The 58630-nt window shown below is 37.3% G+C and overlaps 1 protein-coding gene across 1 annotated transcript; it reads left to right on the forward strand.

The window, feature by feature from the left end:
* Positions 1-934: 934 nt before the first annotated feature.
* On the forward strand, positions 935-43968 carry LOC104072357 (fibrillin-2; the record flags this gene model as incomplete). The annotated part of the gene is made up of 31 exons (XM_009580916.1): positions 935-1057; positions 1421-1543; positions 6176-6337; positions 7400-7468; positions 8113-8238; positions 9364-9489; positions 10050-10202; positions 15006-15074; positions 15611-15736; positions 16539-16664; positions 17087-17212; positions 18835-18951; positions 20883-21011; positions 21310-21429; positions 24750-24875; positions 25113-25265; positions 25843-25908; positions 26193-26318; positions 26425-26544; positions 27761-27883; positions 28310-28441; positions 29805-29930; positions 32332-32538; positions 33239-33364; positions 33972-34094; positions 34246-34362; positions 35028-35156; positions 36814-36933; positions 38745-38976; positions 39674-39833; positions 42279-43968. Coding segments are annotated over 31 exons (4256 nt in total), but the record flags the coding sequence as incomplete, so codon positions are not given.
* Positions 43969-58630: the final 14662 nt, after the last annotated feature.

The following is a 58630-nucleotide window of genomic DNA, read 5'->3' on the forward strand; positions in this document are numbered from 1 at the left end:
CCTCATGAAGTTCACACGGGTCCACTTCTTGAACTTATCCAGGTCCCTCTGGATGGCATCCTGTCCCTCAGGCATGTCAGCTGCATCACTCAGGTTGGTGTCATCTGCAAACTTGCTGAGGGTGCACTCGATCCTACTGTCTATGGCATTGATGAAGATATTAAACAGTACTGGTCCTAGTACGGACCCCTGCGGGACACCATTCATCACCGATCTCCATCTGGACATTGAGCCATTGACCACTACCCTCTGGGTGTGACCATCCAACCAATTCCTCATCCACCAGACAGTCCACCCATCAAATCCATACCTCTCCAGTTTAGAGAGAAGGATGTTGTGGGGGACTGTGTCAAAGGCCTTACAGAGGTCCAGGTAGACGACATCAGTAGCCCTTCCCATGTCCACTGATTTAGTCCATCTTAAAAGGTCACTATGTTAGTCAGGCAGGACTTGTCCTTGGTGAAGCCGTGCTGGCTGTCTCAAATCACCTTCCTGTCCTCCATGTGCCTTAGCATAGCTTCCAGGAGGATCTGTTCCATGATCTTCCCAAGCACAGAGGTGAGATTGACTGGCCTGTAGAAATGACTGACACCTTTGTATGGTGTTACACTTCGTTCTGTTTAATGCACATTTTGAAAAGAACTTACTGGCTTTTTGACTTAATTCTCATTTTGAGTCCTGAGAAGTCAGTTTTGCTATTTTTACCTCCCACTAGGTAAAACAGGAATAAGTAACAAGCAGCTTAATGGAGAATGCCTCACAAATCCCTAGCTGTAGTGTTCTACACAAAACCAAAAGTGATTACTCAGTGTTGCTTTTTAAAATATTTTTTTAAGTTACATGTGTCTTCATTTGCTTTTAATAGTACAATGCATTATTGTAATATTAATATGGTAATGATATGTAATTTTCTGTTCTTAATATATTCCTTCAGATATCGATGAATGCTCCTTCCAGAACATATGTGTATTTGGTACCTGTAATAATCTACCAGGAATGTTTCATTGTATCTGTGATGATGGCTATGAACTAGATCGAACCGGGGGAAACTGTACAGGTATGTCTCTTCTGTTCAGAAAAATGTCAAGACTTTTTTTAATTGCACCAAGTTAATTTAAAGATGAGTTCACAAAACATACATTGTATTCTCTTACAACAATCAGAGTGCTTTTTTCCCCACTAAACAAGTGATGTGTAGAATTGCATGCTTTGGAGTTGGTTTAAGAATGGAACAAAAAGAATGGCTTCTTAAATATGCAGCTGTGCAAAGGTTATTCTTAAATGTTTGATTTCTTCTTTTGTTCAATTTCTGCTAAAATTCATTTGCATTTGAAATTTTCTTGCCTGTTTTGTCTTAAAAAGTAAAATTATTCTTTTCTGTCCAGTGAGCAGATTTATAAATGTAACTTTCCTATTTCAGATATTGATGAATGTGCCGATCCCATTAATTGTGTTAATGGTCTTTGTGTAAATACTCCTGGAAGATATGAGTGTAATTGCCCTCCAGACTTCCAGCTGAATCCTACTGGGGTGGGCTGTGTGGGTAAGTAAAAGCTACCTGAAGTATTACTTTAGAAATCAGAGCCAAGGTGACTGTTCTGATGCAAAGGAGAGTAGCAAGACAGAAAAAATATACTTCCACATACTCATGCTGCATATCCTGTTATGTAGTTTTCTATAGATGGAGTTAATTATTTTAACTGATGAATGGTGTTTATAGTTTCTTTAAAATATACCTTTTTAAAATTTGTCGAAACATATATTAGCTGCATTTCTATTCTCCTGACAGTTAACAATTCTTATTTAAAAAACTTAATTTTTTAATCCTAGATATGTCTTGGGACTGATTTATGTATTTAGCTTAAGTCTAAACTGGAATTAAAACTGGTTGTGGTACCCATTTGGCTGGAAACAAAGTAAAAGACATGTTTCACTGTAGTTTATGTAATTCTCTCTGGCTTACACTGGCTTAAAGTGAATTTTTATTACATTTCCCCCTTGCTACATGATATAGGACTGTCAGGTGATTAGAGTAGGGAAGTTTTTTGGGAAGAGGTGGGTTGAGAGAGGGGCTAAGATTCAGCCAAAAGGATTTGTGTGTGATCCTGGGAAAGCCTTCTAACTTTTTATTTGGAAAACAGCCTTTTTATTTTATTACCTTGGGAAAACTCAAATTCTCCTGAATTGGTGGTTAGAACTCTGTCCATTTTCTAAATGTTTACAGTGATACTGCAGTGTGGTGGCAAATAAATACATTCTAAGCAAATAATTTCTAAAGAAATGCGTATTTCCTTCAGAACAAATTTTGTTCCTCATCTTTTCCATGTTTCTCCATTTTCTGCCTATGAATATTCTCTGTTGCTTCTCTGGATGCTAGAAACAAGTCCTGTTTGAGACCTTCAGGTGTCCACAGTCTTGACCAATTTATTCTAAAACTTTAAGCTGAGATTTTTAAAGATGAAGTGAATTTATGTAATCTATTGGAAACCTGTGTTTCTGTCTCCCATAGACTTTTCTGACAATTCCTGCCTTAATAGTTTTCTTCTGCAGTTGCAGTCTAACTTAAGCTTTTAGCTTTGCCTCATCTGAAGATTCAGTTGAAGCAATGAAATCCTGCCTTTTTGGCTCCCCTTCTGCAGCATGTAACTACTAAGATCCTCATTCTTTCCTACAACCAGATGCTGTGTATGATCAGCCCTGCAAGCTCTGAATTATGACCAAAGAATTTACATGATCTCTAAAGAGGCTTATGAGAATGAACTATCCTACTGCTAGCTGACTTGTGTTTTGCTAAAAAATGGCACTCTACTTTGGGACCAGTTGTCCCAATGACATTTTTGGCAGGGTTCCCATGCTTCCTCAGTGAAGCCTCCACAGTGGAGGGGAACCTACTCAAGGGTAAATCTAGCAACTCTACAGTCCCAAATGAAAGAGCAAGCCCTCCCTCTCTGAAGAAAAAATGTTGAATAAGAAAGTGGTAGAAAAACTATTTGACCCTTCCTTATTTCTCTCCTGAGGAAATACTACTAGGGCTGTCCCTCTCTCTGGTACAAAGACTCTTTTCCTTTCCCTTGTGTAAGAAGCATTTTTAGTTTCTCAACAACTGATTGTACAGAAAAGAGACTCCCAAGACTTAGCCCCCTGAGCAAACATGGGTGTTTTGGTTGGGTTTTGGATTTTTTTCAAGTTCAGTTTCAGACAGTGGTGGAACTGGAATCCACTTATATGTCTGTGGGAAGAGCTGCAAGCCTTGGGTGTACGCTTCCCATCTGTCTACAGCCTGATTCTATAACAAAGTGCAAAAAACACTCAGTGAACATTCAGCTTTTGTTTTTGACAGGGGTAAGCAAAGCCTCTGCTTCCCATGAAATATCATCAGAGTAAGTTAATAGGAATAAAGCCCTAATTCATGAATGAAATTACACTTTAGTGCCCCTTTTTTTTAGAAGCCCTTGTGCCACTAAAAACATATTAGTTATACTATTTTATACGACTATAGGCATTGTTAGGTTTTGGACTTCTTTTCTTTCACCAGCAGTTCTTATTTGTAATATTTCCAGAGGGTTAAATGATTTTGCAGGGGAAGTGGAAACAGAGAGAGTTGCCATTCCAATGCAGCTATACTAGTTCTGGTTCTAGATTTGGCATGCTTTCGGTATGTCTACTTTACTGACTTAGTCCAAAGAGGGAAGAACTGAAATTCAGTTTGCTTGTGATCCTTTATAGTCTCAGGACTGCAATTCCAAATTGCAGCTTCACTTGCAATGATGTTTGTGTCACTGGCACATGGTAAAATATTACCCAGTTTTCACTCTAAGCTTGTAGTTATTTGGAAAAAAACACCCACAGAGGCTAGTAGACCTCACCAAGAAAAAGGAAAGTTTCTTGCTTCTGGAACGCACAAGTTGTGCTGCAAAATATTGCAGAAACTTCTTGTGAAAGGACAGCAGCTTCTGGTTCTCTTCAATAGCATTATCTCTTGCACGCTTGAGCAAAACAGACAGAGGAATTTAAATTCCAGTTCCTTTCAGAAGAAACAGAAATGTTATCCTTGGCAAAGAGGAACATGGTGCCGTGTCAAGACAGTTCATGTGAGGAGTGAACCGAAACCTAAAACTCTTGATGTACTCGGTGTCGATATTCTGCTAGAGAATTCCAGACTCTGCCTTCGTTCCAAGGTCTATGGTCTCCTGTTGTTCTTAATGGGCCTGAGGTCTTGGGCTGAAGCCGTCTTCCAAAATGGTCATCGTTTTTCACTTTTCCCAAGAAGAATTAAGCCAAATCTCTTCTTGGCTTCTCTTAAAAAGGCAGATGTCTCATGCTGTCAGGGATGGAGAGAAGTGTGCAGTTTCTCTGAGAACAGGAGGAGATAGGTATTCTCAGAATAATCACATTTGGGTTGTTTCAGCTCAAATCCACAATGAGAACAACAGCATGTGCCCTTTTAAAAAGGCTGTTCATTATACTCTCTTCTAACATTGTCTTTAAAAACAACAAAAAAAGGACTTCCACTCTAACATATGCTGATCAGTGATCTCAGGTAAATCTTGCCTTTAGGGAGATAAAGATATCCTTCTTGAAGTTTCTTCTCTTTCCATCAGAGGCTCAGAGATACAGAATACATATGCCTCTGCCACTGAATTCTTAACTGAGTATTTTAGTTTTACAACAGTGTGCATTTATGGTGAGATACTGAAGTTTGTTGTAGAATATGTGGGGCCCAGGAACATCCTCCTTTTTCACAATCTCTGCTACAGTATGGTCTTAAAACTGTGCAGAAAGATTCACCCAAACTTGTCTATTAATGCTTAAATTTGAACAAATTTAAATCTTTTGGAAAGCTTGAAGGTTTTTTCTTGATTTATGTTACGACACTTCAAAAAAAAAAAGTTCAGCCTGAAACTTAATGCGAAGTTGTGTTTTTGTATTATACATACTTAACTAACTTGAGGATCTTGAGAAAAAGTCATTCCGAACAATTCAGAAAGTTCTCTTCAAGTTCTTTTCATAGATATGTCCCAAACCTGAGGATAATTTAAAAACCCATGTCATATCAAGACATTTATTAAACTCTGGAAATTTTGAAAGTGTGGACTACCCACATTTATCATACTGTGTTCATTTTACTCTATGTAAATTGCTAAGGCTGTAGCATCTGGCACTTGGTGCAAGCAATAAATAAAAAATGTCATATTTCTTGGTAAAATACGCATTTGGGAAATCATTCAAAAATTCATTTATAAGTTTTTTAGTCATACCATTAACAGAAATAATAAAAATGCAAAAAGATACTGCGGCCTTTATACAATGGATTTATCAAAAAATTTTTGAGTGGGTTCTGTGCTTCTTTAGAGGCAACCTTTGATAGAAATGATCTTTAGAATTATAACACTACTCGTGAGGAAATTAATGTTCATCTTATTTGGTTGTAATAAGAAATATTATAATAATTGACTATCCTCTCATTCCTTATATTTATGACTCACGGCTAGTTACTTTCCATTTGTAAAGAACAAGGAGACAGTATGTGTAGCAGTAAGAAAACTCATAGCTTTACTTCTCTTAGATTCCTTGCTCATTCTACTAATGCCAGCAGTTGTCTAAATCACTAAGTTACAGTCTGAGTGAACTAATAAACTAATTCTCCTCAAACCTACTGCACATTTAGATTATTTGTTTCAATATTAATGGGTTTTGGAGAATTTCTTTGCCAGTGGAAGAATTCTTCCAGTGACATGGCTTTATTCTGTGATTCGATAGAAAAATATGTGAATTCTTCTAGTTCCACAAGAGAGAGTCATAGCCTAGTCACAATCAGAATATGGAGAACAAATACTAACAGCAAACTGCAGCAAGGCTTCTGATATTTTCTGGAGTGAAAGAGTGGGAGTAGTGTATGTGCTACATTAGAGTACGATGTGACTTTGGAAGACGTGCAAACATTTTGAACTTGTCTCTGGGTACTTAGGAAGCTGAAGCTACCCATTTTCCCTGCTCTCTCTCTCAACATCAGTAACTGCTGGTGTACATGAGTGTTTTGAGCTTGCCATATGACTTCAGAAGCACAATGTTGTCTGAATTCCTGCTTCTTGATATGAAATGTTAAAATGAATGCCTGCTCTTCCTTTGTCCGGATCATTGTGTAAAGCTGTAGTCATACGTGCTTTATGTGTAGATAACCGTGTTGGCAATTGCTACCTGAAGTATGGACCACGAGGGGATGGGAGCCTATCCTGCAACACTGAAATTGGGGTTGGAGTCAGTCGTTCCTCGTGCTGCTGCTCTCTGGGAAAGGCTTGGGGAAACCCCTGTGAGACGTGTCCCCCTGTAAACAGCAGTAAGGAAACGTTCTCTTATTTTCCCTCTGCCCTCTTGTTATAGAAGATGTTAACAAGGGATGGAAAAAGTATTTGAAATCTTTTACTGTATTACTATACATTTATCATTTAAGAAACTGATCTTCTTCATGAGGCAGTGTTCTGGCATAGTTATAAAAGAAAATCTCCCTACTACTGTGAGAGGGGTGATGCAGAGGTGTGGACCTGAGTATCAGACGACCTGACATTTAGTCTTCTGTGGCTGACTTGGTGCTTATTCTCACAGTAATAAATCAGTGGTAACTTTGGAAGGCGCTTCCCACTGGCCCAGTCCCATGTACTTTGGGTAATTTTGGGCACTTTATTTTATTTTGCTTTTACTTTTCTCCCATTAAAAAAAAAGTTAAGGTAGTTGCAGATATGCTTATGTGTCTTAAGAAAGGAATGGATTGCATGCATCTACTAGGAATTTTTACTCAGCAACTCCATGTTGTTAGGGAAGTAAAGAAATAAATAATGCTTAGAACTCAAATCATGCCTTTAATTTGGAGAGCTGCATAGTTCTCAAAGGAGAGTGTTGGTAACTTTTGGGTAACTATTTCTAAGTCACTCTTGAGTACTTTCAAAAATGTTACCCGATGATACTTACCAATTTTGTAGAGATTTGAAGTTCTTTGAATGAATAATGCAACAGAAATGTTAAACAATTCAGTCTCATAACAGTATAAATTCCAATTTTAACATGTATCTTTATCAGTGGTATACTGACATTTCATATTAAAGAACCAGTCAAAACACGAAGTATGTGCCTTTCTAAAGGCACAGTATGGAGAAAACAGCATTGCGCCTGCCTTAAAAGTATCTGAGGTTATGGTAAAGTTTTAAGCAGAACTCTTAATCTTACCTCGATTTTCTACTAATCTAATGCACTTGCTTTATTTACTGTGCATTGGTCAAGAAGAGGAGAAAACCAATGAGCGTGGGGAAGAAGACACATTAAAAACAGAAGTGAAATTTTATTTTTCTGTTGTTAGCATTTTATTCTTCATATGACTGACATGCTCTCTCTTGTTTTACTTTAGCGGAATATAATACTCTCTGTCCAGGGGGAGAAGGATTCAGACCAAATCCCATCACTATTATTTTAGAAGGTGAGTTTATTGTAAATGACTGTGATGACTGGTAAAAAAAAAAAAGTGTCATCTTCGGAGAGATATATACAGGAACTATATGTTGCAGAAATCATTACATTTAGTGCAAAGCAAAACCCTCTGCTAATATGAATTGGACAACAACATGATGCAAAGGCATACCGTAAAAGAATATTGAAGAAGTCCAACAATATTTCAGTAGGAAAATAAGCTGATGTGTACCTTTTACGTACCTTTTGTGTGCCTCTGTACTTGAATTGGCCTTTGAAATTGGCCCCTGAAGGATAAGTCATTTATGAAAATTATAGTTTATCAGTGGAAGGTATAAGTTTCAGGAAATACTCACTGGACAAAGAAACTGAGTGTGCAGGAATGAGGAATTGGATGCCAAATTCCTGTGAACAGTAATGGAAGTTGAACTCCATGGGCTCATCAAGCAGAAACGTGCTCCTGAAGAGCTATTTAAATGGAAGAGAATGAGCAACTCATCCATGCTTTCATGAAGTGCAATTTAGAAGCAAAAAAAAAAATCCATGTGACAGTTAAAAGCTACTAGTTGGTAAAATTTCAGGGGAGTAGTTATAGTCTCTTGTTTCTTTTCATTCTGGAATGGAAATATGGTGGGCTTTCTTCTCTGTTTTCAGACATTGATGAATGTCAGGAACTGCCAGGTCTCTGCCAAGGTGGAAATTGCATCAATACTTTTGGCAGCTTCCAGTGTGAATGTCCAAAAGGCTACTACCTCAGTGAAGAGACAAGAATTTGTGAAGGTTGAGTCCCTTGAAACCTCCTTCTCTATCACAGTGCAGTTATTATGAAAAACACTGTCATTTTGAGCCTTAAATTCATAAGTGGTTATGGTACCCATACCCTTGCCTACAATCTTCTCTAAAATCATTATCTTTGGCATCAGTGATATGATTAATATAAGACTTGAAATGCAACACTTGAATATACTAATGTTTATTTCTACATGATAGATCTCAGCTATGTGTATTCAGTAAACTAAGGTGGTTATTCATGATTTCTGGCTTCTCACTGCAACACCTTGTATCTCCTGCTAGTTTCACTAGGCTCTCTGTATTTTAAGTGAGAAAAGGTGTTTTCTCTTCACAGTATTTTAGAGTAGCAGTTTAATTTACACAACGTGAAGTAAAGTTAATATTGGTCTTCCTTTTGTCTTTGAGATTTGTCATTTTAGAACCCAAAATTGTAAATAGACCCAAAAATGTAAAGAATCTTTCATGGTTTCTCTTAGTTTGGAGTGTTGTAAGTCAGCTTCCCCTTCTTCATTCACTTTGTGAGAAAAAAAATTTGTCTCCTTTCAAAACAGAGCCTGTGAATCCTGAGGCTTTACTAAGCTCAGGTGAAAAAAACTGACCAAACTGGGTTTGCAATTAAAATTGTGTGGGCAAAAAAGACTTATACCCCAAATACCTTAAACAAGAAGATGCAAGGTTAGAGCAGCAAGACTATGCAATTATTCATATCACTCCATATTGACTGGAAAGATACAGCTTGACTAGTTTGAAGGCACCAATCATTCCCCCTGGATGAAAGAAAAATTCAGGAAGAACATGCATATTTTCCCTCTCAGCTGCCCCTGAATGCAAGCCCTCCAGTTTCAGTGGTAAATTCAACAACTTCGAATTTATTTAGGGTGTTCTCTTGCACTTCACTGGCTGGACTTAGTATGAGGTTAACAATATTACTTTGCAGCAGCTGTTACAATAGCTGCTTAGCCCAAATGTGAGCTGTACTTTCCAAGTTAGCCTTTAAATGAAACATTTTTGTTATCTTAGCATGGTTTATTATGGTCATATTTCTCAGAAACATTTGCTAGGACTTGTTCCTCTTTTCTGTTGTTAATTGTAGTGATTTCATTTGGTCTCTAGATATTGACGAGTGTGTTGCACATCCTGGTGTCTGTGGTCCTGGCACCTGCTACAATACCTTGGGGAACTACACCTGCATTTGCCCACCTGAATATATGCAAGTGAACGGAGGACATAACTGCATGGGTATGCAAAATCTCATCTTTACTAGAACCATCTGAAGATCAGACTGTTTCGGGGCCAGACTCTCTGCTTAAAATTTCCTTTCAGATGAGGCCAGTTCTAAAGCTTGTATTGCTTTTTCCTGCCTTTAACTCCCCGACAGTTATGTCATGTAGCCAGGAAAGAGATCCCAATGGCTGATGTGCAGTGTTCACGTGCTCTTATTCCTTAACAGATCTCAGAAATCTTTTTTCTATTTTCACTAGTCATTTCGAAATGGTAGGGTTTGCTATACAAATGGATCTGATGAGCATCTACACTGTGTTTCTGATTTCTTGGGAATTTTCCTTTTTCCCCTTTGTGTCGTTGAATGAAAAATGAAAATACGTCAAATTTCAGGGAAGTCTAAAACAAAGACTGTAGATTACTTCTATCCTTAAATTATTTTTAAATGCATCCATGCATATGGTTGGGTTGCATTCAGAAGCCAGAGTTAATGAACCACTGTCTAGGTTTGTAGGGGGTTGATATTTACTTAAATTAGTTTGGTTTTACTTTGTAAATGATTCTTTTCTCACATCTAGATATGAGAAAAAGCTTTTGCTACAGAAGCTATAATGGAACCTCCTGTGAGAATGAACTGCCCTTCAATGTAACCAAAAGGATGTGTTGCTGCACATACAATGTTGGGAAAGCATGGAACAAACCTTGTGAACCATGTCCAACTCCAGGAACAGGTAAACCCTACTATAATCATCCCATTTTGTTACTTTCTTTGCTCATTTACTCCTTTGACCTATTGGCTAAAGTTAACATTTCAGCCCCAAAAAACCTTTGCTGTACTCCCAAAGCAGAGTGACAATACCCCACCGTCCTGGATTCATCCTCGGTGTGCTAAACAAGAAATAGGTATTTCTTCCATATTTTTAAGTGGAAGAAGTGTCACTCCATATTGAGTGGAAAGATACAGCTTGACTAGTTTGAAGGCACCAATCATTCCCCCTGGATGAAAAAAAAATTCAGGAACAACATGCATATTTTTCCTCTCAGCTGCCCCTGAACGCAAGGACAAGGGAACAAACTATTGTCAGGTGTCGCTGAGATGAATAAAAAGGCCTGGAGTGTGTAGACTGACCTTCCCATCAGCAGCAGGAGTATGTCAGTGCTGTACCTAAAAGGATGTTTTAAGACAGGTATCTGTAGGTAGATACAATTATTTAGACCTCTTTTTTGGTGATGGGGCTCTATAAAATGAGTTTGCTGTGATTGTTTTATTCTTTCTTTCTAACAAATGCCAAAGCTTTCAGAGGTCTTGTATGGACATAGAATTACTTTCAGTTACTTAGATTTATGTCAAAAATTTATATTTGTGTAGGTAAGACCCACCAGGGTGGCACAGTAGGCACAAGCAAGTTTTCTGAATGCATGATGACAGAACTCCCATCTCTAAAGCTGGGAAGTTTCTGGAAGAGCAGTCATCAGGCAATAATACTGGGGTTGAAGATACTGGCTGATAAGAGATGCCTGTTGCCTGGTCTGTCTTCCAGGATAATTAGTTTAGGATAGTATAATTGAGTTACTGCATAGTTGGGGATACGTTTATCCTGGTAGTACTAATCTGTCAGAATAAAAAGATTGGGTTTCATTTTCACTTGTGTCTCACATCTGAGAGTGATCCTTTCAGTTGCTTTTACATTTTCTCTATTGAGGGTGATGAACTTGCAGAAGCTCACTAAGTAGGGCATTGTAAAGGGAAGTAAAAATTCCCTTCTATAAAGGGAGGTGAAAATAATAAGGTACGGTTCTTTTTCAGTTAGGCGTTATGGAGTTCCTTGCCTGGAACAAAACACCCTTGAAAGCTCAGCTCAGAAAAATCATTGGTGGGAGAGTCACCAACTTGGAAACCTGACAGTAGCACCTGGCCTTCATTAAAAGATTCTTATATTTGTAAGAAGAGCAAAGGTGCCTAGATAAAACTCAGATGCCTGTACAAACACATTCTAGTGTTTAATTGACTTTGCCCCAAGTTTACTGCCACTAAACCCATACCTCTGGTGCTGCATCATTTGTGATGTTAGGGTAAAGAATGTATTACTTTCACTCCAAGTAGTTTATCCTGGTGACATAAGGGAAACAGCAGATAATTTAAGAAAGACTTTCCCCCACAAGCAGTGAAGAGGAGGAAAATGGGACTGAAAAGAAAAAACAGTGTCTTCGTTTTCTTTCTTAAGTAGGAGGAGGCAGAATGAAGAAATGTTCTTAGCAGTCAGGAATGGGAGATGGAAATAAGCTTGAGAGAGGAAATACATGTTTGCTATCACAGAGAGCTCATAAAATTCTTTCCCATAGTCATTTATCTCAGTGCCATAAAATTGTCATCATGATGACAACATGATGAGAAAAATACAGCAAAGTACTAGCAGGGATTCATGCAATTAATATTCTTGGATGGAAGAAAGAATTCGCCTTTTAAATTGGTAAGACTGAAGTTTTCAAAAACTTCTGCAGCTTTTAAAGATTTGTTAAGACAACTCCACTTAGTCTGCAAGCAGTTACAGGGTTAAAATATTTCCCGAAATATTTCAATATTGCCTTGTTAGCTCTTCTAAATGCCTTTACTGTATTTGGAGACATGCTTGAACCTTTTTTGCCATGAAAAGAGATTGTGTGAGGGATCAAACACAAATTCCAAGTGTAAATGGTTGAATAGCTGCACTTATGTGGTATAATCAGTTGTTCTGAAATCTGGGTGGGAGCTACACATCACAGACAGGGGTTACGATACACTGACCTTAACCAGTTTGCTAGACTGAGCCCAGTAGCTCATTAAGAGCATTATTCTCTCTGATGAGAATTATATTTTTCCTCTAAATGAACTTCACATGCCAACGCATTTGCATTTTTTTTCCTTTGTGAACAGAGCTCTTTCTTCCTTTTCATATATTTATGCTTAACAATCAATCTCTGTTTGATGATTTTAGGTAGTAAAGACTGTATTGCTTGGTTATACACATTATACAGATCATAACCATTACCATACAGACTTTAATCAGAAATAATCATTCTTGTTTGGGTTTTTTTTTCACACAAAGAAATGTAAAAAGCTGCTTCACTGCTAAGAACTCTTACAGAACTCTTTCATGGTTTGATCATTTCCAGAGTGCTTCACCTCAGAGAGTTTTTTTCCTGTTCTGTCCTAAAAAATAATATAGTGATAAGTATATGGGTTTTTGAAATATTTTTAAAGTCATTGATGAAAAGTCAAGTTTTTGGAAAGTAAATCTCTGGCATGTTTGTGTATGGATAATTTGGCACTGTATAACAGTCCTCACCTTATCATATACTCTTTTTCTACACAGTACAAACTGAAAAAAAAATGGAAAAACTCTATTAAATGGAATGCATGGAACATGTAGGTAGCATAACACAGGATGAAAGAAGGCCTGCAACTCTCAGAGCCTCTTCTTCAACCTCCCAGACCTGATGTGTTGGGCATTATCACAGGAGTAGGTTATCATCACCCATGGAGACAGAGTAGTGAATACAAGGCCCTCTTTTTATCTAGTATGTTTCGCAGGTTTACTGACAGCAGTAAATGGCATAAAGCTCCCTGCAGAAAAGAACTGTTTTCTAACCCTCAAATCTTATAAATGTTAATCTAAAAGAGCAGAAAATTGCTGAATGGTAAAACACTGTGGCAGGAGTATGGTCCAGTATCCAGCACTGCAAGAATAACCTCAGCAGGCATTAAGCAGTCATTAAACAATAGGACAGAAAAAAGAAGAAAATGCTGAAGTTCAGGTATACTGGATCCTACTTGGGTTATACAGGAAATAACAAAGAATGTTTGAATATGAGAAAAACATTTTGCCAAATCTAATTCTGAGCAATGATCAACTACATTTGCTAAAATTTTAATAAATAAGAATGTTTGGTGTAAGGGAGACAAGAATTATTCAAGTTATAACCCCAGTGGTTAAACTTTACAGCATTATAAGCTACTGAAGAGCTGCCATTAAAATGTAGATGATCAAGAATCTCAAACTACAGCCTGTAGAGAAATAAACTATCACCACTTTAGATTAAAGATCATTACTCGCAGGAAAACAAAAGGTCTCCTTTCTCTTTTTCTGGTGCTAGAAGAGGTGACTAATAATTTGTCTGCATTTCAGGTTTAGAGGTGAGTTAAAGGTAGACTCCATATGCTCCCTCTCATTGGATAGATAATAGGCTCCCTGTAGGTCCTCAGCAGCACGAACAGTGGACCAAGCACTCATGGAAGTCTCCAGAGACTACACTTCCAGAACCCCTTTAAATTTTATGTCAATGGGATGTTTTTGTAAATTTTATCCACATTCTTTAGAAGGATATTTTACTTTGGCTTAATGCCCTGAATGTACAAATATCTACCACGTGCTTTGGAATTTTTCCTTAACAACAGTTTGGAAACTTAATATTGAAATATACTTACTATTTTTCTGGAGAATTTGAATGCTGATAGGATCTAAAAAGATGATGAATAGCAGCTGCATGATTATTGTTTGCAAACACACACTTAAAGCAAACTGTTCATTCAAACAGGTTGTGTCGTCACATGGGAATTATTTTGTTCCCCTCAAACAAGTGGGCTGTCAGTACACAATTCTACTGGTAGTCTGTAGTTTTTCAGATTTGACATAGTTATAGTTGTAGGCCTGTCATTTTTCATATTTCTACCTAGATCAGAATTTGTCAACATACTGTAACTGTGTAATACGTTTTTTTCTGGAAAGCAGTGTTTTATCAGTAAAATCTCATGCCAGCATAGATGCTTTATAACGAATAGGGTTTTTAAAGAAATAATTATTTCTTACATCCTGCAATAATTAATAGATTCCATGTTAGAAAGTTTTCTCTGTGTGTTGCAAATCCACTCAACTTCGTACACCTTGCCTGGAAAACCATGGGTTCATTGATTTTATACTTTATACTGTGCATTTCCCATCCTCAAGATGCTCTGGAAAAGGGGATATAAAATGAGCATACTAAAACAATGCTCTTTTTTGGAGCATCTTTTTTTAAAGCAGAGTGTCCATTCTGCTCTACAGTTTAGTGGAACTCAGCTGCAGTAACCTCTGCAGAAAAGAACAGAGATAGTATCGTCGAAGAAGGCTAGGTGCTGGTAAGTTACATTTATTTCTCCTATCTGAAACTGTTGCTGCAGATTCTCTCTACCGATGTCTAGAAAGCAGGAATAAACCTTAAAAGGTAAGTTAAGGAGTTCTATTTAAAACAAAAACTGAAGTGCTGCTTTCTCAAACCAGACATTTACTCAAGCGAAAGTCTGCAAAGATTTGAGAAAAGAGAAGTATGAATTAGTGTTTCAATTTGCATTCATTTATTGGCAATCTGAATTTTCAATACAATTTGTACAGGAGGCAATGGGTTTTCTGAGTAGATTTGGCTTGTATCAGATTTTGAAAAGCTGCAAAGATTACAAGTAGTTCTTAGGAGATTTATAAATACTCACTAAAAATGCATTATTCTCTGTTTTGCTCTAGCTGAATTCAAGAACATATGTGGGAATATTCCTGGTTTCACTTTTGACATTCATACTGGAAAAGCTGTTGGTAAGTTTCACTAAACTTATTTTAACGAAAAATTGTTTTGCATAAGGTTGTTGCAGCTGCATAATGGTACCAAAATGAACATTTCATATAATAAAATTCTAATTTCATTATGGAGTTACAATGGTGACATAAATTGTGAGACCAATTTATGTGTAAAGTGTTTCTGATTTATATTTTTTTATTTCTACATTTTGTTATGATCTTTTGCTCACCCTCCATCCTAGTTCACAGGTTTGAGTTTTAATTGGTAAAACAAAAGGTTTTGGCTTCAAAAATGTTGTGAGACTTATCTGCACATTTGTAACTGTTCTGCATGTTGTCTAATATTTAGTATCACTCTGTTTTGATCACTTCCTGAACTTCACATAGTTTATTTTCTCTCATAATGGACACATGTTTAGATTTATATCCTTTATACAATTTCTGTAGATTGAAAGGAACTTCTCAACTCAGTTTTAAGCGTAGTGAAATTGAGAATCCAAGCAGTATGTAAAGCCATGAAGTACTGTACTTTGACTAGCTCATCTCACTTTCAGACATTGATGAATGTAAGGAAATCCCAGGAATCTGCGCAAATGGTGTTTGCATCAATCAGATTGGTAGCTTCCGCTGTGAATGCCCCACTGGATTCAGCTACAATGACCTGCTCTTGGTCTGTGAAGGTGATTTGAAACGACGGTTGTTTTCTACTTAGGCCCCATAAGCATGCTTATCTTAAAGGGAAGGAGAACATTTAATTCACATGTTTTTCTAAATGTAAGAGATAGACTGTGAGCTTTTTTGTAGGGCTCAAGTCTATAAATCAGTATGTGATGTGTTTGTCTTTAATACATATGCACATGCACTTAATAAAATTTGTAATAGTTTTGTGTCAGGCAATTCACTGACTTCTAAATAGAAAGTAAATGAAATGCTTTTATTTGATTTGATTTTATTTTAGGGAGGAAGTTTAATTCTTGTTCTTAAAACTTCTCAAAGAAAAGTTTTCTTGATTTTTTTCTGTCTTTTGTCCGTTCTTCTACAGTTTTCTAGGTAAAGATATTCGTAGAAGCTAATAGTGAAATTTTGTGTGTCCTCCAGTCAGTAGGAGTTTTGTCATTGGTATTCAAGGGTCTTGTGCTGCCATGTGCACCTTAAAAAGCTAACAAACTGTGCCACTTACTGTTTCAGATCAAAGGCGAAGAGGAACATTTTTTAATACAAAAACTAATTTCTTTAGGCAGACACTTAAAATTGCAAAACCATTTCAGTGTGTAGTAAGTTTCATAGAATCCTCCTTCGTGCAAAATGTGTGCTGTGGATGAAATTGTATTGATTTTGCTTTTCATTTGCATTTATGGCACAGGAAGCTGAAGGTCAGAATATGCGTGCTCTGTTGAGGACAAAAGATTCGTCCTGCACGAGACAGACAATAGAGTCTAAATTCTAGGCAGAAGTAACTGTCTCATGACTCTTGTATTTCAGATATTGACGAGTGCAGCAATGGAGACAATCTCTGTCAGAGAAATGCAGACTGTATCAACAGTCCTGGTAGTTACCGCTGTGAATGTGCTGCTGGTTTTAAACTTTCACCCAACGGTGCCTGTGTTGGTAAGAAATCAGTTAACTTTTCTATCTGTTTGAATCTGTTTGTACCTAATCAATGGTATGTGTGTGATCCTCTCGAAGGGTAAAAGCATCATTTATCTTCTGTTACCTTGTGTATTCTGCTGTTTTATGAAACAGTTTTTACTTTATAGCCCTGTTTCTCTGTAGAAGGGAAGAAAAGGCAGGGTAACATTTTTAAAGAACATTCTTGATGCATCAACCAAATCCTAACAGTAGTTTTGACCTCGAGGTGTATAGGCAAGAAGTTCCTATAAAACAAAGTTTTGTTATGATTCAGGTTTAGTTATGGATAACTTTGAGTCTGGTTTTAATAACAATAACAGATTGTAAAAACATGTTTGTGTAAAATGAATGAATAATAAAAGTCAATAATGTGTACCATCTGTTTTATATTTTTGTTGTAGATCGCAATGAATGTCTGGAAATTCCTAATGTTTGCAGTCATGGTTTATGTGTGGACATGCAAGGAAGTTACCAGTGCGTATGTCACAATGGTTTTAAGGCATCCCAAGACCAGACTATGTGCATGGGTATGGAAAGAAAATGCTTTTGTGTGTGGCTTGTCTGGGTTTTTTTTTTAAAAGGAGGAGGAAATGAGTCTAAATTTTTGAGGAGATTACAGTGACATTAAAAGACCGATTCATACATTTTTGGATTTTTGTGACTAACATATGTGAAGTTGTTCTTGGAGTGGATATATTAGTTTGAGGAAAAAAATCACAGTATTCTCAGAGATAGCTCCATGTTAGTGAAGAATATATTAACCCCATTTTCACAAAAATATATCTTAGTGGCTTATTTGACAGAGACATTTATAGGATGCATCATAGAGTTCGGAGACAAAAAAAGACAGATTTTTCAATTATTTAGAAATTTATTGAGTTCATGTTTCATTTAAAAAACAGAATCCCACATTTAATGTAACTTAAATCTATACTCATTTTGTATTAAAATGATGACATGATAGAGATGATATAAGAAATAAGAAAATTGCAAAATAAGAGTGTTTTTCTTGTTCCTTTAATGTTTTGTAATCAGTTCTACAGGGTTTTAAAAAGAAAAGGTGATGCGTATGTGAATTTGGTTCTCTTTGAGAAAAATAGCCAAAAAATTATTTTGATTTTTGAAATAATGATCATCTAAATGTCAGTTCTAAGGTATAGATAAGTTCAGTGTCTTCTATAACATAAGTGTGTTCCAATTTCAACTTTAAACAGACATTTAAAACCTATTCACATTGTATTATGTATTCATATATGCCTTAAGTCTTCTCATATTTGGACTAAATCACATTTGTCAAACCATCTGAGGGGGATATTTGGGAAAGTGACTTCTGTTAACAATGCAGAATTTTGAGAGCCTTGTTACTCAAAACAGTACCTTAAATAATTCTAAAACTAATTCTAAAAATTTCGTAGTATGAAATACAAATCTAGATAATGACAGGTTAGGGAAATGATCCATATGACAGAATGTTTACCTTCTGTAAATAAATAAAATGTTTCAGAAAGTCCACAAGAACTAGGAGAACAAGATCTAAATACCTTCCAGATCCCCATGAAACTCCAGAAATTACTGAAACATGCAGCAGGAAACATTGAATTTTAGTGCCTTTTAAAAATTGGTGTTTCCAAGAGTTTGTAAGCAGTCTTTATAATTCTGGATATAGTATTGACATAATACATTTACATATGTAAATTGACTTGTGAACAATGATACAAAACTCCTTTTTAGAGCGTTTTCAACAGGTTTTCATGTGCATAAGAGTAAAATACGTACATAAAATTTGAGATCGTTCCAGGGCTGTGATGCTCAATCCTTTGTACTAAATTCTGATCACTAGTGTACATTAATAAATTAAGAAATGTTAGTATGGAGAATAAAAAGACAGAATGCTTTGAGATACTGCACATGCACTTAGTTTTATCTTTGCATGTTACAGTATCTTTTATTTTAAAATACATATAAAAAATGCGTCACGTAACATTTTCCTATGTGTACTCAGAAACTGTAAAAATAAATCGTATAAATAGAAAATGTGACAGATGAAAGGACAGACTGAGGTTTAGAATATTGTCACTATTGCACAGGTAACATGTTAACACATGCCTGGAAAATCAGTTCCCACATACAGTTTTGTTTCTCTTTGCAGATGTTGATGAATGTGAACACCATCCATGTGGAAACGGAACTTGTAAAAACACGGTTGGGTCATATAACTGCCTATGTTATCCGGGATTTGAATTAACTCATAATAATGATTGTATGGGTAGGTGATGTAATCCAAACTTTATTTTCATTGCTGCTGGCTTGGTATGGCAAGGAGGATGGTATATAGTTAAACAGAAGACAGGTCAGGGTGCTAAGTTAATTGAATGCAGTAACTCAATACTGTTACTGTTACTGATACTGTTACCAGCCCTAGAGGTTAATCATTACTATCATTTTTTAAACTAATTAAAAATATTTTTTACTGGCCAGCTTGAGATAACGTAAACCCTAAATCTCTGGACCACTGGGACAACTTTACAGTTCACTGGCATTTTAATGCAGCCCTCACCTCCGTTAGATTTCCTGGGTAATTACAGCACATATCCATAGGCACCACTCGCAATAAGCATGTATTATGTCACAGCACCAGTGTTGCCTCATGAATTTAAAATCATTTCTTTATTTCACCATATTACTTGACACTTGCACATGGTCTGAAAGAGGAAGCAGACCAGCAGTAAGAAAGCCAGTACAACTGACCTACCAAATCTGCTCTCCTAAGGTGAACTCTGCTCATACAGAGTTTGTACAGGCATTGCTATTTCCCATTCCCTAAAACACAGGACACCAGAATATCTGATGGTTTTGGACAAGTTATTCCTGGATACTTGTGATAAAGCAACTAAAATCTCCCTGGGCCGACGAACAGTCTCATATGTCTCTGGAGATCCTCTCCCTTGTGCAGAGCATAAGCCAAAAGAGAGGAAGGCTTTACATTCCTTCCTGCTACAGAAGGAACACAGAACAAAGTCTACTGGTTCCTTTCTGGTTCAGGAGAGAACTAAAACATCTTAAATAAGTATTTTAAATCCTCTCCTTGTCCAGGAAAGAGAAAATTAAAAACTTGTTGAAGTAAGCAGAGTCTGCTGCCAAAGAATGGCACTATTTGCCAAGGAGGTTCTTTCCCTTGGCAGTATAGCTGCCAGTCTACTGCCAGGAGCGTCCAGCACCACTGCTCCAGGCTGAGCCTTCAAGAGGCCAAGGAGCCCAAGCTGACTCAGAGACTTGGCCTTTTGTTAGCACTCCTCCTGACAGCTTGGAGGGCCTCAGGGCTTTCTTCCAAACTATCCCAGTCATTCAAAGGCAATTTAGTCCATCCCAATATAATACTTTGGAGGTATTTCTGCTTGTAGAACTGAAACACAGAAGAAATGCACTATGGAATAAACTAATAACACAGGCACGGCTGTACTGGCTGAAGCAGAAGATACATCTTTTTCAGGAGCTGGTACTTAATGCTTCTGAAGAAGACTAAAACCTCGTCAGTAAAACTGAGTTAGTCTTCATCATTCAAATTCAAGTATTGTAAAACAGCGAAGTGTAAGTTGTTCTTACACTATGATGCTTATCCGATCTTTTCATTTATTCTGACACTTTCTCATCTGTATTTTTCCTTATGCAGTGCTCCCTTAAGTCTGCATTATTAAAGTAACTCTACAAACTAATAAGCATTTTCAAGCCTCATTTTCAGAACTGTTATGAAGGAGAAAATCATCCTGCGCAAAGCAAATTACATACTCCAAAATTTGAAAATGACAAGGCAGGCTTTAGCAGGAAACTCGAGCGCATATAAATCCAGATAAAATCCAGAGCACTCCATGTAACGTTTTCTTTTCTGTGTCTGGAGTTAGTATCATACAGTCACTTGACAGTAATTGAATGTCTGCAGATGCAGTAGCTGAGGTAATGCTGCAAGTTTGAAAATTATAATACCCTATAAAAAAGCGTGTTGTTTAAATAGAACATACACCTTAATGCACTTGAGTGAGAGTTACTTTCCACTAGCTGTCAGCTGTTCCCTTGTTGCTGCAAGATTTGCCTTTTCCACAGAAATATATATTGCAACTTGAGTGTGTTTATAACATACTGTATATACTATTTTGGGACCCAACTCTCGCTTCTGGGGTTTTATTTTGTGGTTTTTTACAGATATCGATGAGTGCAGTTCCTTCTTTGGTCAGGTGTGCAGAAACGGACGGTGTTTCAATGAAATTGGTTCCTTCAAATGTTTATGCAATGAAGGATATGAACTTACTCTAGATGGCAAGAATTGCATTGGTATGTATGATACCACACGGAGATGTTAAAGTACTGATGAGCTGAAATAATCAAACTATTAGCTCCCATCCAGAGGGAAGCACCACAGTCTCAGTATCTGAAAAAAAAGACAGTGACTTTAATGAAAACACAGTAGAAGTAACTGGGTTTTGGAACAGTTGTTGATCTTCAAGCATTTAAATGCCTTAGAAAAAGAAAATTAGAAAAGAATCCTACAGTCTTTTTCATGAATAAGCCTGTTGTTACCATAAGAATTACGTGATTCTAAACCTTTCTTGATTCCATCTACTCTCCAAAGATACTAACGAGTGTGTGGCACTACCCGGTTCATGCTCTCCTGGTACCTGTCAAAATTTGGAAGGATCATTCAGATGCATCTGTCCACCAGGATATGAAGTAAAAAGTGAAAGTTGTATTGGTAAGGCAAGTTGTAATTGTTGCTTCTGAACAATTTAAAAATTAGAAGAAGTATCTGGTTCTAATTCAGTGGAAAGAAGTTGTACACCCTAAAGTTTGTGAATGTTGCCCGACTTAAAATCGTGGTGACAGGGAAATAAGTAAATAGGAAAAGTCTTCAGGAAGAGGTTTTAAAAATGGAAGGCAAGATATTTTGTACTGTATTGTACTATATTTTGTACATTAACTTCTTCATTAATGCAAACAAAAATATTTACTTTTTTTTCTTTCATTCACTTTTTTTTTTTTTTAAATATCATTCATAAAACAAACCAACCTGTGTACTGGAGTTATATAGTGTTTACAGAAAGGTAATTATTGGCAATCAATGCATGAACTAAGTTCCTGGTTTCAGAGGGCTATGAAGCTTAAAAATCTTGATAAAATTGTGGATCTTATGGGAACAATTGCTTAAATTGTTTCTTCTAACAACTGTTTTCTGATTTTGTGTTTTGTATAATGTCTCTCAAGTGCTGAGATTCACAGGGGGAAGAAGAGAGTACAGCAGACCTTTCATCAGTTTGCGTCTTCTTATTTGTTCATATAAGCTCGTTTAAAACCTTAAATATCATTCAGGAGCTGAATGTCACACAATGAATTAAGATTTGGTGTGGCAGAGAGCGCAAAATAAATCCAAGTTACAACTCCCTTTTCCAGCAGAGCAAAGGACAGGACTACTGTGAATTCGTTGGGCATTTAAATTAACTATATGGGTCACCTGGCAAGGAAGGTGCACACAACTAGTTTTAGGTAGTTATCCTAGAAGCCTTAAGTTTCTGCATGGTCAGAGGACAGAGTAAGCACCTCTCTCTCCAGTGTGACTACATTAAGAAACCTGGTTTTCAGCTTAAATGACTGAAGTTAGCTGGTGTGACACCCAGACACACACTAATCCAAATAACTCCCAATAATAAATGAGCAGCGTGTCCTTGTATGGACTGAAGAAAACACTGGCGAGGACATAAAGATTTGGCTTATAGCCACCTAATCTGTAGGGGTGCAGGAACTGGATCACAGGAACCTTTTTGAATTTTTGTCTTGAACAACAGGATGTATTTTCTAAGCCCCAGAGTTCTCTCATCCATTTGTATCGTGCCACCATACTCAGTTTGTCTGCCAACTTCATGGTTTCTTTTGGCAGCTGCAGTTTCCATATTAGCAGTTATGTTTGAGATGAATTCAAATCACCTACATTTGTAAAATCATGAATTTAAAATGAAAGTTATTGGTTTTCCAGGAAAATCACTGTTTATGGCCACTTTAGTATCCTGACAGAATCTCTTGATGTTTTTGACAGCATCAGTGACTGCCAAACAGGTTTTTGCCCGAACTGAGTAAAAGGAACTTAATTGCATTCTTTTTCTTCATTCTACCGTATGTCCATAAAATTCGCAGCTAAAGTTCCTAGAAAATGCCTAGATAATCATGTGTGATTGTACTAATACTTTGATTAATATTATGACAGCTCTTGCAACATACACTCCCCATTACTTTCCATTGATCTTATATGCAAACAGATTTATAAGAATTCATTACTTCTGTCTGTAATGTGAAGGTTTGCAATGGCTAGATTACTTTTTGAGCTCAGGGTGATTATATGCCAGAGAAACCAAAACAGATGGGAGCCACAGAAAAATTCTTAGTTTTCACCTACCCATGTAATATATTTCCTTTCATTTTATGGGAACGAAGGGAGAGGACTCGTTTACTTCCACAGTCTGGCTAGTCACCTGTTCATCATGGCCACAAAAAGAGTTTCTTCCACTAGTCCCAAGCCATTCATTACAGTAATAATCAGTACCTCAGAAGAGCAGTTTTTCCATCCCATTAATGCAGCTGAATTGCTGAGCTTTGTATATTAGCAACTGCCACACTAACTGGGAAATCAGTTACCTTTTTTTCACTGAAATAAGCTGACTTTAAATGCTTCACATAGTAAGAGCCTGTCCATGGGAAGCTACTGCAGAATTTGGTCATATGCCAGATTATGCTACAGTGGTTTGTTCATGTGCTGTACCTGATAGTAACTTCTGAAAATGGGACTCAATGTAATATTTTTCAGAAGTAACGTCACAGAATCTATTCCTACCTGACTTCTTCCATCACTCCACTTATATTTTCCTAGTGATAAAGACTGTATTTCCATTGTTTCCTTATCTGCTAAATACCGGTCAGTTTCCTAAGATGCAGTATAGTAAGAGAGTCCAACAAATATCAGCAAAAATGGCGCTACAAATTTGTGACTCAACATTCATGAAACTTACTTTCATGGAGAATACCTATTCCTGCCTACACTTATGATTAAGATCAATATGGATATTATTGTAGAACACTTATACAGCCGTAGGTCTCTGTGATGGATCTTTTAATATCCCGTACTGAAAGACTCAGGAGGGGTTGTACTGCAGGTATAGCTTTAAAAATTATTAAAATACACTTCACAATTTATTAAATTACAATTACCTTTACAAATTACTTTAGCAAGGAGGCTTATATCTTCTGTCAGTATTTGCAGAATAGAATAAATTAAAATATAGTTCAAAATAGTAGATATGAAAAATTAAAGGCCTATTAATGTATTACTTTTCTTACTCTGTGTGTTGTCTATATAGATGCAGGATATGCAGCCTGATACTGTTTGAGCAGGCACTTGGTGTTTGTATTAAGTACTCCTATTTTGGTTTCAGTTTTTAATAATTATAAAAAGATCTCTATTTAAAAATAAATTTAAATCTCACATTTCAATAGGCATAGCAATATATTCTGAATTATACAGTTGAACAGGAAAAAATTTTGAATAACATCAAGAGTGACTGTGGAAGACTGGTAAATACAAATCTGAATATATAAATATAATCATAGGTCTCCCTCTACTAATAACTAGCTATAGTTTCAATTTAAGAATCAATCAGCATGAAAAAAGCCCAGCTTTAAATACATAGAACCCCCAACTTACAGATTTTTAAAAATTCATCTTTGGATGTTTTATGTTTACAGAAGAATATTTTTTGTATCAGAAATATATCTTCTCCTCTGTTTCAGTCTGAAAACATTTATTTAATGTTTATATTATAATTATGACAAAGAACAGAGAATGGTATTTGGAGAGGAAGGTGCATGCCAGTGAAACGCAATAAATTTGAAAGAGTTAGTGAAGCCTTCAGGCTGCTTTCTCTCTTGGGTGCTTTATTGGAGGAGCACCTCCTGCTAAAACAATCTTTCTTAACCAAGGAATTCACAGCCAATAGGGTTATGGTGAACCTTTTCTCCTTTGATTTATAGATATTAATGAGTGTAATGAGGATCCCAACATCTGTCTCTTTGGCTCTTGTACGAACACTCCAGGAGGTTTCCAGTGCATCTGTCCTACAGGTTTTGTGCTGTCTGATAATGGACGGAGATGTTTTGGTAAGTTAATGATGAAGGAGTGTAGTAACTTATTCTAACAGATAACAGATATTCTGTAGAATGAGTAAAAAGGGACCTCTGCAGGTCCCTTCCAAACTATGCCCTTGGGAGGGTTGGAAAGTGCTTTCAAAATAGTATGAAAAATACAGGCCTAATGTTATTCCTTTCAGGGCTAGACAGTCATTATCTAACCAGGTAGGAGGTGTTAGCTCCACGTAACTGTATTTTCTTTTCTAGATACTCGACAGAGCTTCTGTTTCACTAACTTTGAGAATGGGAAATGCTCGGTGCCAAAGGCTTTCAACACCACAAAGGCAAAGTGTTGCTGCAGTAAAATGCCAGGAGAAGGATGGGGTGATCCTTGTGAACTCTGTCCAAAGGAAGAAGAAGGTACACATCAAGATTTAAAATAAAGCCTTTTTAGGTGGGAGAAAAGGAAGAGCACATTTGTGTTGTACCTTTTTGATCATTAGAAGGAGAGATCTTTTTGGCATTCTCTCTTAACGGCCCTTTCTAGAACCATTTTCAGGTCAACAAAAGGAACAAAATTAAATAGAAGAAACTACAGAAAAAGAGCAATACTGAGTTGTTGGTTTTGCTCTGTAAAGAAATGAACTAGTAGCCTCCCTCTGTAGATCTAGCCTGCTTTAGGCAAAAGAGAACAGCAAAAGGGGACAGTGCCAAGAATCCCTGAAGTAATCCACAGTTTTAAGTTCTTGGTTTTGTCCAAGTACAGAAAGGGGAAGGCACCAAGCATGCGCACACAGAAGCTCAACGAGTTCTAGCACTGCTTCCCAGACCTAGAGATAGTGTTACTTTTGCATCTGGCAAGACAGCGTAATGACCGTGATTTAAACAGTTGACAGTTTTGAAGAATGTGATATAGAAGATTTTTGGATGGCTTTAACCATCTGTCATGGTTCTCTCTCTCACTCACTCTTTTTTTTTTAAAAACATACCTCTACAGTTGCTTTTCAGGACCTGTGTCCATATGGTCATGGAACTATTCCTGGAATTGATGATACACGTGAAGGTAGGTATTCTTTTTCCTGATAATTCAAAAAAAAAGTTATTTATGCTTAAAACTAGACTTGGATATTGTAGTTTGTGATGGCTTACTCCCCACAGCCCCAGGTGACAAGAGGCTGAGCTTTAATAAATGTGGACCATTATGAAATGACAGTTAAAAGATTACCTTTCAAATTGCATGGCTAGAGACAAACAGAATAGGGCATTTAGTTTTTTTAAAATGCTTTTTTAAGGCTTGATACAAAAATGCATCAGCTAAGTAGTTGCTAATATCTTCCTGCTTTTTAGATGTCAATGAATGCCTTGAAAGCCCAGGGATTTGCTCAAATGGTCACTGCATCAATACTGATGGATCATTCCGCTGTGAATGCCCCATGGGATACAACTTAGATTACACTGGAGTACATTGCATCGGTGTGTCCATATTTCATAAATTCTAAGAATTGTAACACTTGAATTTAAAACACAATTTGAAATGTGTCCCAGTTCTCTTCAGTTTGCATTTATTCATTATATACAGATACTGATGAATGTTCAATTGGCAACCCATGTGGAAACGGTACATGCACTAACGTGGTCGGCAGTTTTGAGTGCAGTTGTCATGAAGGATTTGAGCCAGGCCCAATGATGAATTGTGAAGGTAACTTGTCCTCTTTATTTTTTATCTTTAGTTTTTGTCCCGTCCTCAGTATTCAAATTACTTTATTAACCAGACCTTTGGTGCTATAATAACTAGGAGGAGAAAAAGTTTCTCTGCTTGAAATATGTTATTGAAGAAGAAGTCCTGAGCTGATTTAAGCAGTATTTTTAGTTCATCACAGGATTTCCCAAATTGCATGTTGTGGTATGTTACATTATTCAGCTGTTTGTTGGAAAGGGGGATGGGGAAAAGTAACTGTTGAGCCCCCAAAATATCCTCATAAACGGTATAGCTAACCATGGCAAAAATGCGTGAATTTGCAGAGCATTTTTCATAACTGAGGCAGAGCAGTTATGAACTGACCCACTTACCACAGCTGTAGTAACAAGTGAGTTATACTGAATATAATAAACTGAAGTCAGACCACTGGTCCATCTAGTCCGTTATTTCCTCCCTCACAGTTGAAATGCTAATTCAGCATACAGGCATGACTAACAGCTTGCTGCAGTTCACTCCTCTAATACAAGAGCTGAGGATATGGGGAAAATATGATGTAAACTGGGGATGCATCCCTGCAGAGTGGGTTTGGTCTCCACTTACGGATCTGTTGTCCAAGAATCTGTCCAGTACAGTCTTGAGTCTGCTGATACCATCTGCCTCCACAGCCTCTTGTGGCAGCAAGATCCAGAATGTCACTACTTAGAGAAGTATTTTCTTTCATCTGTTTTAAACTAATCCTCTATTAATTTCATTAAGTACCTCTTATTTTTTATAGTGTGGGATTTGTGTACAACCATTCTGCTTTCATCAGATGCTGATCAGGATGCTTCTTACAAATTTTGTATTTTACGAATCATAATTAGTTTGCTTTCTGAAGCAAGAATTCTGTTTTTTTTTAGAGTTGGGAAGAAAGCTGACATCTCTCATCACACAAAAATGCATTAAAAATGATCATATAATAAAAATCTGAAGTAGGCCTGTCCCAACTTCTCATTCTAAGCTCAAGTAGATCCATATTTATTATGCCATTATTTTTAAGTAGAGCTTTGTTCAGTTTTCTCTGGCTACTCAAAACCAAACATCCACAAGTTTCTGGTCTGAATTACTACATTTCTGATACTTTTTAGTTGACAAGAGAAGCACAGGTATAAGAATACCTTTCGGTGATTCTTTTAAAACTTAGTGGAGAATGATTATTTTGTTCCTTTCTGTTCAGATATAAACGAGTGTGCTCAGAATCCCTTGCTGTGTGCTTTTCGTTGTATCAACACTTACGGTTTCTATGAATGCACATGTCCAGTCGGCTATGAACTAAGAGAAGACCAAAAGATGTGCAAAGGTAATGACTGACGTATAAACTTTTCCCCAACTTCCATCACCCTGTACTGGCTAAAGCATAATCCAAATATTTCTGCGCATCTTGCATTCATCCTCTCGGTGGAATGTAGCAAACAGACCAGCAGATGATGATTTACTCTTTCAGAACTCATGTAAGACCAGTATCTAGTGTTTTTGTTATCAAGTGTACCCCCTTGACAGTGATTATAAAGCCAAGAAGGTCACAGTGGTGAAGTTCATCTTTAACATGACAAGATGATACAGCTCACAATGATTAAGACAACCGCAATTAAGCATAGCTCTCAGGTTTTTCTTCAGAGCTTGTTAGTGAGGGAAGTCTTTTTTTTTCTTGAGAAAGTGCTAGTTGTCTTCAGTAAGTGAAGCTACCGGAAAGAAGTCCAAACACAAAATATATTTTTTTTCCCAGATCTAGATGAGTGTGCTGAAAGTCTCCATGACTGCGAATCAAGAGGCATGATGTGCAAAAATTTGATTGGCACCTTCATGTGCATTTGTCCTCCTGGAATGACCCGGAGACCTGATGGAGAGGGCTGCACAGGTAAAGCTTAGAAAGGGGAGAAGACATCTACTGAAATACAAACAAGCAAACAAATGAGAAATTCTCTGTGTATGTATATAGTAAACTAGAAAATAGCAATTCATAAAGGACACTTAAGATAGCTAATGATGCCCAACATCTTAAACTTTCTTTTTTATGTCAAGCTTTGAGCCTTATCTGAAAGTAGTTCTAAATGTAGTAAGTATTTCAAAAGAACAACTCCGGTTTGTACAACAAAATCAAAGTTTTTCAAACACTTGTTAGATTTAAAAAATTAAGTTGCTAAACAAAAGAGACCTCATTTGATGAATAGGAAGCAAAATTATCATAAATAAGAAGTTACACTTCCTTTAGCATTAATACTGTTTATAAATAATGTGGCAGTTCCTTAAAGAATTAAAACTGTAAGATTCTGAAACAACATACAAAAGCCATGAAGAGCAAAAGGTGTGGAAACTGCCACAGTTCAAGATAATTCTCCATCCTGTAAGTAAGCAAACAGCTTTCCTCCATCATTTTCTCAATTAGTTGAGGGGGAAACGATAGCTACATTTTGGCAAATTATATTTTCTTCTGGTACATAAAAAAACCCAAGACCATTCCAAAGTTCTCTGTGGACAGAAGTAGCTGAGGCTGCTCCTCATTGGCTTAGAGGAGAAAAAAAATTAACATCCATCTCAGTGAATGCTTTAAGTGAAAATATTTTAAAATGGTGTTCCTTCAGCAAGAGAATGACTACTCTTCTTTACAGATCTTTATGATTTTTTTCAGGGGAGATAATCTGTATTAACAAGAATTTTGCCTTTTTTGCCATGTAATGCTGCCTTTAAATCACCTGAGGTTTTTCTGAGATTTTATTTTAAGCATCTATGAAGGTGTGTAATTGCTTACAGTATCTGTGTCGTTAGCTGTGGAAGAAAATACACTAAGATTGTAAACTGTTTCAGGGAAATGATGTGCAGACTGAAATGTGACTGATTGCGGAAGAGGTCAATGTATTCAGAGACTCTTAATGATTACAAAGTGAAAATTTGTTACTCAAATCATGCATGTATTCCAATTTCATTTAAATGTACTTGCCAGGTAAAAGTTATGGCTAGAACTTGCTCTGATGCAAGTGTTTTCTGCTTCTTGTTATAAGTTACAAAGAACATACAAGGATTAAAGCTTTCGTCCTAGGACGCAGTACATAAGGAATGGAATAGGATAGTGTAATTAAGTGTTACTAAGCCTTTCCAGGCTTAATCAGTTGTTGATTTTCCACTTCTTCCAAATATTTTGCAATTACACAGAATAATTAACGCATTCTATAAGTGATATATTTCCTTGTAACAATTTTTTTTTTAATTACATTTTTGTAAAGATGAAAATGAATGCCGTACCAAGCCAGGTATCTGTGAAAATGGTCGTTGCGTGAACGTTATTGGGAGCTACCGATGTGAATGTAATGAAGGATTCCTGTCAAGTCCATCAGGCATTGAGTGTCTTGGTAAATGCCTCTTTCGTATACATTTAATCGTACATTAAAGTATAAAGGATGTAGAGTGTAAATTAAGCTTCTGAGTACCTAACACTCTCATATCTGCAGAAACTAAATAGTGATCCTTATTAATTAAACGATGTTATGATATTAAATAATGATAGGAATGAGGAGCATCTTGAGAATGTCAGCTGAGTCTAGAAATCAGGAGCCTCACATAGAAGTGTCTAAATTCCAAAGGACAATATGGTGCTGAGCAACACTATCCAGACAAAATACAGGTATTTTCAAAGAAAAAGCAGAATTTAGTTACCGTAAATATATCAAAAACTGGGATGCAGAGCAAAATTAAGTGTTTCCATATTCAGAACGCGATCTTAAGCACCACAGTACTGCAACTAGGCATCTGAATTTTCTGTACTTTTCAGACAGTGATTGTGAATACAAAATACTAGGATTTCACCAAAAAATTGCAAGATATATTAAAAAGTTTTTGAGGCAGGTCTCCACATTAAATACTGATGAAGGAGTTTATATTCATCAACCTGTATTGCCTTTTCAGTATGTTCAGATTGTAATTTGCACTATAAAATTAAATGTTCCCTTTTTAGAAATCAAAAAGAACTGCAAAACCTTACTTTCTCATGATCAGTGTTCAAGTGTAGATACTTCAAAGTGTTTTACAATACTGAAACTGTATGAGTATGTATTAGTATTCTTGCATCAAAAATACTTGTGTATTATCTTATGCAAGTACTATAAAACCAGCTCCCTGTCAATTGTCATCAGTAGTGTGCTGACTTCATGGCAAAGCAATAACATTGGAAGAGCAGGGTATTTCCTAAGGATTAAGACCAGATGGGAAGAGGATGTTGCAGTCTGTTAACCCCAGCCAGTCATTAATGCCAAGCAAATACCCTGTTCGGAGGTCATTACTGCTTTCTTATATTTAATATATGATTTTTTTATTATTCTCTGAAAACTATGTTTTGGGTTAGTTTGCTCATTGCTGCTTTTCCTTTAGGGTTTCCTCGGTCAGAAATTACAATGAAAAATTAGTCTGGCAGAAACAAAGTATTTCTTCAGAATAAAAGCACAAACATTAAGTCTTAGATGACGTTATTTTAAATATATTGTGCAAACCGTTATATTCTGTTCACATTAAAATTTATTCCACATCTCAAATTGGGGACAAAGCATTATATGTTCCTCAAGTCATAATGTGCATGAAGACCTGCACAACATACCTATCTAGGAGAACAGAAATCTGCTGAGTCTTGCAAATTACTACAGCAAACACGCTGTCTCGCAACTGACACTTTCAGTGAGGACAGCTTTATTTCATGTAAACAGTTAAGTTACCGGGCCCCCAAAGTAAGTTTTGCCTAAAGCCAAAGTTTGCATTTTACCTGATTCATGTAAGAAATGTACAGATTCTACTGCTCATACTTGTAAAAGAGAAGGTCAGGTGGGTGTTGATACGTATATACGTTCTGAGGGATCTAAAGGATTTTAACTTTTAGCTTTAAGAGAAAAAAATAAAATCTTTCATTTAAAAACATAAGCATCTGTCAGACCATAGTTGACAATATCTCCGTTTTAATTAACAAATCAGACAGGTGACATAGCCTAGTTAGAAGATACCATCTCTGCAAAATTTAGAGTTTCCATTACACTGGAAGCTGGGATCTCTGCTCTCCTCAGCTGCTTGTTTGAAGGAAGTTGTAGGAGCTTAACGACTCCGAAGTTTTGCGCCTCTTTCATGATAGACAGGTATTAACCAAAAGATTTAAAAATTAAGGAAAACAGAATTAGAAAGGGACAGATCAACACTAAGGCCATATAAATCTTTCTTTTTCTCCCCTCAACAAAAACCAGGAGTGCCACTGAAAAAGTACTGAGTTGCATAGAAACTTCCAAGTGCTAAGGATTTTGTCATTTCAACCACAACAGGATAATTACAGATGATCAGACATGCTATTTTGGCCAGTAAAACAAACAAACAAAAGAAATTTCTAACCCCACTCCAAGTAAACCATTCAAATGCAAGCCAAATATAGGCAGCTTAAGTGGAAGCTCAGTTTGGCCCGTAGCCTGTTTTGCTATCAAGCAAGCTCACCAGATACGCCCCAGGGCACAACTTTTCTAGAAGTAAAACTCTTACCCAACTCATGCAGGTACTGAACTTTAGGAATGTCTAGAAAACGCTTGGAATGGCAGCAGATTGTCAGAAGACACAACAAATCTGAAAGGCTAAATCAAAATAGACTTCACAGACTGGTTGCTAATAATCTTCTAGTGCTTGCATGTGTTGACAGAGAGCCAGAATAATACATCAGATGCTTAATGGATCAGATGTTTATCTGATGTTTATCTAACATTTCTTGATCTCTGTACTTCTTCCTTACAGATAATCGCCAAGGGTTTTGCTTTGCTGAAGTTTTACAGACAATGTGTCAGATGGCTTCAAGCAGCCGGAATCTTGTCACTAAATCTGAGTGCTGCTGTGATGGAGGCCGGGGCTGGGGTAACCAGTGTGAGCTCTGTCCGCTTCCCGGAACCGCCCAATATAAGAAACTCTGTCCACACGGACCAGGCTATACTACAGATGGAAGAGGTATTTGCAGGGATGAAAAGAGGCAGAAAGGGAGAAATGAATATGCTCACGTATTTAAGAAAATGCAGAATTCTCTTTGAAGTTCCTTTGAAGAATTTCCTGCGAAAGAAGAGAGTTCGATTTTTCAAATGCTGCTGAGAGACCAGAAATTAAAAACACCTTTAAACAGTAGCTGCAACCAGAATACTCACAGCTGTGCAGAGTTTTCAGGGTTGGGATCTAAAACAGGAGTACCAACCAGTAACTAAAAGCTAGAAATGATCCCAAACCTTTTGTGTGCTGAAAAGATGCATATATGGCAAAGGCAACAACAGTTGTTCTAACAACAGTCTCACTGAATGCTTTGCAGTTACTATTTCCACACAGGAAGCAGAAGCTAACGTACATTTTTAAATTGTGGTGAAAAATTTTTGACATCACCTAACTGGTCATAAGAAAATTCACTTCTATGAGTTTTGTGTTTTGAGTTAGCAAAACTGGAACCTCATTGCCCAATGAAATAGCAGGAAGGTTTTGATACAAAAAACAATAAGGAAAGTTTGAAGGAAGTTTGACTTTGAATTCAGATCCGTTTTTAAAGAGAAAGAAAGGGTAAAGTTCCTATCAGAAGCATAATGATGAGGAACTGTGCAAAAATGAAAGAGAAGAAAAAAGTCAAATTTAAAACTGAAAGATGACATGTTTAATATTTTCTGTACAGATATTGATGAATGTAAGGTCATGCCAAACCTATGTAGAAATGGACAGTGTATTAACACTATGGGCTCCTTCCGATGCTTTTGCAAAGTTGGCTATACCACTGACATAAGCGGCACATCTTGTATTGGTAAGATTCAGCATCTTAATCAGTTATTTTTTTAATTGGTACATAATGATGTATCAACCTCTGTAAACCTTTGTATCAAAGCAGTTTTTTCTCTTTATCTCTTTTATCTCTTTTCTATCTTTCTTTTCCTAATATGCACTTCTGTTCTTGTATTTCATTTGGGGAAATCGAGAAGCAAGCTGTACTGGCAATATTCCTGCAGTAGAATGAGCACTAAAATATGTTTCAGCTGTATAACCATTTTGACTGACAAACCAGCTCATTACTTTGTGGTCTACATTTTCCCACTTTCCTGTTGGTTAACACATATAAGTATACCATAGTATGCCCCAAAATAAATACTTAGTCCTTAGATGAAAATATTAATGCCACTATCACTCTAGTATGTTACTCTTTCAATACACTCAGTTTGTCACTGTAGTGGCAACTCCATAGAAACTCCACAGCAATACATCCATAGAGAAAGCAATAGGAACTCTGAACAAACGTAAATTGGGGACTTTTTCTACAAACATTTTTCTCTTAAATACAGTGCTGTTTAGAAAACACCCTTCAAAGACAGACAAAGAAATCAGTACAGCAGATACTTAACAGTTTCTCTCTTTAGATCTTGATGAGTGCTCCCAGTCTCCTAAACCATGCAATTTTATCTGCAAGAACTCGGAAGGGAGCTATCAGTGCTCATGTCCTCGGGGCTACATTCTTCAAGAAGATGGAAAGACATGTAAAGGTAAAGAAAGTTATACATAGTAACTTTTAATTTTGTTGCACTTTGACTTAAAAGGAAATAGTTTTGAAGTGTGATATTTTTATCAAGTTAGACTAAATGTACCTCTTTTTTTGTTGACTTTTCTTAAGACAACAACATCTCTTACTTTCAGATCTTGATGAATGTCAAACCAAACAACACAATTGTCAGTTTCTCTGTGTCAACACCCTTGGAGGCTTCACATGCAAATGTCCACCGGGTTTTACACAACATCACACAGCTTGTATTGGTAAGAAAAACATTAGTTCTCTTGCATCAGTTTTTCTGTAAGAACAACATTCTCAATTCTCATTAATTTCTTTTGCTCTGTATAAACAGTAATAATACAGAGCAATAACGTCATCAGTCCAGAAAACAGATTTTGAAAAGCAACGATTATAGCTAAGGAAAAATCAGTCCATTTGTATTTTCTTGCTTAGTGAACACTTGTACATACTTAATACATGTTATTATATTCTAAGTATAACCACATGGAGACAAAGGGGTAAAGTATTAAAATCTGATTTAAAATGTAGTTAAACAAAAACAGACTGCATTTTCTTTTTTAATAGATACAGATGTCTTTAGATCTTAAGCATATGTATGACTCTTGCCAACTGAAACTACTTTAGTTCAGCTAATACAGAAGTGCAGCATTTTTCCCCTGTCAGCAATTACGTACCTGGGTCTTTTGCACTCACAACTGAATTACAACTTACACTTCCAATTTATTAATTACTCATAGCTCTGCATGGGTCATCAGGTCATCTGACATTTAAATATGAAAGACTACATTTTCAAAATAAACTGTTGCACCTCTCTGGATTTCAGCCTCTTAAGAAATGTTACATGAACATGTCTAAAATCATGCCACAGGATATACCAACCTTCTTCTCTCTCCTCTGCATTTTTAAGATAACAATGAATGTGGTTCTCAGCCATCGCTTTGTGGATCAAAAGGAATTTGCCAAAACACCCCTGGAAGTTTTACCTGTGAATGTCAAAGGGGATTTTCTCTGGATTCTACTGGATTAAACTGTGAAGGTAACTAGTGAAAGTCGATTTTTTTTATGGTGCAAATCCTTACTTCTGTATCTAGTGAATCCTGTGGTGTCAAAGACAGATAAAACAAAGCACCAGTCATAGTAAAATTAAATACCAAAAAGAAATACGAATGTATCTGAGTAATTTTAAGTATAATTATATGTAAAAACATACTGCCTGAGTGATTTTTACACAAATTAGAATAAAAAGTTACTTTTTAGCTGAACTCTTGAACAACCGTTTCCAGGCTGCCATTTCAACTTCACATAGGTTTATGCATCTAAAAGTCCAGTTTCTTCTTTTTCATTTTCATTTTCATACAGTCTAAACAGAATCTACAATTTTTGTTTCAGCTAATTGTAATCATCCACCTGAACGTATCTAAGATTAGATTCTAAATTCCGTACTTTAAGTCTTCTACCATAGAGGTAGACATTCAGAAGGGTAATTCACTACAGTTAAAACACGAATTACATTGTTGAGCTTCATCTCTCTCTGTTGGCCCCAAACGGATCCCTGGTCAGGAAATCTCTATTTGAGATCTCCAGACTCTTCAGTGGGCCTCAGATATTGAGCAAAGAAGAAATTAAAAGGCAGTACTAGGCCATCTGGCTGGTGAGAATTAGAAATGCAGAGGTATACGTGCACAAATTTATGACATCTCAAAATGTCAGCTACCTTGATACAACATTTAAAACAGGAATTTATATTTAGTGTTTCTAGAGTAACAGTGCAGAATACACGCAGGCAGAAGTTTTAGAAAGCATTATCTTCTGTCAGATTACTTTGTTCTTATAAAGTAGATACATCCTTATTGTGTACTTTACCCAGCACCTACGAAAAAAACCACTAAATTATACATATCAAAGCATTCACAAGATACGTGTACAACTAGCACATTAGAATTGCTCTATATGCAATTAGTGATAAAATGACAGCTTTCAGTTCCTGGCACGATGGTTTTCTGCACCTCAGGCTTTGGGACATCACAATTCCCAAATGTGGACAACTAGAGTATAACCTAGAATCTGTGATATCATGCATGATTTTTTATTTTCTACGAGAACTGCATACTGTACCTGACACATTAGGCTGCTTACAATCTGCTTACTTCTTATAGCAGACACTATTTCAGATGACAGTTTTTACATTTTGTTTTTTCTTTGTGGCTTTCTCCTTTATTTATACATACCTCAGAAACTTTTTAGATGGCTTTTTCTTTTTAATTGCAAAGGTAAGCACTTACATGCAGATTTGGTATGTATCCTCATATTCAAACACTTCAATATGTTCCAGGAAACTGAAAGCTTAGTCCTACATAGTTGGTTTGAAAACTGAAATAAAAAACATTCAGATACTAAACATTACATCAAAGCAACATCATGTGGGATTACCCGGAATAGTGTTTCTTCTCCAAATCTGAGTAATGTAAAGGCTCAAAAGCTCCGATCGGATTGTTGATAGATAGGAAGAACACTACATTAATTGACTTTCAGGCTTTCCAAAAGACCAGCCTGAGTGGTGCTTCCATCTTAAAGCAGTACTTCTCTGTCATAAATACTGGTGTTTCAATGATTATGGTCAAAGTGAGTAACGTATTTGGCAACGTGTATAATTGTGTGTTCTTTCATGTTCTACTTCTCTCCCGATTGTAAAGATGTGGATGAATGTGATGGAAACCATAGGTGCCAGCATGGCTGTCAAAACATCCTGGGTGGATACAGATGTGGATGCCCACAAGGATATATTCAGCATTACCAGTGGAATCAATGTGTTGGTAAGGAAACAAACAGCACAGAACACGTTTAAACAGCAAAGGTGTCATAGTGTTTATAGTGACAACTGCCAGGCAAGGACAAGAATGGACAGGACAAAGGGTATGCATACAAATGGTTTTTTCCTCTCTCTCCCTCCTTCCATAGACTTATTACTCCCAACATAAATCAATGACATAAGGTAACAAGAAAACACACTCATCCTGTTGAAACTCTGAGTGACAAGGAATTTTCCTAGTAAAGCCTAAATTCTCTCCTCGGAAAAATCCCCATTTTAGAAAGGTGGAAAGACGTTCATTGAATTCCTGAAAGCATCAATATAAATACCTCTGCCGGGGGTGGGGGTGGGGGGGGACAAAAGAAAAAAAAAAATCCCACCTTTCATCAGTAAGAATCACTCGCCATCATTAGCAATTTGAGAATACTACAGAATAGCACCTATGGTGAATGAGGAGAAAAAAATATCAACATATCCATTAAGGGTTTCTTACTTCCAAAATACAGTCTTAAGGCCAACATTAGTTCTTTGGGCATGGAACAGGGACAAATTAATCAGATCAGCAGTTTTATTGTAGGTTTGGCTCATTCAATCCATCATTTCTTTTCTGTGTTTCATGCACTAAGCTAACTCCCATCCAAATGAAATGTGGGCATTTTTTTTTTTAATAAAAAAAACCACACACCCAAACAACCCTATCCTGTACTGTCTGCAAGGCACCATAACATATTTACCTTTTCAAGTTTGCTTTCATGGTTCTCTGTCAATGGTGTCATAATCAGAGCATGGCTGTGAGCACTGCCATACATTTATAGGCTGATCTTACTGTCCTGATCCTAGACATATAAATTAGTTTATTAGACCCATTTTACATTAGTAGCACACTAGGCAGTTTTTCTGAAGTCCCAACCACCGTCATCACTCCTTACTTCGTACTGCTCTATAGCAAAGAAGGCAAAGGACTGGGGTGGGAGCAATAGGAACACACAACGAACAACTCCCACAAAACTCCAAACCAGCTACAGTCTCTGAATATTATAGATAGTCCTCAAAAGAATGTGTCTCCTAGTAACTGCAAGCAAAAATGGTAAAGCATGCACTAATGGTATTGGAGAGGAAAACACCTACAGGGAAACAGTACCTTGGTAAGATAAATAAAATAAGCAACATGTGCCAACTATCAAAAGTGTGATCTTCCATACAACAAGCTGCTTTCCTCACTCATTTTTCACAACATAGTCTGGTACCAAATCAGTCACACTGACCGGAGGAGTCATCTTCTTTGTATGTTAATTCAACACATGCAAGGTGAAGACAATACTTCCTTTTCTCTTTCATTTTGGTTGGTTATTTAGATTGTCTTTCCCCTCACAGAGGCTGCAGGTTTCTACTACAAGTATGTGCTAAAGTCACCCCATTGCTAGGTGGCCAGCAACACTATCATGGTTGGAGTATGACTGGAGTTCCAGCTCATTTCTCCTCTGTGGACCTTATATGGTAGGAGTGTACCCTGCCAGGGGAGGGAGAACCCCTAAGCAAAACAGGAGACATCATACCTTGAAGGAAGGGGGAGCATTGAGTCAATATAAGGTTAACAGTAACAGTACCCTAAAATGCCTTTACAGCCCAACTATATGTGTTTGGGACCTTTGCCAATGTACTTTTTCTTCAGAGACCCAAGTCTCTATGGCATAATGAGGTCAAGGATGTAGTAGAGCCCTAGGACTTGCAGATACTCTGGTTTGTTAGCTACATCATGCTTGCCTGATGTCTATCAGATGAAAAGATACCAATATACTTTTTTTTGCGTACTAGATGAAAACGAATGCTCCAATCCTAACGCATGTGGCTCTGCTTCTTGCTACAACACACTTGGAAGTTACAAGTGTGCCTGCCCATCTGGATTTTCTTATGACCAATTCTCCAGTGCATGCCATGATGTGAATGAGTGTTCTTCTACCAAGAACCCCTGCAATTATGGTTGTTCCAATACTGAAGGTGGTTATCTTTGTGGCTGTCCACCTGGCTATTACAGAGTTGGACAAGGGTGAGTATCTCCACACAGTCATTCATCAAAGACACATTCAGAAGGCTATAAAAAGGCTGGACCCTAGTCAGACTGAAGAGCAGAGGTGCAAATGAAGGACAGGCTACTAAGTCATCCTTTCTACTCCCTTTGCACACAATATCCATAAGATAGAAAAAAAGACATGTCTGTACATGCAGCATGACACTCATTTTAAATCTAGTATATAAGCAACATTAAGCGATTAGTTCTGCTTTCTCTCCCAGTATCAGCACAAGAACTCCTTCACAAACCTGCGCAATGAGGACTGTTCCTCCATAAGGATAGGTACCATCTGTACTGAGATAATTAATGGTTTTAAGCCACCCTGATCAACCCAGAATATCAAACACAAATTAACATTGTTCTGGTATATGACAATTTGTAATTGGCTAAATTCTTCAGTTCCAAAGTTCAAGGCAGGCTGGTTTTTTTCTGTTTCTTTGTAAAACTTGTAAATGAAGATTAGAAAAGCCTACAGGCCTTTAGCCAATGGTTGTATTTCATTCAGTATGCCACACTAGTGTCAAGAAAATTAACACATAGGCCTCCTGCTGAGAGAAGGGAAAGGAAGGGGATACAGACACTGTGGTACAGATTACATACACTCACTTTCCATTTAACAGGACAGTTCATAAAACTGCAAGAAGTAACTAAAACAGATGTGTTTATTCAACAGCCACTGTGTCTCAGGGATGGGATTTAACAAAGGCCAGTACCTGCCACTGGATGGAGATGCTGATGAAGAGAATGCTTTGTCCCCTGAAGCATGTTATGAGTGCAAAATCAATGGCTATTCCAAAAAAGACAACAGGAGGAAGAGAAGTGCTAATGACACTGTACGTACCAGGGTAAATAAGCACTATAATGTACTTTGAGGTATTTTGAGATACCACACTCAACGCTATCAGTAAATGGAGGGAATTTTTTAACAGGCCACATGCAATGGTGAAAATCTTTTTTCCCCTGCCTCAGTGGTTTTCACACTTGGGTGCTATTGGCAGGAGTGATGTGACAATCAGAAAGACATCAACAACTATGAACGGATGAAGTTTTTAAAGCTTGTAAAGAATCCTTTGTAGTGCGAGATGTGGTCTAGTTCCTCAAAATATATTCAGGGAAATAATTTTCCTATAATTACGGAGAGCTAGGAAACTGGTCATGTCTGCAATCTGTTCTACTGTGAGGAGGAGATTAGACAGCATTTTGTGGTCTGGGACAGCTAAATAGATCTTCTTGCAGATCATTTTAGTCTAAGTGTCTATTCCATGGTTGCTCACAGTTATGGGAGACTAGAGTCCATGACCTAGCTGATACACTTAAGTCCAATATTTGCAGAACTGCTGAGGGTATTAGAGAACTACATTTTGGACTTACATTTTTTCTTAGTGCATTTTGTGGGCTTATAAAAACAAGTTATGGGATACTCATGAAAGGACAGCCGTACAATTTACACCTTTTAGATGCTTTTTTCCAAAAGTTAGAAGAGTATACCCGTATTATCTGTTATCTGCATTATCTGCATGATAGGATGTTGTTTTGTAGCATTAGCTGTGGTCTTGAAATCTGCAGTAATGGGACACTGACTCAATTTAGTCCCCCTCAATTTAGGGGGACACACAGATTTTCCTTCAGTAGTACAAGAGCTGTGTAATGCGAACAGGCACAATGCAAACCCTCAACTAAAATGGTAAAGTGTGCTAGCCACACAAGTTACATTGAAAGAATGGTGGAACAAGTTTCCTTTCTAAAAGGGTAAGGACATTAAACAATCCAGAACCTCCAGCCTTAGTACACACTACTTTGCATGATGCCATCAAAGCCAGTTCTTGTATTGGCAAAATTTCTAAAGAAGAAATCAATCCTATTAATTTCTGCTCTAAAGGATATGACACTTAAAATGTAAATGTTTCATTTCCCCACACACATCTGCACGTCTCACAAACATCCCTTTTCCCTCCCCACCGCCACTCCCATTGGACCTGTTCCAGTCTGAATTCTGTGGTCAACCCACCTCAGAAATACATGGATGTTTTGAAAAGCATTTTTTCTATTGCACAGTTAATTTCATATCTAGTTCATAATTGTTATATCTTGTTACTATGTTTTTTTTATAGCATTAACCTTTTCAGATGTTATTACTAGAACATCGTGAGCAGTAGAAGTGAAAGGTTTCATATCCATAAAACTATGTGAAAAAAGAAATAATCTCATCACTAATGACATCGAGGGTGTGCGGTATTTAAGTAACTACAGTACTTGCTCCTGTCCACAAATTTTCCTTGTTTTCACCATGTGTTTTTAATTACATTACATATTAGTACACATATGCACTCACATGTGATTGGAATTCCCTCAGAGAGAGAAATCCTTTGCTATCTTTACAAGCATGAAAGGATCTTGATATATAGGCTAGATACCTCACAGTATGAGGTTTCCTGAAGAAGACTACAGCCTGTATGTTTTTGTAGACACACTTTCAAAAGCTGTTGCTTGTTAGATGGCTTTCCTAGGAATGCACTCATTGTTGCCCCCCTCCCCCAAGTGTGTTCACAGCTAACACCTCTGCACAGATTCACACCTGCAGCATACCTATACTGAAGCTCAAAGTAAAAAAGAACATGACTGATTTGTCAGAAAAACAATATGCTGGGACTTTTTTCCACACTCCAAATAGGATATAATTGGACAATGTGACATACAAGCCCTTTCTGCAGAAGGCTAACAATACAGCAGTTCTCCCCTTACTTCCATTTCCTTCGTAAGCACTGTACTTTCTCATCACCAAATGCTGAGCCTGCTTGTTTTTAGAAGCCAGGATTCATTAAAACAGTTTTACCAGAAGTTTCAGGGAATTCCCGTACAGTGTTGTGGTACGTGTTTCTGTAATGCTCCTCACTGAAGTTGATCATAAGAACAAGACTGTGCCTCACGAACAGTCTTTACTGCAGTAGTAAACATAGGTCTCTTCTTTACATGGACTTCTTGCAAGCATGAAGTTAAACAGATTCTGAAAAGAGCCTGAAGTCTGAGCCCCCTCTGTAGATGTGATGCTGTAACTTTAATTATCCTGTTAAGCCTGTGTGAGAAGCCTTTAAGATTTACAGGGTGTATTATATGGAATCAAGCAGTTCTCCCAGGTGGAAAGGATTTACAGTTGCTTCTTTCACAGCTAGATTTTGACAAATACAGAAACTGTTAATAATCAAGTATTATTCTTCTCTCAATGCAAGTGAATATCTGTTTCTCTCCTGCTCTAAACAATCTTTCCTTCTTTACTTCAGATGGAGAAGATTAGCTTGGAAAGTCTAGACATGGATAGTCCTTTGAAGATGAGAGTCAACACTTCCAGGCTTGACAACAAGGAGCATATCCTAGAACTCATGCCAGCCATTGAGCCCCTTACCAACCATGTGCGCTACATCATCTCACATGGCAATGATGATGGCATCTTTCAAATCCATCAGAGGGATGGACTGAGTTATTTGCACACAGTTAAGAAAAAGTCAGTGCCTGGAACTCACACACTGGAAATCACTAGCATTCCTCTGTATAAGAAAAAGGAGCTACAGAAACTGGAAGACAGCAATGAGGACAACTACCTCCTAGGAGAGCTTGGGGAAGCTCTCAGAATGAGGCTGTGGATAGACCTCTACTAGCCATCTTCCAGACTGAGTCCAGTTCTTCAGTCACTTCTGTTCACCTATCTACCCACCTGAGCATATCGGCTTTTCAGAGGCTTTGAAACGGTCGCTGACTTCTGTGGGAGGAAGGGAGAGGGGAAGACCTCTTTCTTTCCAACCTGCCAAGACTGCAGAACCACCCTTGCAGGAGGGTAACTTAAACTCTGCCACCGCGAAAAGTTTGATTACAAGGGCGATCATGGTTACTGTATCTTTTATATAACCTCAATTTAAAGTATATTAAAAAGCTAAAGTTCAAGGAGTCATCATATGGCACTAAATGGCACAAAAATGTGAGCTATTTTTTTCCTGTTAGCAGTCTGTAACACTTTGGGTATTTTGCTATAGTTCCTAATTAAAAAAAAATATAGAAGTTTATTTATTTTTAATGCAGTAATATATGGAGAAAATAACAAATTATGTAAACAAAAAGGGAAACTTGCTTGTTTTTCTTTAGATTTATAAATTTGAGCTATAACATTTTAGAGGTACTTTCTTAATTAAAAAAAAAGAGATTTGAAAGATGTTTCCTTTTGTATTTGGGCCAGTCATCCAAATAGTATATAAGTAATTTTAAAATGTATCAGAGCTGAAAGAGCACTGTAGCACATCTTCTGGATATTCTAAAGTGCTCTTGCAAAACTTTGAGTATTCAAAAAAAAGAAAAAAAAAAGAGTCTTAAAGGACAAGAATTACACTATCAGTCTCTGCAGAGATCATATTTCACAGCAGCTCAATAGGATTGTATTCTGAATCACCCACATCAAATAATGGAAGAAAAGGCACAACCACTGTAGCAAAATACCTTGACTGCTTTTAATACCATTAGAATTGCAGAACCAAACTGTACTGTACTTCCTTCCAAAACCTCAAGGAACCACACATTCAACCACACCTCATTCTCAGAAAGGGTGCTCTACAAACTTGCGTTACTGTAGGCAGCTGAAGAAAATGTCTCTCTGAAGGGAACATCTCTGAAGTATGATGTTTCATACTGTTTGGTGCTGGCTTGAATTAATGGTGCATTTACTAAGAACTGAGAGCTGTATCAGGACTGCCATATGTGCAAACTAATTATGCAGCGCAGACAAGGAAAATGCGTATTTGAAATCCATTTGTTAGAAGTTTCATTAATACTGTAGTTATACACCGTACGCCTCATTTTATCATAGCTTATTTTGTAAGAAAGATGTTTGTACAATGAGTTGACATTTAGTTTACTGTAGTATTTTTTTTTTAAATGTCGTACCATTATGTGTTAAGTGTATGTCTCAATGGTGCTTTTTTTGACAGCTGGTGCCTGTAACTAGTCATGTGACAGAATCTCATATGTGAAAATAGCCAAAGCACATGCTGACTCCAGGATCGTTTCAGTCGCGTATCAGTGCTGACCAAAGATTATATCAAGTTATACTCAGTGATTTTTCTTTTCTTTTCTTTTCTTTTGTTGAGTTTGGGGATTTTGAAAAGAAAAAGAAACTTTGTACATTTTTAATCAAATGTTTGTAAGAAAAAAAAGTTTTGTTTGAAGGTCTGTATCAGTAAGACAACACTTTTCTTGCAATAAAGCTTATTTTGGAGTAGTTCTTTTCTTTGAAATGTCTGTTCTTTACACAAAATAAGCATCTAATTGAAATCTGAAGGATTTCAGAACAGAAAAAGGAGCTGTATGGTGCAAACTCTTGTTCACTTACGTTTAAGGTTGTACAGCATTTGCTGACTTAGTTTCTCTATCTGACAGAGCTGAAACACAGGAATTAAACTGTCCCTAAAAAGTTAAAACTCTGCCTCAACTCTCTCAAAATCTGTCTCTCTCAATACACTAGGTTCAAGTGGGCTGGCCTTGCAGAAGGGTTTGCTTATCTATGTAATGAGGGCTGAAGGACCATCACAATTTAAGTTTGATAATTCCGCTCTAAAAAAAAATCTCCATACATTTAAGAGTAGGAGTGTAAAACCTCCATCCTGCCTGAACAGCAAAAATCTGGTAAGACCATCAATGAAGGTACTTCGCTTGCTGGCAGTCTCTTCCTTGAATGCCCTTCATTAGGTACACAATCAAACCCAAAAGTGCAAAAAATGTGTTTTCTTGAAGTATGCAAGGTTTCCACAAAGATCTCATTACAGAAGCTACACTGTCTTTTTATTCCATTCAGAGTTAAACTGGTGATTGTTTTTAAGTAATGGCCAATACTGACTGTATGTTTTTGTCACAGTGATAATAGCCAGAGAAAGGCAAATCAGACACGTTGGGTTAAGCACTGAATTAAGATGCAAAAGTGTTGTTTCACATGTACTCTTTAGTTTCTGAATATAATATAAGACTTAGACAGTCTGCTCCAGCAGAATTAGCCCTACATATTCTATTGCTGTTCTGAAGGAGTGGCACTTCACAAGTTAATTGCATTAAAAACCAGGTTGCAGGTCTAAGGTTCTAATCACTGGATGCAGTAACAATGAGTTTCACTAGTGTTTGAGAACTCTTTTCAGCATAAAATTGTTCTTCCCCATGCTTTCAGAGATCCAGGCTAACATACCTCTCCTGCCACCCTGCTGTCCCTCTCCTCTTCCCTAAAATATTCATAAAGTAATAAAGGAAATACAAGTTTTTAAAGGAATCATACACTTAAATTTCACTCAAGAAAGAAAATAATCAGGAATTATGACATTGTAATTGTTTTCATAATTACTGATTTATTTGATGGGAGTTACTTGCCTTGGGTAGTCCTTGAAACCTACATATGTATTCAAATTTATCTGACATCTAATAATGCATCGATTTAAACAAGACAATATGAAGTTGCCTGGAACCAGACTTACCTTCAGATATGGTCGCACAAATTTCATTATGATTCAAAGCTCCTTCTGGGCAAAATGACTGACGTCTACAGAAATAAAAAGATGTCTAGAGGTCTGATAAATATATCCAGGACAGCACTGACTTAGGACTTAACAACTCTAACAGCTAGTTTCCAAGAAGGCTTCTCTCTCTCCAAAATGGGAGCTTTCCAGGAAACACATACTGCATGGAAAGCCAACAGACTGAGCTCAGGAGAGCATTACCCTTTGTTGCCAACTCTCAAAAAAGGAGAGAAAATAGTAGCAACACTCTTACTAACGACTCCTCTGAGGCTATAAGTTCTGTAGGACTTTGTCAGTAGACGGAGATTATTTGCATGTGCTCTGCACACTTTGTAGATTTAAAGCCTTTTTTCTAAACAAGAAACTATCATCAGGTAACACCTGTGTTAACTAATCATACAGTAAGCACGAAGTACAAAAAATACCTTATCCCTTTACTAGAAAGGCAGCATTATCCCCTACCATCTTAAAATGCACAAGACAGTTATGCACAAAACCCAGAAAGAAGTCACCCCCAGTTTCAAATCCAGATGAAAAAATATCTTGGATTAAAAAAAAAAAAGCCCAAGCAAGAAACAGAGCCACTTCCTTTCCACCCAACCTGTCACAGTATATATTTGTATATCCATTTCTCCAAACTCTACCCTTTAATAGCCGCTAGCCTTTTAATTTCTAAATATTTAATGAGAAAGCTGACTGCACATGCTCAGAAAGACTAGTGTTCCAAAAAGCTACAAAACCCCAAAATCTGTTGCTAACAGTAAAATGAAAATTGCCCTGCTATTTAAGAGAGACTGCAGTATAAATCTTTTGGCAACTTTGTAGTTGCAAGATTGTAATTTGAAGCAAGATTGTAGTGAGTAAAGGTAACATCTAAGCTAGGCCTAAGCAGTGGGCACTTCACCAGTACACTCTAGCTATTTTAGCAAGTCTATGATACTTTCTCATTATAATAATTTTAAAATATATGTGTGTAAGTAATTGATAACCTAAAATTTCTTTTTGAGGAAAGTCTTTGGATTCTTTCCAGCTTTTCTGCAAGGATTCAGCTGCTCAGCTCTAGAACTCAACATCTGCTTTCCCAGCATGCCAGCACTAAATTTCAGCGTCATTACCAGAACCCCACAATGTTACCAGGACCATCAAAGCACGCATGCCTCCTTTTCTATCCTCAAATGCTCCAGAGTGATTGACCTCTATGTATGTGTCAAAGTGTCTAAAAAGTGTGTACAGACTTTTTAGGGCTCCTCCTTCTTCCTCAAGCATGGCTCCAATTCAATAGAGAAGGGAGTATTGCTGAGTCTAAGCGTCCAGTAATTACTTCTGAGCACATCGTATCTTTTCTTCATAGCCACACCTCTTAATCTAACCAGCAGTAATGCTACAGCAGCTCAAACACCCAGTTATTTCATGTTCCTTCTCTGACAGGAGGGGCCTGTAACAGTTTTTCACAGGCCAGGCTCTTCAGTCAGCATTCCCAGAAAGGAGTGTTTTTCTGTGGGATTTTATTAGACTGACATGGAATCAGCAGTTAAACTTTGGTGTAACGGATGTGGTCTGCAGACTGACAGTGAAGAACCTGCCTTTGTGCTAAACCCAAGAAGAATTCAGGAGTGGCAATGCACTGCAAAACTAAATACAGCAAAAATCACTGCCCTAAGTGTGTTTCTTAATTTTTCCCATGTGTTAAAAATGAAGCCTAAGCACCTAAACTAGCCAGTGCTGCAAAACAGACATGTCTTAAATCCAAGAAAAGGGCTGGATTTATGAACTTTCCTCTGAGGGGATGACGCTTCACAACTCTACATTCACACTTCTTAAAGCAGGAGAGAAGGAAAATGTGAGAGGGCAGAAGTACAACATTTTGTATCTAAAATAAAATCCTAGTCCCTAGTGCAACTGCTTATGTATTTGACACCAAACTGCTGTAGGAGAGATAGGAAGTAAGTTCTTTGCTCCCATAGCCTTACAGAAGTGGTGAAGGAGGTGGTTTCTCATGTGAACTGTGAAGCTTGTTCCAAGAATGCCAACTGTATGTCAGCATGGGTGGCCACAGAAATGTTTAACCTGTGTATTTGGACATGATTTTAATACAAGGTAGGCCTCTTCACTGCTTGGGCTTGTCAAGAATGAGGTGTTTCTAGCCATGGCCAAAACCAGATCTTGAGACACAAGGAACACCAGCAGAAACAGCTGGTGGTGTGCCATCACTGTGACAGCTCGAAAAGTACTTGTTACCCAAACAGGGGTTTTGAGGTTTAAAATTCTGAACTCCAAGGCCAAAGCAGGAGCTCAGCAGCACTTCCATGCATCAAAGGGTGTCTACATTGTACTACAGTATATCCTAAACAGACGTATCCAGAGCCAGCTCAAATCTAGTTAACCTTAGAAACCGCTGCTACAAATGACACCGTGAAGAAACGATGAAAAAGTGATAGAGTGAACATTACCCATAATGAATGAGAAACGCAGGAGTCTTCCTCAAGGGTCTGAACTCCAGTCAGTCGTATGAATAGCAATTGAATATGCTGAGGCACTAAAACTGGGAAGCATACACAGATCTGTAGTAACTTAAGGAAACAATACCCATGTATTTAAAAATATAACCATTCTCACTGTTTTACCAGCAGGAGTATTAAAGCACAGGGAAAGCTAAGACTGTCAATCCAGACAAGAAAACTGCTAGATTGGAGCACTAGGTTCCTACTTCATCTGAACCAGAAAAAAAAAAGACAACAGCACTGTAGCAGTTTTTTGGTGCACAATACCTTTTAAAATCGTATGTCTAAAGATGGTCTTACATAAAGTAAATCTGAAATACTTTTATTAAGTTTCTATTAACAGTAACATATCACCTATCTTTTTATTGCTGGCGGTATTACACTACTGCAGTTTTATCCAAGGCTGGTATTTCTGTACTGCTTATATACTTACAGAAATATCTGATATTTCTACACTTCATCCTATAGCTTTTCTTGCCCAATGTAGACTCAACAAAATCCTGTCAGTTGCCACTGAGATTTGCCCTGGGACAAGACTACTAAGAAGCTGCAAAAAGAAAAAAATTCCAAAACAAAAGAAAGAACATATAGCTACATAGCACATAGCTACAGAGACACTCCCTCCTCACTGCAATGAAGAGAACTGATGAGTTACTGTCTCTGCTACACCAGAATTTTGGAAAGATTTTGAATCTTAGGCCAGATCACCAAACTGACAGCTGAATACCAGATGTGTTCTCAAGGCGTGGCTTTGTGGTTTAAGCCAAAGAATACATATGCACTCAAGAAGACAGGACCCCAACCCCAGTATATTTATTTAGCAAAAATAATGCATTATATATCTAAGTGATGCAAATACAAAGGCCTAAACCTGGATCTCTGAATTCTGTAAAACAATTGCCATATTTCTAGGTCTTACTGTTCTTCATGTGGAGATAGCTTATGGAAGTTCATTGTTCTTCTCTCTACCCTATGCTTTTACACATGTATTCGTCACTGAGAAAGAAAAAAAATCAAATAACCACCAGGCCATAACCTTCAAGTGCATGTGTAATTTTTTTTGAAAAACACATTAGTTTTAAGATAAAAATCAACACACAGATCAACCATATCACCAAAAGGCAAAAGTTTCATTGCTGTTTTGTCTGTTCCAGAAAAATCATCTAGCAGGAGGCTGAAAGTAGGCAAGAAATAACTGATTAAAAAGTTACCAGTTCAATAGAAAGCCTGCAAAGTAGTTCGCCCCCAAGCTTAAATGGTAATTGCACTGTTCTCCCCCACTCATATAACATTTCTGAAGGCCAAATCAGAAATAAGAGCAGTTATGAGCATCCGAGATAGGAAAGAATGAAAACATTTGAGCAGTACAGCTCCCACACAACATTGACAGGCAGGAATGAGCTATTGCCTAAGTCACCTGTAAACATTTAAGTTTAGCATCAATGAGGAAAAGTTGTTTAGTACAAATATAACACACCTTGTATGCTATAATGAGAAAGGAAGTTTACATCACCATTTTGTGCATGTATTTTTACCTGGGTGTATGCACAGTTAACCCACAATGAAGTGATCAGACTTGGGAATTTTGAGATGAACTGTGGCAAAACCCAACAATTCCTACCTCTTCCAAACTGGCTTTTAATATCATATAACCTTCATATTATATGCTTAAACTCTCAGAACTAAGATTAAATTGCCAGCACCAGTCTTCCTCTCAACCTTGCTGACTCAGCACTGCCTAATGCATAGCCCTAGCCTGCTCTTGCATCCTCAACATCCAAGCTGCACTAGTTTCCAGCTCCTAGTTTTATGGGCAACCACAATCTTCAGCTTCAGTACTGGAGCAAAGTCTGCAGTCCCACACCATCTGGCAGTCACAGAGTTCCTTTCTTTTTCCATCTAAATTACTCATAAATTATGCCAACACTAACTTAACAATTTCTGTGTCACATTTTTGAAGGCCATTATACTGTAAAATGACTGCTATTATTTGGCACAGTGTTGCTGGATGCCTTATTTTCATGGCATTGATTCAACTACACAGCTGAAGAACCTAATATATTCATTCATGAGTTTGCTGCAGTCTTTATTTTCTCTCAGTATGTTGTCTTCTCAAATCCCTTTCTAAGTTTCAGGTAAGGCCTCCAATAGACTAGGTCACTGCACATACTAGGATTGCTTGTTTCAAATAAGACTTTTTCTAAATTAAAATCTCTTCACCTGGTTAGTCAAACTATGATAGCAAATCAACTAATAAATCTGCAGGAAAATTCCAGCTCTACTAGTAGCATCGTCCTGACATTTTTATGAAAAAAAGCATGTTCATACGATCTTCAGTTGAATTTTCAGTTTCTTTCAGTTAAGCTTTTCTCATTTTTCAATAAGCCTACAAGAACCACAAAGTTTCCATTTCTTCAGAAAACGTGCAGGCACACAGGTGAGTATGTCTCAGCTTCTGTAGAACTTGCAATATGACAAGCACCACATGTCCTCTTTCAGTGTTGGGCTTAGGGTCTTCAACTCAAAGGAAGAATTCTTCACAGCTCATGTAAAGGTGAACCTAAAATCTAGCCAATAACTTTAAACACTATACATACACACTGTAATCATATTTTTGTCCATTTTGCAACATTAAGTGAACAAAACAATCTACCCTATGGCCCACATTTCCTATCATCTAGTCTGAAAACCTTTTATGAAGTTCCCAACAAGGAGTGGAAGAAAGGAAAGTGGAAGTTACAAATAAAACAAAACACCTTCCCTCAGAACTTGCATTTTAGTAGATAGTCACATCTCCCACTATACCAGGTGTTTCAGCTAATTGTTTCTACTATAAACTTAGGTACATTAATATCACCATCCTTGTGCGTGGAATTGCCCAACATTTATTTTTTCTGTACAAATCCCTCTTTCTGGCACCTGTTTTGAATTGGTTCCCTCTATAATTTCCATGCATATCCCTGTTTCTTACAGTTTTCTTTACTGAAATACGTGACTGTGAATAAAAATAATACTTAGGGTTTATATCATCTACGCTTACGTAAACTCATGCAGTCATTCCCACTTTGGAGGGAAGGGTTAAAAAAGGTACGTTAGAATTTACCAGCTCATATACATCACTCCTGGCATCAACTTCTATTGCATTCATATATTTATAAAAGTGTGGATGAGAACAGGCCATAATGGTGCCATTGCTACCACAATAATTGAAGCCCCTGTCACCATTTCCCAAGTAAAATCCTACATTCAGTCTTGTTACACAGCTGTAACAGTGTTCCAAAGTGAGTGTGTAAGGCTGATGTGGAAGTGTATGTGCTTCTTCCCAAAGGTATGTGATTTCATCAAATGTCTATTGTTTATGAAGAAAAGTAAACTAGTTTACTTATGAATAATGCACTTAGACACAGATCAACTTAAAAGAAACGGAACTGGGTAACACAGTTGATCCAAGTTCTTTTTTAAAACAGGTTTTAGAAAAAGTATTTTTTAAATGGCCACAAGTTGTCTACTTCCGGATCAACAAACATTCTTCCAAATTCTCTTCCAGCCATGTACAAAGTTAATAATGTATGATACTGCTAAGAGATTTATCTAAAGGAACTTAAGTCAATCAGGTGTAAAACAAGGGGGTTTTCTCTTCCAGGAGTTTTAAGTCATAAACCAAAAATGAAATATAAAAACCTGAGAAGATCTGGTGTTTTTTAGCTGAGAGACTGAAAATTGATAGTCAACAATCAAGATTCACCTTAAAATGCCTGTCACTAAATTTATCAATTGGTGCACAGAGCTCAGAAAAGACAAATTAAAAACAAAGAAACAACTACAGTATTTTAAAGGCCAAACTCACTACTGAGGTACCTCAGCTCTATGTCTCTCACTCTTCATCAGTAAAACTAACATCACCAGACAATTTAGTCAACAGTAGCCCCATCTCTGGAAAGTGTGATGCGTTTCTCAACAGGCCTCTGAACTTTGTAGAAAAGCACTTTTCTGAATCATCCATTGAATTCTTGGACACATAACGCACAGTATTTTAAACCTTTGATTTCAGGATGCCTAAAACTCAGTGAAATCCTTACAATGTGTACTATTGTTACACTGATCAAGCACACAGAGATGGTCTTAAATAGCTGCTCTTGAATCAGAGCTGAGCTTCATCGGGATAGCTCCTAATGTAGCCCATCTATTAATATTACTCTGTGGAAAATACCAAGTATACCAGCTATGCTGTTAATGAAATGGATTGAAATTCCTTTGCCTGCTTACCATATGATGCAAAGAAACACTATTTCTAAGCATCCCACAGAATAATAAGATCCATTCAGTCTCAAAACAGCTGTTTTTTGGCTAAATGGTAGCTATCCTGGAATCCAGTTTTAAAGTCAAGATAAAAGTAGAAGATGACTGTTTGAAAGGAAATTTGACAGTTTTAAGTCATTTTTCAGCTGCTGAGAACACAGATGTAAATTTTATAAATGTGCCTACTTCAAAATACAAGAGTTTGTGGAATATGGAGCTAACCATAGATGAGTCTTGTTTCCTTCTGAATGGAGTGAGTTACATCCACCACTTCCTCAGTCTAGCCTCCTCTCCTGAGAAAAGGAGCAACACTTGCTTCATGCAACACTGAACAGAATATGACAGCATTCCTCAGTCACATATTGATACGAATCCAACATGCTGTAAGGCACGTCAATATCTTCCTACTCCATCCTTTCCTTTTTAAGTGGACTGAACTGGCTCTTGTGTATTCGTCTTTGTATCTAACGTCCTGTCTACTCCTGTATGTTCCCCAACTTCTTTCAGTGAAAGGAAAACTAGGCTACCCTTCATCAGGACATGTGTTCTTAAGGAAAGCACAGTCCAGAGAAAACAGCCAAGAAAAACAAACCACAGTAACCAACACTTGAATAGGGCACCAGCAAAGCAACTAATTGAAAAGCTCTTGCTCCCATAAACTTACATTAAAAACCCACCAAAACATTGCTGCTTGCAAGACACAAAGCTGGTAAAAGAGAACATGAAATGCGCCTCAAATATGTATATAACTTGGTATGGTTAATAAAAAAAACAAAACAAAACAAACCCATCCTTTGTGGAAGGCAGTATTTTTTTTTTTGATGTTCCTGAAGTTTCAAGACCGACATCCACAGAAAATTGGATCATACCTATTCATCCACAGAAAATTGGGTCATACCTATTTATCCACACAACATGCAAAAATTTTACAGTCACAGTGCCAGATTTATCATCTTCTTTATTGCTCAGACAATACTTTCCAAAATGAATATAATAGAAATGTCTTCTAGACATGAGAAGGAACCACTCTTAATTCTGTCAGTCCTTTATCTCTTTTCAGGCTAACAACAGCATCAGTTAATAGTAAATAAATTTTTTGTGAAATAACCATCAGCTGCTTAGGAAAGCTGCTTAGTTTTGCTTTTATTTAGTGTTGCTACCTAATTAACCACTCTGATTTTCTTAATTTTTCACTTTCAACAATCAATTTTTTAGAAAATTGCCTCTCAATTTCCTAGTGTCATGATTTCTCCCGTATTTTTCTCCATAACATTCAGAAGTCCCACCTCCAAAAGCAGTACACCCATCACTAATCCTCATAAATACACAGATACTCTGTCACGTGCTACTGTAGTAGCATATCAAAGAACTATGCATTCAGACATAGAACGCAGCCTACATCAAATACGCACACAAGGATGAAAGCTGGTTATGAAAACAACCAAGAACAAATATTCGAAAGTGACCAAGACAGAAAAGCAAGATTTGATAAAAAGCAAGAGGAAGCAGAGTCCAGAATATGGTCCACATAAGCTGTCAAAACCCAAAATTTTCAATGATCCAAGTAATATCAAGTATTCCATAACTAAACGCTTAATTAAGAAGAAAAAAAGATTAAAAACAGTGAGAAAAAAATAGCAAAATGCTTTAAGCACTTCCATAGTACACAGTGCTTTTTCAAAAAAATGTAGTATGCACAGAGGGCATTCATACACTCCACATAACAGCTCTCACAGAAAATGGAAATAACAAGAACAATAATGCAAAATGTTAAGCTGATTACCTCCACTACAAAGTTTTTCCTTCAGATGCACTGTCATTTGAGTAAGACCCCACCTTTGCTCTTCCAGGTATCCTATAACATTTCTCCAATGCCTTTTTGTGTCAACTTACCTTTCCACACAAGACCTTAATTTCTCTCCAGAAGTGTGAGAGAAAAACAGGTGACAAAGATGTGGCCTTCCTCCTCTTCTCGGCACTCATCTGTTTACCCCCAACTCTATTCCACGGTTCATGCATCTTCTCAGTCTATCCCTTGCGTCCTTACCCTCCCAGTCCCCAATTTTCTTCTCACACCCAAAACATGCACTCCACTAATCTCTCTAATCCATGTTCTATCTTTCTTTCATCCTGAGGTGAATTGAATGTGCCAGTTAATTGTTTCCATTTAAATTCCCATCCTCTTAAAATTCCCTTATGACGCTTACAATGTCCTCTCCAAAACAGAACTCAGAACCATAGGATATCATTCACAGACATTCATCTTCTGCCAGTTGGCTTCGACATATTATTTCACAGCTACTGTAGTGGCAGACTGATCTAAATTTTCTTGACTCTCAATTCTGAAGTCGAGACATGGGATGCCTCTAACGTTTTGCAGGTGACCTTATATTCCTTTCTATTCTCCTAAGAGCATATGTATAGATGTCTGAGAACATACTTGAAATAGGCAGCTGGAAAAAGCCAGCTGATCACAGGCTCTGGTACTTACAGGGTATTTTAAACACAGCAATATTTGTTGGAGAGGCAGTACAGCTGGGATAGCAATTCAAGAGATTGAATTGGTGGTAATTTCTTGATGCAGTTACTCAAAAAGCCACCTAGGACAAACTCTCTGCTGAATCTGTTTTCTCACAAGAAAGGATGTGAAGTCCAAGATCAGTCTTGGCTGCAGCGACTATGACAAAGAGTGAATTTTAAAATCCTGAGAGAGTGAGCAAGACAAAAACTAGAATTACAGCCCTGGACTTCAGGAGAGCAGACTTTGGCTTCTTTTAAGATCTGTGTAGCGGGTTCCCACAGGAGGTTGCTCTGCAGGGCAAAGAGACCCAGAAAAGTCAGCTGATCTTCAACAACAACCTCTTAAAAGCACAAGAACCTTCCAATCAGAGGCGTGGCGATATCAAAAACTCAACCTGACAAGGCCCTGCGCAATCTGATATACCTGGAGCTGCTTTGAGAAGGGAGTTGGGCTAGATGACCGCCACAGGTCTCTCCCCAAACGATTTATTTTACAAGTATGAAAACTCTCCAAAAATAGGGCCAGATATCTTAAAATCTTTTATGTGTTACTTACTCCTGGAAAAGAACTTGGAGCTTTGTTTTATATACAGTTCTTAATAAAACAGCAAAAACAAACAATGCACATACCATTTCTTAAGATCACAGCTCTCTTACTAAAGCGGGGCAAGGTGGGCAGGTGGGAGAGTAAAAGAATTTCTCTAACGCTTTTTAAAGTTAAGAAAAAGAAATTGTACCCTACCCATAAATAACTGCTCACTAGTGGCTCACCTGGAGGACGAACAATACAAACTTCAAAAATCTGTCAAACAACATGACCTGACCAGCCCCACCATTACTATTGCCATCATTAAAATCTTAAGTCTTAGGAAGAAGCTTGTCATCCCTTCAAGCTCTATATACCACAGACTAATTTCAAAGATCCATACATATACTGTAGTGAAGCCAGTGAAACTACATGACATCTTTTCCCGCTTTTGGTTAGATTTGGGAATTAGATAGCCTGGATTTTACCTTATGTTTATGGACTGAAGGAACAAGCTGTGTTATGTATTTGATTTTTCTTTATCAGTAACAATTAATTATCCCACAACACAGGGATGTTTTAAAGTTAGAAATAATTGCAAAGAATTAAATTAAAAGTGTTTCCCACTAAAGGGAAGAGAGAATATTCTTAGTATTCACAGCAAAATCTAGAAATCAGGATTTGATCTGAATTCCAAATCTGCCACCAAGTCACTTGCTGGCATAAAAGCTGCCATAGAATATGGGTAATTACTCTCAGAACAAGGACAGGACTCAGAACCTATTGCCCTTTATTTAGAGGCTGACTACCTATAGTCAAAGCTACAACAGGAGAAGACATTTTTTATTACTAACCTTGCCTAATCCTGGGAAAGCGAAAATTTCTTGATTATGATGCGTTTGGAGTGATGGCGCATAGATACATTTGCAAAGATAGATTCCAAATCATAAATTAATACTGCAATGTTTTGTGTCTGGGACAGAATGAGTTTTCTAGAATGACCTAAGAGCTTCAGGGTTGGCCAATAGTACAGGATGGAAAATGTCAGATCTGTTTTCTCGCTAGAGAGGATGCTCAGTTCCCAGAGTTGACAAGTAATCATAACTTCTTTTTTTTTTTTTACCCGTTGGAATTATTTGCATCATGATAACTCCCAGGTCCCAGCTGACAACCAAGCCTCATTTTTCTAGGTGCTTACAAACATGGCAAGAACAAGAAAGCAGCAACCCCCAAACCCTGCAATACAATTAAAATAAAAATACAATGGATAAAGAGTACTTAGTAAGGTTTGGCATGTATTTACCAAAGCTTGAGTTTTCCCCATAAATCCTACCATGTCTGAAATACTACTATTGCTAGTTGAAGGATACAGAAAGATTTTAATGAGATAAAGACTCTTAAAATTAACAACACTCAACTGTGCAATCAAACGTAAAATGAAATTCTATATGAGGTTAGCCAAAATCCCATGTGAAAGCCCACACTATTCTGTGGTTAGCCTTGATTTCGTATGTTAATACTGTGAATGGCTGTTGTTGGTTGACTCCATAAAATGTCATTTCCTTTGAGGTGCAAGCTCCTCTTGGCAGGCACTATGCTTTGACCTGCTACGATTTCTAGGTTACCAGTGCTTAAACTACTATGTTTTACTACAAGCAACAATGCTTAACTTTTGTGCTTATATTTTTGCACTTTAAATCTGTTTTGATTTTTTTTTTCTTTACCCCACTGCTCATCAGAGATGAGTTGCATTAAATGGACCAAAGTATTTATAAAACACACAGGCTAACATTGGATTATCTGGCATATTCTTTTGTACATATATCCCATCCCCTGCTTCATGCACCATTTTTTAAATACTGTTCTAAATGTTAGTCTATGTAATTGGTAACAGTAGTACAAAGGAATTGTTCAAGAGTCCCTATAATTTGCAACACTGTGGTTAAATCAACCAGCCAGGCAGCTTGGTCTGAAAGAATGAATGATCATACAGGGCTGGGAGTGAGGATGCTTCAAGGCTAGTCCCAACTCTCTAATTTTCAGCCGGAGCCTGTGGAAATCCTTTGCCTGTGACTACATTTTACCATCTGTTTTGCAGAGATAAATTTAATTGCAGAGAGATGTTCCAAGATTTAGTTATTAGTTGTAAAACGCTTCAACAGTGATAAAGTTATTCTCAAGCTTAATAAGCTTGGAAATGCCTAGTGCTACACTATTCAGTTTCCTCCAATACTTTAAACAGCCAGTACCTGAATATTTTGGGATGATGTGAAGCTTTTATCATCTTGCTCCTACCTTTGTACTTGTAGAAGGTGGTGGACGTTTGTCTTGTTTGTTACTTATGAAGCAAAAATACCTTGTTGAAATGTTATGGATCACTCTGAAACTAGATGGGACATGTCAGTCTGTTTTGTTTTCTAACGCCTCTTCTCTCCCTGCCTGCACCGTTTATCCTTCTGCTCTCTAAGGTTAACACAGCTGGAAGTAGCCACTGAGAAAAGGGAGCATCACCCAGTGCTTCACGAAATGCTGGTTACTCGGTGGTAGAAAAGCATTTGAACTCAACAGGCAGCATCTGCATGGAGATTCCCGCATCCTTTAGAACAAAACCAGAATATTTTTCCCACAAAGGGAGGGGCAAAAAACCTGGTATTAAACTTTTCTCCAACCCACAGTCAAAATTATGAAAAAATTAATGCAGAAGAATACTATTATGCTGGTATGCGTTAAGTTTATTTCAAAGCGCTAAGTCGTTTAGCCCCCTAAACAGAAGGAAGAGCGCGGTGAGAGGGTACTCGGCAGCGCAGTGTCAGGCGTTACCTGAAATGGCGAAAGACAATAGCGCCATCTGGCGTTACTGCTGTAGTGTGAATTCCTAGAAAGCTGTACGGAGAAAGTGTTTCCTGTTTCTTTCACTAAAAACCATGTTTTATTAGCAGGATTGTGTAACTATTGCTGCGGACGGGAACTGAGGGACTATGAAGGTGAGGTACCCAGACCCAGAACCTCACACTAGAATTTGTTTTGGCTACAGCTCATCAGGGTCAGTGGGAGCAGGGTTGTGAGGCCCTTCTTTCACGTCCAGGTGCTACTGCCATTAGATGCCTGTTAATAGCCTATTTTGCAGGATTTCACTGAAGCATAACACAAATACATTTCCAGAGCGCTTTACAAAAGGGCAGGCTTATGGCAAGCCAGCAAGGGCAGCTGTTCGCGGAGGCTGCACGATGCCCCGCACAGCCAGG

The sequence above is a fragment of the Fulmarus glacialis genome, unplaced genomic scaffold (assembly GCF_000690835.1).
Source record: "Fulmarus glacialis isolate BGI_N327 unplaced genomic scaffold, ASM69083v1 scaffold49676, whole genome shotgun sequence".
NCBI classification, from domain to species: Eukaryota; Metazoa; Chordata; class Aves; order Procellariiformes; family Procellariidae; genus Fulmarus; species Fulmarus glacialis.